The sequence below is a fragment of the Bradysia coprophila genome, unplaced genomic scaffold (genome assembly GCF_014529535.1).
Source record: "Bradysia coprophila strain Holo2 unplaced genomic scaffold, BU_Bcop_v1 contig_232, whole genome shotgun sequence".
Taxonomy (NCBI): Eukaryota; Metazoa; Arthropoda; class Insecta; order Diptera; family Sciaridae; genus Bradysia; species Bradysia coprophila.
Window position 1 is genome coordinate 869,227 of NW_023503493.1, and position 51,176 is coordinate 920,402.

General features: G+C 35.4%; 2 protein-coding genes and 1 long non-coding RNA gene across 4 annotated transcripts; all 3 read right to left on the minus strand.

Annotated features, from left to right (window-relative positions):
• Positions 1–6,549: 6,549 nt before the first annotated feature.
• Positions 6,550–8,163, minus strand: LOC119075790. Its single transcript, XM_037182358.1, has 2 exons — positions 8,107–8,163; positions 6,550–8,016 (listed from the first exon to the last, which is right to left on the minus strand). Exon 2 carries the CDS (start codon positions 7,988–7,990, stop codon positions 6,557–6,559), a length of 1,434 nt encoding a protein of 477 aa, XP_037038253.1. The 5' UTR covers positions 7,991–8,016; positions 8,107–8,163; the 3' UTR covers positions 6,550–6,556.
• Positions 8,164–21,453: 13,290 nt separating this feature from the next.
• Positions 21,454–38,952, minus strand: LOC119075832. Its single transcript, XR_005087473.1, has 3 exons — positions 38,712–38,952; positions 26,990–26,996; positions 21,454–21,466 (listed from the first exon to the last, which is right to left on the minus strand). It is a non-coding gene; the product is annotated as an uncharacterized LOC119075832 (long non-coding RNA).
• Positions 38,953–41,295: 2,343 nt separating this feature from the next.
• On the minus strand, positions 41,296–47,588 carry LOC119075775 (mucin-12). 2 transcript variants are annotated; one of them, XM_037182330.1, is made up of 2 exons: positions 44,700–47,585; positions 41,296–41,855 (listed from the first exon to the last, which is right to left on the minus strand). In XM_037182330.1, exons 1-2 carry the CDS (start codon positions 47,094–47,096, stop codon positions 41,808–41,810), a joined length of 2,445 nt encoding a protein of 814 aa, XP_037038225.1. In that variant the 5' UTR covers positions 47,097–47,585; the 3' UTR covers positions 41,296–41,807. The 2 variants fall into 2 exon arrangements, with proteins under 2 accessions (XP_037038225.1, XP_037038224.1); XM_037182329.1 differs by lacking the exon at positions 41,296–41,855 and having other exon boundaries at positions 43,923–47,588.
• Positions 47,589–51,176: the final 3,588 nt, after the last annotated feature.

Here is a 51,176-nt window from a genome sequence, read left to right on the forward strand (position 1 = left end):
GATAAGGCCGGTTGTCATCTGTTATCGATAAAGGCTTCAGAAATAAACGAAAATCTTTGGGTGATATGGTCCGATATATCACAAAAAACATCTTACAACAAATGAAGTAAAAGATTTGAAGTCAATCTCGAACTAAAAGAAGTAATAGATCCGGATGTAAACTATACAAACAGAATTGTAGCAAATTCTCTTACTCCAATAGGTGAACACGTCAAATGGAAGAAAATATCCTTTTTGTAGAATGACTTGCGTGAAATTTGATGAAGTTAGTGATCTTAAATCCCAGCTAAAGCACCAATAGAATTTTAAATGTGATTACCCTGTTACATACGGCAAGCATATGACCAAAATTATTATCGGGTCTATTACTTCCATCGATCACAGTTTTAGGTTGAATTCAAATCTAGTACTTCAATTTTTTAACATGTTTTTTACTATATAAAGAACCATATACTTTCCACTTATACATGGAAATCTATCCAATATGATTTCGTTGGAAAATTTTTCCTTTGATGAAAATATTGACAGAAATATGACACTTGAGTTGTTGTCAATTATAACAGCAATAAACTCACTTCAATCTTAAGCGGCTCTCGTAATAGAGTACTGAAACTAGGACAGTGTATTATACAAACTGTTACAGTGTAAAAAAATTAGTAAATATTTCCCCCACAAAATAGTACTCTATTTGACAGCTGTCACCATGATCAATCGTGATTGTAGTGCGTTGGAGCGAAATGTCTATAGTTTTATATAAAAACACTGCCGATAAACGAATAGGCGATACACATTCTCTATTTCTACGCAGGAAGAGGGTGGATTATTATAAAAACGAGCCATCAGAACAGTGTACATCTTAGAAATTGCGCATAGCGCAATTACGAAGCCCCGTACGACGTTCCTTTCAAATGTAACACAAATTTCAAGTTGACCTAAAATTTTAATTTATTGAGTGGCCTAGGGCCTAGTTACGGCCTTAGTCCAACGACCCAAATTTAATTTTTTTTTCCGGCAAATGAAACAAAAATTAGGAAAATCGGATCAAATTTACTCGAGTTATATGCAAAACACACTTAGGGCCGTGGAGCGGCCTTAGTCCAAGGACCCAAATTTTAAATTTTTTTCAACAACATTCTATTCGGTGTTCGATTACCTTTCAAATGAAACAAAATTTAGGAAAATTGGATGAGATTTACTCGATTTATATGCAAAATACACTTAGGGCCGAGGAGCGGCCTCAGTCCAAGGACCCAAATTTAAAACGATCTTCGCCACATTATATTCGGGCTTCGATTACCTTTCAAATGAAACAAAAATTACGAAAAAAAGGATGAAATTTACTCGAGGTATATGCAAAATACACTTAGGGCCGAGTAGCCTTTCACTTCTAAGGCCCTAACTTACGGTCCACTCACCCGATTTAAAAAAACTTTTTTTTCCTGGATCGGTATCGACAATACCTATCATTTGCCGTTTCATTCGTCGTTTACATCGTTTACATCGTTTTTTTTGGCCGTAAATATCCCCAAAAGACCTTAAAGCACTTAGGCGGCCCTAACTCACGAAGGCACGCCCCAATATGCCCATCTTCGAACTTAGCCTCACTATTTCGACTATCTTTCAGAGAAAAAAAAAATTGAAATTTGATTTACTCAAGATATCGACGTGACAGACAGACGGACAGACAAAATTTTTATTGCGGATTCGTCATCTATGAACATAGGCAAACATTTTGCCCTTACCGTCTGCTTCGAATTCCATCAATTACACACGGCATCGTAATCCTATAAGCCCCTTTGTAATTCGTACGGGGCTAAAGACACGGATGTTCTTCGTACAGTTTTCATTTGCAAACAAAATGGACGTCTCACCTTTCGATTTCCCGTTTTCCTTTGTTGTCACATTTATTGAATTCAATTTCTAAGTTATTTTCACATGCAAAAAATGAAATTGCTTCAAAGCCGAGCACTTTGCTGTATCAAAACGATTTATTCAGCGAACGTGACGAATCTGAACTACTGATGATGACGACGACGACGACGACGACGACGAGACTAATCTTAAATGGTCATTTTTTCTTCATTGCTACGTATATTTATGGACTCGAATCCCCTTTAACAAGATTACGCATCTCATTGTTATGTACACATGCGCTTATGTATACATGGACCATGTACGCAGGGGTGTAACTTAGAACAATTTTTATTGTCGCTACTTAGAACATTTTTGATTTTTGTACCAGCCGTTGAATGTCGTTCAAAAACATCGAATCGTTTTTCAATTTTCTGAATGTTATAGTTTTCGTCAACAACGATTTTCTGTTATAGTAACTTTTAATTGTCTTTGGCAATTGCCTAAAATCGATGGTATTTTACGACAATTTTTATGGTAAAGTGCCCGTACTGTGACCATGTATATAGTCGACGCATTTTCTGTATGTTACACGCCTTTGTTCGAATGATTTAATTTTTCCGCATGCACCAACACAATAGACCCCCCGGTGTTATGATATGTTTAGGTTTTTATCGTTTTTATGCGATGGATGTGGTAAGCGATGAAATAGTTATTGCCTAAATTGCCTAAAATAACCGTCCACACAGATACGTATACAACTTTTCATGCTTGAGGGCCTAGATTACGAGAAAAATTCCGTAATTTATGCCCAAGGATGAAAACACAATTTTTACCCTGCGTGAGGTAAAACGATCGAAACAATAGGGTGACCAGAATTCTGTTTTGGTCGATTTGTGCCAGAGCTACGTTGCTTCAAGCGAAAGTGATTATAGTCGACAACTGTCAAATAGAGTCAAATTTTCTGTGACTTTCCGGTGGTTTTCCGGTACTTTCGTGAAGTGACGTTACTTTTCGTAACGTGACTTTTTTCGTCCTTGGGCCAAGGAGCTTGTTTCCTCCTTATCTCATCTACTATTGTCGTATCGAATGACATTTTCACATATTTTTGCAGAATGTGACCAAATCTTATGAAAATAAATTGCTCTGTGTATATGCAGACGCGCTTTCGTCGCGCCTCCCTTCTGTTCGAACAAAAGTTGCTTCTTAGGACCCGAAAGACGCCAATTAAATTCATTTCAGGGACACCGTTCCCTAATTTTACACGAAATGGACAAGGTTACATACCGAATGAAGCTATTGAATGAAGAGCACATTGTTTCAAATGACCCTAGTGCGTTCGAAATAAGGTCCTCGACGACCTGTTTAATTACCTTAATAATGCACTAGGAGCTGCTCTATCTTCGGTCCAACAATATGCGCAATTAGCACGCCTTTCTTTCCGCCGACTGTGCAGCAGATTGATGCAATTGATGAAACCCCATTCTCATCACAAAATATCTTATCAGTTTCGCGAATGGAGATGCCGGCTGATCGCATTGTGCTGCAAATTTCTCCGGAACCTATGGCCGGATCTCCGTCTCTCAGAGTCATTGTTGACTGGATGTTCTGGTTGTAACAGTTGTAAAGCAAGGCGTTACTATAAGAAATACATTCAACGGAACATTCAATTAGCTTACCAGGTAAGTACTTGGATCTAGAGTACTTGTACTGTAAGCCTCGACAAATTGACTGAAAATGTTATGCGCCATGTTTTAGTTTGTTGACACATTTAGACAAACGTCAATTATTATTCATTTTACTGACAAGTTGTACCGGTAGACCCCAACACCGAATACCGGTTTTGACCAAAAAATACCGGTATTAATACCGAAAAATTTAAATTATATTTTTGTTGGAAAATTTAAGATTTAATTTGCTTATTTGGCCTGAATATATATGGCAAGCAATGTAACAACAAATTTAAGAGAATCATGTCCGGAGCGATAGCGGAGGACTTGACGCCGTCTAACCCCCAAAAAAATAACGAAGAAATTTTTTTTGAGACGCGGCAGCTATGTATAGCCGAACACATTAGTTTATGCCCTTTAGACTATAAAAAACCTATTCAAAATACACCAAATTGACTTTTTCCAAACAATCAAAATCTTTCAACTTACTCTGTATGTTTCTGTCTATCTATCGACGGTCGATCTCGGAAACTAGTAATTTAGTAGACTAATATTTTTTGGCTTATGGGAGATAGAGAGTTACTTTCTTCGGCAAAGTACCACAGAGGGGCACAGAGGGGATTTCCGACAAATTTTTGATTTTCGTCAAATTTTCGATTTTCGTCAAATTTTCAAATCTCGTCAAATTTTTGAATTAGAACTGTCTAAAACGACTACACTTCTAAAACGACTGATATTCCCAACAAAAATCTCTTCGAGAAAAGTGTGACGCAGTCTTTGAGGTCCAATTTCTAAAATGAATGATATCGCTAGAGTTGACGCTCTCAGCTTCGTTACGCAAAAATTAAATTTTACACCCAATTTTAGTTCAAACAAGCTGGCTTAGTTTTCCTCCATCATCTGCCAAATAATTTTTCCCAAAAAAAATTTGACTGGAAACAACAAAAATTTTACCAAAAAAATCTGCGTCGCATGTGGCAGATAAATTTTCTTGCTGGTCTGTTCCCATCTGCCACTTTGCGACGCAGATTTTTTTGGTTGTTTGTTGTTTTGTTGTATTAAAACCGGTATTGAGATTTCAAATACATAATTAAAAGTTTTAAAAATTAATATCTCGGCCAAATCAAAACATTTTGTGGTGTGTGACAGCTCGTTGAACTCGTATGGACGCCTAGATTACGAATACAATAAGTGGGGAGTAGCAGGAGTGAAGGGGGAAAAGTCAAAAAGTTCGTGTATGTTCCTTAGTCCTGCGGAGAAAATTTTTGACACATTTTTCAGTGTGAACGGACTTGCGTCACGGCCCTTCACTAACGTATAGCTCACGCTCCGTCAACCGAATTTCATAAACATAATAAAGCAAAATCGCCTAAATCCAATCAAAAACTGATTGGCGCCTTGTTTCTGGTTCACAACATGGGGTCATCTCACGATTCGGTTATCCGATTTTCATAAACTTTTTTGTTGTCGATCGGTATCAGTCAAAAACACTCAAAAGAGTAAAAGTGACGCAAGTCCCTGTGCATACTTCCAAAACGCGTACGCTTGTACGCAAAAACTGTAACAGCAAAAATTTGACCAAAGAAATTCTAGAAACAAAATTTTACCAAAAAAATTTTGCGTCACAAAGTGAGAATGCGTCACCCCCAGCGATATCAGTTGTTCCGGAAGTATGCACAGGGACTTGCGTCACTTTTACTCTTTTGAGTGTTTTTGACTGATATCAGTTCTTTTGGAAGAATTAGTAGATTAAAAAATTTGAAAAATTTTGAAAATTTTGAAAAATTTTGAAAATTTTAAAAAAATTTTAAAAATTTGAAAAATTGAAAAAACACTAAATTTAGGAAAAAAGTTTGAGGTGAGCAGAGCTTACCAAAAGCGAACAAATTTGTTCTACCATACACATCCACACACACACACACACACATAAAAGTGTTCTTATATGGGGCTTATATGGGAACTTCGAGGAGCGCTAGCTCCCAAACGAGGCCCGTTCCCCCCAAATTTTTTTTTCTGGAATGTCTTAGAATGACGACTAGAATCTACTCCCAAAATTTCAAGAAATTCTAAAGAAGACTTTAGGAGATAGGCTCTAACTGGAAACACGGACGGCCGGACGGACGAACGGACGGACTAACAAAGTAACGTAGGATTTTTTCATTTCGTTTGAAGTACTGAAATTGACCAAAATGTATGGAGATAGGGCTTCTTGGAAGATTTATTGCGTGGCCAAATTTTAAGCTACAAGAACGTGTGATAGCTCGTTGAACTCGTACGGACGCTTGAAGCTAATTTGGGGTCATTTGGAGTTGAATTGTAGAACTTCAATATTTGCTGTATATATGGTTCTGCAGCCTACGACAAAATTTTTTTTTTTAATTTTTTCTAGTAATAGGACTTGCGTCACGGGCGCTATGCTAACGCGCGCCCATGATTGTAAATACTTTTCATTTGGCGTATCACTGACAAGAAGTCAGATGCCATTTCCTGGTTCTCCTGGTTCTTTTTCTTTAGTTTGAGGAGACACTGTTCCAAAGCAGACGGGACAAGTCATCTTGGCATGATAAACTTTCATGCCATCAGAGAAAGTGCACTTCCACCCACTCCTGAGGCACAAAAGTTTTTCCATTACTCAGGTATTCGAATTTGTGTATGTATACCACGGGGCAAGGGACTTGAATGATAACATTGTAATCGATTACTTCAAAATCAATTTTATTTTTCTCAATCGAAAATCTTTAAACAAATTAGTTTGTTGTGGCTTATAACTAGGAACAAATATTTTCGTCGTGCATTCATTACTCCTAGCAGCTGTACGTTAAATTTTATTGAGGAACTCTCAGTACAGTTAAAGAAGAAGACATCAAAACAAGATTTCTGTTGAAGATTTTATGAATTTTATGCAAAAAATAGGAGTTATTTCGTTGCAGGAATTAATTAATGATTTAGGCAACAAAGGTTTTGCACACAGGCGCCAGCATAGTGTGTTGCGGTTATCGGTGCTTTGTGTATTTATTAAAGTTTTCGCAATCGGTTTAACTGTGACGCTTCCCTTCAATTAAGCGAGTGTTATATATTGCATTTGTATTTGAAACTGACCAACCGTTAAGCGGACGTAACCTATTTATGACGTCACAGCTCTTCTCTTTCCATTCCAAATACTTGAAACATTTTAAAGAAGGAAACATCTCAATTGCTGCAACGAAATCGTCAGGTTCCACACCGAATAAAATCTCCTCCAGCAATGGGAATGCTCTCGAAATCCTTAAGCAATCATCAGAAGACATTATGTCAGCATAGTTGTCAATGTCAAGTTTTTTCACAGTCGGATGTTTATTCAATAAATTGGAAAATTGTCGAAGTTCACAATTGGAAGAAATTGTCAATGATTCGAGCTTATCGCAAAAAAACAGAAATGTCCATACTGTGTCATCGTAGACGTCAGTGCCAAAATCAACGTTTAACTCCTTCAGATTTTTGAAATGTAAATCTTCGCTGACCGGTTTCATGAGAATATCGCGCAGCTTAGGATTTGCGTGTAGTCTTATTTTGAGTTGTAATTTTTCCAGATTTTGGAAATCTTCGTTTCCATTCCAAAAATGAAAATTGTCGGCGTCGAACAGCACTTCGAACCATATGTTGCCCGCTAAAGTTTTAATTTGAGGATTCAAACGCAATGCGATCGCAAAATTTTTTCTGTTACATTTGTTCATGTCACTCAAGTTAATCGTCAAATGTTCCAGATAAGGGAAACAGTTTGCTATGTATTCATTGTCCAAAGGTGGCATATCTTCACTAAAGCAAACGCTTCTTAATTCTAGTTCACGTAGTTTCGGGAATAATTCGTGCAATTTCTTTTTAGCTAGGAAAAACACGTCGCATATCAGTTTTTCAACTTTTACAAATGGTTTTGTTAGTTTGATCAAGTCATGGCTCGAATAATCTTTGGAATCTTTTCCATAAAATTCGATTTTGGTCAAAGACTCGCTGCAATACTCGTTTATATATCCGATGAGTAGAGGTTCCCATTCATGAGCTCTATGAAATTGAATAAGTTCACTTTGCCTAGACTGACAATGCGACGAAGAAGGTTGAACTTGTCTAAAACAAAACCGGAATTCAATTTCAGAAAATAGATCGCCGAAACAGCGCAAAAATTGTAATCCCAATTTCAATTGGCGAATTTCTATAGTTTTGTCAGACGAACGAAGGCGACCGAAGAATCGTCCCCGGCAACATTCACAGGTGCGCTCATCATCGCCATTCCGAAATTTTAATACTTCGATGAAATGCACCAAGTTCCGACCATGCATCCGTTTGAAGACGTATCTGGCTGTGTCTCTCATTTCCTTATTGGAATCGGCAACGTTCAGAAGTTCTTCAATGGTCAAGTGTCTTAAACAGTTCTCCAGACAATGAAAACCCAAATCCATAATTTGCATGCTGCTTTCATTCGTGCTAAGTTCCATTGTTGTGTATTATGAAATGGACCACACTGTTCGATGTATCGACAGAATTACAAATCAATTTTTCAATATGTTACAAATGAACATTAGTTCTGAGTATCATTTGCATTTGTTCTTACCTTCACAAATAACTTCTTTCTCTTCACACACACGAAATACGGGTTGTTTGTGCTACGACTTTCAAACTACAACTGACCGTAGTTTTTAGCAGTTTTTGATTTTCAGATTTTTCGTTACACGGATGCACAAGTACCTAGGCTGAATATGTAGTAGTGGTGTACTCGACATCCTTTTTTACCTGCTTCAGCATCGTTCGTTTGTTTTTTTTTTCCTACATTAAAAAGCCAAAAAAAGTCCAAAAATAAGTATTTTTGTGAGACCCCCTCCCTCCCTTGTGTGACGTCATATGTGAACAGCCCCTAAGAAAAGTGGGGACGGACTTACAACATTTAGTAGCGAGCCGTGATTTACCTTTCTTCTCAATGAATAATCATCTGCACGATGAACTGCCGTTCATTCATCCGTGCCATTAAGGATTTGGGCTTATGCTTAAATCTGCACTTGATGGATAGCATTGTGTAAGTGCCATTCTCATCACATAACATTTCGAATTTCCGCATCCCCATTCGCTTTCCCGTACTTCGTCGTCAGCGTACTTTCTTGTCGCTGTTAGAAATAATTAAATTCAGAAATAGCACTAATATGATTTGAACTGTAATTGTTACAAAATGCACATCCGCTTCCATTGTTAAATTGTGATATGCCGAAAGAAAACTCACGAACGTAGCTGTTGCCATTTTCTTTGGGAAAGTCTTCGGATCGGATTGAAAAGTTTGTTTTCACTAGAAATTTCAATAACAACTTCAATGACGTGTTGTCATAATTTTCCGGGACACTTTTTGCGGGAACCCCAACACTGACTCCATTTTGATTTCTCAAAAAAAAAAGTTCTTGAAAATATTGATTACCTTCGGAGATATTCGATTTTGAAGGTTTTTGATATAAATGACTTTTCCGGCTGGAAGAACAATTTTCCATTTTCCGTGAAAAAAAATTGTGGCACCACTGTCCATGGCAAACAACATGAAACAAAGAAAAATCTGTTTTTCTACATACAGGCCTGGACTACATGTAATATTTCCAGAAAAAAAATCCCCAAAAATGTTAACTACGCGGTAACTTCGCGCGACTACCAAGTGATATGTTGATTCGAAAATTCGTACAAAAGGTACCACTTGGTACCATTTCGGATTTTTGTGTTACAGTTGGTGAATATATGTTTCGATATAAAAACGCTCAAGGTCATTGGTACTCTATGGGACAATTTTACCACACCAATAAGGTTGTACCAACAGGTAAACAAACGTAACAAATTACGCAACATTTTGTGGTCATGTACCTACCTAACACACATTACATTCCATTATCTGTTTTCGAATTGACGCCTACCCAAACAATTTTTTTGTGTTGTTTCGGTTATACAATACACTTTCCCACAGTCACTTTCCCGATAGATAAAATATCACAATCATCATAATAACCGTTCCACAAAGGTACCCGTTACTTTTGATATAGAAAATTTAAATATTATTCAGATGATTCTACCTGCAACCGTTTGCCCCATTACCGATCTATATATAATGTTCAGGACTCAGGTAAAAGCGTAAAGGTTAAACGAAGGGGCACTGCACTTGTTTCAGGAAACGAGATTTTTTTTATTGTTTAGTCGGGCTGCGGATCAAAATTTCGATTGTAACAAAATTCTTATTTTCAGTGCTTGTGCGGAAATTGCACAAATGGTACACATGAAGGGGTTCAATAATTTTGATGGAAATTTTTAGCCTGACCTAATTGAAATATATATTTGCGACCATGCCGGGTATGAATAGATATAACAAAAAGTTTTAAAAATAATCAATTTTCATCAGGTAAAACACACTGACCTTTTATTGTATCTTTTCTGGATACTCGAGATGTATTGTCTGAAAAAGTGACATATGTTCCATCCACAGCAAATTGATTTTTTCATTTTTTTTTTTTGAATTGACATGCTGCATTTGAGAAAACATGGATAGAGAGTTCGTTCTCAAACTACGTCACAAAATAGAATACTTCTTTGGCTAAATTATTTGCTTAGGTTAACTGCTGTTGACCGAAAGCCAGAGATTATTTTCGAGAATTTGAATTCAGAAAATTTTTGAAAATTCCGAAAAATGCTGAAGAAAACTCCGAAACATTGAGAATTTTTTCAAAATTCTTCGGAGTTTTTTTAGAACTTTTCGGAATTTTTCAGAAATAAAATTCTCTAAATTAAGCGCTGCCGATGACGTGTGTGTAATAAGGTCTAGGATGGCTTGAGATCTATTAGATTAGTACCCTCCATAAGGAAACTAACGCTCAAAAAGTAATAGATTTTTTTGTAGTACCTCGTCCCTCAAATTACTCACTAAGTGCAGGGCCTATATTCGCGAAAATATTTTCTCAAATTTTCAGAAATTTTGGCGATTTTCTTCAATTTCCGTGAAACACTTTTCCTCGCCTTCTACTCGAGCTATAAATGCCACTATTGGCAAAATGAAAAGTTCCAAACAAGGAATCCACTAAATGTTCTATTCATTTGTCAACCAACTTCACTGCTGTCATAGCAGTGCTGTGACATTTCATAGATTTTTACCAGATATTTCACCATATGATTTGGTCTGAATCTTCCCAAATGCATCCCAAAACTAGAACTCAAGTTAAACTATCATTTCTAGCAGTTTTCTTTCCAGTCTCATCTGGATTCGAGGATAGATTGATGTGTCTATATGTCAGTTCCTAGAATTCCATCTCTCTGAAGGCTCACCCTTCTTCCCATTGCTAGAACTCTAGGATTGTGAGTACTTCCATCGGTTTTTTCAAGCTTTCTTTGGGACTTTAGGAAAGTCCGAGGTGTCTGGAGGTCAGTTCCAAAAATTTTATCACTGCGAAAGGTCTATCTACTTCCCAATGCCAGAACTCAAGAATGACCAGTACTTCTATAAATTTTTTAAGCATTTTTCTTGATTTAAGGAACGTTTGAGGTCTCTAGATGTTAGTTCTCATATATTACAAATGTCAGAAATCGGCCAGCTATTGTTGGTAGGATATGAAATTACCTTTCCAAAAAGCCCCCACACGTCAAAATTGAATAAAAAATTACCAGGGAAATGTGTCTCAAAGTTAGCGGTTTTTTTGGACCAATTTTCCAGGAATTCTCCATCGACCGGGCAGTTCGGGTCACTCGACAAAAAAGTTGTTCTGTGAGTTTTAGGTATTGGATCAAAGTTTCCGAAACTGTTGAGGCCACTACAAAATATTTCGTTTTGACGGAGACATCCGAATTTTAGGTTTTAGAGTAAAGCCGGTTTGAACCGTTTATTACCGGTTCGTGAGAGCCAAGAAAAAAAATTAGTTCGGAAACGTTAACCCCTTAATCACATAATGCAGTCAAATTAATTTAAAACTCGCCAGCGACGACGTTTCCTGACATAGCAGCCCAGACTATAGAGGGCGCCCAATTCATCAAAGACTAAAAATGCACGCAGGATCTTCTTTGACTTCCCCAGTCGTTCTCGTCGCTATTTCGAGAACCAAATGGTATAAAATTGATATATGAATGACCCCTCATCTATGTATACATCGAACCATCAAAACTATGACGAGAGGAGAAAAACAAATTGAAAAAAAATCCGAAAAAATAATCCGAAACACTTTCATTGTAAAGTGTCACATTTTAATTGAATATTTTCGAGTTTATTATTCTTCGTTCCATAATCGAAACGAAACTCTTATGGTTGGATAAGTTGTCTAAAGCCCAATCTTGTGTTACAGAAAAATTTCTATTTTCCTTGGTAAACAATTTTTTTTTTCGTCTTTCGTCTATAGTATACACCACAGCAGAGACAACAGTCCATAGGTAAAATGTCTATCTAGCGATGAATATAACGTCTACATTATATGTAGTCCCTAAGTTACACATAATTTCAATTTATTGTATGCTTTATCCAAGAGAGTGCATGATTATGTGACGTTCTGTCTCATACACATACGGTTATACCTCCAATAAATTGGATACAGCATTTAGATTTAATATTATGAACGGAGACGGACAAAACAAAACAAAATCGGAAGAAAAAACAGAACTTGCGTTTGATTTCTTTTGAAAATATAATCAGCCATATGATTGATGATTCATATCTATCAATAAAGAGAAGTGTGACTTGTTAGTTGGGTTGTGAAACGCGGAGATGAATAGGATTTTTGTGTGTTCCTTTCAATGTTTGAGTGGAAATTATTTTATCAAAAAAAAAAAGATTTCGATCACGCGGTATATGACACGGGAAAAAGGAAGAGAGTCGAACCGTATTGAGAAGAAAGGGAAATGTCTGATTTTTATAATGAAACCGAGACTAAGATTTATTCGATTCTAATTTACTGTTCGGAAATTTTATTGAGTATTTAGTCAATCTCAACTGTTGTGATTTCACAAACGCCAGAGATCAAACTTTGCTAATTTAACACAACAAAAATTTTACCAAAAAATCTGCGTCGCAAAGTGGTAGATGTTCAGGAACAGACCTACAAGAAAATTTATCTGCCATATGCGGCGCAGATTTTGTTGTTGAAATTTTTGTTGTCTTCAGTCAATTTTTTTTGGTAAAGATTATTTGGCAGATTATGGGAAAAACTTAGGGAAATCTTCTTCTCAAGCTCATCCTTTCAGTCTCGTTGATTCATTATACGTTTTCGCTATAGAGGGATTCTTCTGAAAAACATAAGACCGAAATCGGACGCATTTTTTATTGGAATAATATTTGTCCAGTCCAGGAAGGTATTCGACCCCAGAACCCAGAATCACTTTCAAAAAAAATTCTTCGAAGCTTTTGTGGCTGGTAAGAGGTCATCAAAAACCGAAAACCTGCACTTTTCTCAGTTTTCTTCAACTACAGACTGCTACGACTGCTCGAGTTACCATTTCTTGGAAAATTGTTGAATTGTTGAATTGTGGAACATTTAGTACGAGTTACGAACTCTCGACAGTAGTAAATTCGTCAGAGCAACGAATTCACGGTCGATGGGTTTCAAAACGGAATTCTCTGAGGGTTTTCAATATTTTCTGTGGATTTTAGCGAGACTTTCTCGGTGGTAAATCACTTAGGATTAAAAATCCCAACAAAAATCTCTTCGAGAAAAGTGTGACGCAGTCTTTGAAGTACAATTTCTAAAATGAATGATATCGCTAGAGTTGACGCTTTCAGCTGGCAGATAAATTTTCTTGCTGGTCTGTTCCTGAACATTTGCCACTTTGCGACGCAGATTTTTTTGTTAAAATTTTGGCTGTTTCCAGTCAAATTTTTTTTTGGTAAAAATTATTTGGCAGATGATGAGAAAAACTAAGCCAGCTTGTTTGAACTAAAATTGGGTGTAAAATTTTTGCGTAACGAAGCTGAAAGCGTCAACTCTAGCGATATCATTCATTTTAGAAATTGTACTTCAAAGACTGCGTCACACTTTTCTCGAAGAGATTTTTGTTGGGATATCAGTCGTTTTAGAAGTTTTAGAACACTGCTTTTTATAACAGTTTATAACAGAAATTCGGAAATTTGGCAAAATTTGAATATTTGACAAAATTTGAAAATCAAAAATTTGACGAAAATCGAAAATTTTACGAAATTCGAAAATTTGACGAAAGTTTGACGAAAATCGAAAATTTGACGAAAATCGAAAATTTGACTAAATTTAACGAAAATCGAAAATTTGACGAAATTCGAAAATTTGACGAAAATCGAAAATTTGACGAAAATCGAAAATTTGACGAAAATCGAAAATTTGACTAAATTTAACGAAAATCGAAAATTTGACGAAAGTAATTCTCTATCTGCCACCATTCAAGAAATATCTACAAAACCCCAATTGACCCACCCATTTCCAACTTTCGACATTTTTCACAAATGCCCTTCTGTTCTACTCGTAAAACTCTGAGACTTTGCCGAAGAAAGTAACTCTCTATCTTTCATAACCCAAAAATATATTAGTCCTTTCATCCTACGCTCGAGTAGCTCAAAATTTGGTCACTCTAATCACTCTATCTCAAACCCGATTTTTAATTATTTTTTTGTTCGAATCGTGTTACGAATACCTTTCATTTGATGGGTCGCACGCCTCTGTAGGTTTCAATACAGCTAAGCTACAGCCGAAAACGCGTTCCCGACCCTCGAAAACTTCACTCAGAAACCACTTCGAGGCCAATAAAACAAAATTCTGGTTTTTCCTGGGGTAATGGCGTATCACATTTTCATTTTTATGCCCACCCTGAGGTTCCTGCAAAGTTTCATGGAGTTTGCCTGACTAGTTTCCGAGATCGACCGTCGATAGATAGACAGATAGACAGATAGATAGAAACATACAGAGTAAGTTGAAAGATTTTGATTGTTTGGAAAACGTTAATTTGGTGCATTTTCTATCAAAATGACCAACTTCAAAACGATGTATATCCGGCAATTTTAAAGTTACATAGTCGAGTGATAGCTCGTTTTGCTCGTATTTGAAGCGCGAATAAGATAGAATAGGATTTGTGGTGATACAGGCCAAAGGAAAGAAACTTAAATTCTCGCCTATATATAGTTGCCGCGTCTCAAAAAAATTTGAGTCCGCTATCGCTCCGGACATGATTACAGGATAACGCGACTTAGACGATTTGATTTTGATCGGTTTAACGTAATTTTGACTTAACGACGACAGAGATTTTGCGCCTTTTTGCGTTGTTTTCTGATTTATCGAAATACGTCAGACGAATGGCTCGCGATTAGTATAATAGCTTCGCGCTGTGGGATAGTGCTAATGTTAGAAATAGTCCGTTGAGTAATTGTAACATTAAAAAGCACTTCGCATATGTCAGAGTCACGGATGTTTGCAAAATGTATGCAATCAACCTTAATATGGTGAATCTGTCAATGATGTGTCTGAAATATTCCAAATATTTCAAATATCAAACGATGTTTAATTTTAAGTTTGTTTTGTTTGATTTTATTAAAAATTTTGAACTCATCCTTCAAACATCAGTTCTCGCATCACCCAGTCAGACTGTGATCGGATACCGCTCCATGTAGCTTTGAACTCCTCTCAAAGTCAACCGATTTATATTACGTAGTTCTTGCCATCAGCGTACACATTAAAAAGCCTAACAAGTAATTTAATTTAAATGAAAAAGAAGAAGAAGAAGAAAAAAAACTCCTAAACGCGAAAGCCGTTTGTCTTCCACTATCACCGTCGAAATCTCAAATTCATAACACTTTCAAGAATAATGTTCGTTGTTTTGTTTTTATTTAATTTTATTTTTTTCTTCCTCCGTCTGATTAAATGTCCACGTTTGCCACGAACCACCATCTCCAAAAAATAATGTGTATACCGGGCAAAATTGCATTCCATTTCGGAATTTATTTGGCCAAACAAAAATAATTAATTGTCTGCGACGGGTAATATATGACTTGAAATAACATTTTCGTGTGTGCTAAATCGAAATTTATATGATCGCCATATTATAATAACTAATTAGCAAAATTTAATAGTCGTTAACATCTACTTGGGTGCAGAGAGAGAGAGAGAGAGAGAGGGAGAGATCCATCGCAAAAGCAATCAACTGCAGCAAAGTGGATAATGACCTTGAACACAAAATTTTTGTTTACAACAAACATAGACCATTAAGATTAATGCATATCAACAACCGACGCGTATTATACTTACGTACAAACGGCATATGTATATATATGCCGCGAGACTTTAATGACCATTTCGGGTAATTAAATGTGAAATACAATTAGGTCAAAATATTCATTAGAACGAGTTTTATTAAACTCCACGCTAATGTTCCGTTAAAAGAATGTTAATTTTACCGAAAATTATTGATCCCAACAAAAATCTCTTCGAGAAAAGTGTGACGCAGTCTTTGAAGTACAATTTCTAAATTGAATGATATCGCTAGAGTTGACGCTTTCAGCTTCGTTACGCAAAAATTTTACACCCAATTTTAGTTCAAACAAGCTGGCTTAGTTTTCCTCATCATCTGCCAAATAATTTTTACCAAAAAAAATTTGACTGGAAACAACCAAAATTTTACAAAAAAAATCTGCGTCGCATGTGACAGATAAATTTTCTTGCTGGTCTGTTCCTGAATATTTGCCACTTTGCGACGCAGATTTTTTTGGTAAAATTTTGGTTGTTTCCAGTCTAAATTTTTTTTTGGTAAAAATTATTTGGCAGATGATGAGAAAAACTAGGCCAGCTTGTTTGAACTAAAATTGGATGTAAAATTTAATTTGTGCGTAACGAAGCTGAAAGCGTCAACTCTAGCGATATCATTCATTTTAGAAATTGTACTTCAAAGACTGCGTCACACTTTTCTCGAAGAGATTTTTGTTGGGATATCAGTCGTTTTAGAAGTTTTAGAACACTGCTTTTTATAACAGTTTATAAGAGAAATTCGGAAATTTGGCGAAATTTGAAAATTTGACGAAAATCGAAAATTTGACGAAAATCGAAAATTTGACGAAAATCGAAAATTTGACGAAATTTAACGAAATTCGAAAATTTAACGAAAATTGAAAATTTGACGAAAATCGAAAATTTGACGAAATTGGAAAATTCGACGAAATTCGAAAATTTGACGAAAATCGAAAATTTGACGAAAACCGAAAATTTGACGAAATTCGAAAATTTGACGAAGAAAGTAATTCTCTATCTGCCACCATTCAAGAAATATCTACAAAACCCCAATTGACAGACTCATTTCCAACTTTCGACATTTTTCACAAATGCCCTTCTATTCTACTCGTAAAACTCTGAGACTTTGCCGAAGAAAGTAACTCTCTATCTTTCATAACCCAAAAAAATATTAGTCCTTTCATCCTACGCTCGAGTAGCTCAAAATTTGGTCACTCTAATCACTCTATCTCAAACGAATCTGCCCCGATTTTTTTAATTATTTTTTTGTTCGAATCGTGTTACGAATACCTTTCATTTGATGGGTCGCACGCCTTTGTAGGTTTCAATACAGCTAAGCTACAGCCGAAAACGCGTTCCCGACCCTCGAAAGCCACACTCAGAAACCACTGCGAGGCCAATAAAACAAAATTCTGGTTTTTCATGGGGTAATGGCGTATCACATTTTCATTTTTATGCCCACCCTGAGGTTCCTGCAAAATTTCATGGAGATTGGCTGACTAGTTTCCGAGATCGTCCGTCGATAGATAGATAGAAACATACAGAGTAAGTTGAAAGATTTTGATTGTTTGGAAAACGTTAATTTGGTGTATTTTGTATGAAAAGTGACCAATTTCAAAACGATGTATCTCCGGCAATTTTAAAGTTACTTAGTCGAGTGATAGCTCGTTTTGCTCGTATTTGAAGCGCGAATAAGATAGAATAGAATGTGTGGTGATATAGGCCAAAGGAAAGAAACTGAAATGTTCGTCTATATACAGTCGCCGCGTCTCAAAAAATTTTCTTCGTTCTTTTTTTGGAAGTTAGACTGCGTCAAGTCCTCCGCTAACGCTCCGGACATGATGATTTCACGAAATTCATTCATATCATTTTAACATATGTCACGTAATATCGGACGTATCGACTAATCTTTAACCAGATGAGATACATATCGAAAGCAAAATTATCGCCGACGATAATTCTCTTGAGTAGATTACGTATTGGAGTCGGCGAAAGAAATTCATTACATGTGCCTTGTCATACTCCTAATCTCACTCGTGTTTTTTTTTGGTGAAGAACTTGCTGCGGAAACTGTCTTTTCAATAAGCGTTGAAACCTTCGGCTCGGACATACAATTGCACTTGTGAAAAATCAGTTACTGAAGCAAGTTTATCAAAGACATACGAGTGAGTTTGCGAGCAGCACAAGGTTGAACTACGTACCACCGTCAAATGCATTCTGATCTATTGCATGCCCCATGCAAAGGTTGATTATCACAAACTAATTCAAGGAAAATAAACCGACGACAACATTCTTCATGTAATGGATCGCTTTCGCAGGGGGCAAATTGCCGTGTAATTGTCAATTTTCGTATAATAGTTACTTGTTTACCGAGTGGAGAAAATAGAACATTTCACAAAGAGCGATGATTGTGGGCAGAATTGGAATTTCCTATTTTCTCCCAGAGGCGAACACAACGCCTGTTATGTGTGGGAGGTGTAATTTACCGTTTCTCTCCACGAAACAAAAAACATCAATTCAACATACAGTTTTTGAAAATATAAACAAAATGACAGTTCAAGTCAGAAAAATTCTATGGCAGAGAAGGTGCTGCACTTTTCTCACTAGAAATGTCATTCGATCAATCGTCAGCAAAACGTATTTTCTCATCGCCTCTATCGCATGATGTGATAAGAATATTGCGTTTTGTTGACGTTTTGTCTGATGACAATTTTGTCGCAAAACTCTGATCAATTTACGATTCTTTGACAAAAGATTTTTTAAATGAAACCTTTGCCATGTTTACAGCTTTGTCAAGTTTACAGCTTTGACACAACAGCCTTTGACGAGTATAAATCCTTGTAAAGTTTAATGCGTTGCCAAGTAGGAGGAAAGCAACATTTTCAAGGCCAATGATCGCTCGGTTCAGGACAATTGTATACCCTATAGTCACTTCCGCTGGACTGTCCAGACATTGACCATATTTTGAGGAATAAGTCCAGGACGGGTAGCGGCCTTTACCGATGATTATACTCTTTATGAAGGCCAGTCAAATGCCTACATTTTTTACAAAATTTCAACTTTTAGAAACATGTCTATCTCGAGCTATTACAAAAAAAGAATCGGGGTGAAGTTAGCCCAAAGCCAAAATCTGGACTAGTAACAATTTAACCTTATGTGTGTGTGTGTGATGTATGTGTATGTGTGTACATAACAAATCCTATTACATAAAGAGTTATGCTACGGTATTTATATATAACATGTTCTGTTATTTACAACGGATCGTACATTCTATAATCCGATTGTCTGACAAGATATTTAGTCACTCTTGATTGCTGTGTATTTTGGTCGCCCCAATATGTTCAGTACTCTTGACTGGTGTGTATTTTGGCCGGACCAAGATATTCAGTTCTCTTGACTGGTGTGTATTTTGGTCGGTCCAAGATATTCAGTTCTCTTGAGTGGTGTGTATTTTGGTCGGTCCAAAATATTCAGTTCTCTTGACTGGTGTGTATTTTGGTCGGACCAAGATATTCACAAAATCTTGACTGGTGTGTATTTTGGTCGGACCAAGATATTCAGTTCTCTTGGCTGTTGTGTATTTTGGTCGGCCCAATATGTTCAGTTCTCTTGACTAGTGTGTATTTTGGTCGGTCCAAGACATTCAGTTCTCTTGGCTGGTGTGTATTTTGGTCCGACCAAAATACACACCAGTCAAGATTTTGTGAATATCTAGGTCCGACCAAAATACACACCAGCCATGAGAACTGAATATCTTGGTCCGACCAAAATACACAACCGTCAAGAGTACTGAATATTTTGGTCCGGCCAAAATACACACCAGTCAAGAGAACTGAATATGTTGGACCGACCAAAATACACACCAGTCAAGAGTACTGAACATATTGGGGCGACCAAAATACACACCAGTCAAGAGAACTGAATATCTTGGACCGACCAAAATACACACCAGTCAAGAGAACTGAATATTTTGGACCGACCAAAATACACACCAGTCAGGAGAACTGAATATTTTGGTCCGGCCAAAATACACACCAGCCAAGAGAACTGAATATTTTGGACCGATCAAAATACACACCAGTCAGGAGAACTGAATATCTTGGTCCGGCCAAAATACACACCAGTCAAGAGAACTGAATATGTTGGACCGACCAAAATACACAACCGTCAAGAGTACTGAATATTTTGGTCCGGCCAAAATACACACCACTCAAGAGAACTGAATATGTTGGACCGACCAAAATACACACCAGTCAAGAGAAATGAATATGTTGGACCGACCAAAATACACACCAGTCAAGAGTACTGAACATATTGGGGCGACCAAAATACACACCAGTCAAGAGAACTGAATATCTTGGACCGACCAAAATACACACCAGTCAAGAGAACTGAATATTTTGGACCGACCAAAATACACACCAGTCAGGAGAACTGAATATTTTGGTCCGGCCAAAATACACACCAGCCAAGAGAACTGAATATTTTGGACCGATCAAAATACACACCAGTCAGGAGAACTGAATATCTTGGTCCGGCCAAAATACACACCAGTCAAGAGAACTGAATATGTTGGACCGACCAAAATACACAACCGTCAAGAGTACTGAATATTTTGGTCCGGCCAAAATACACACCACTCAAGAGAACTGAATATGTTGGACCGACCAAAATACACACCAGTCAAGAGAAATGAATATGTTGGACCGACCAAAATACACACCAGTCAAGAGTACTGAACATATTGGGGCGACCAAAATACACAGCAATCAAGAGTGACTAAATATCTTGTCAGACAATCGGATTGTAGAATGTACGATCCGTTGTAAATAACAGAACATGTTATATATAAATACCGTAGCATAACTCTTTATGTAATAGGATTTGTTCTGTACACACATACACATACATCACACACACACATACAGCGCACACACACACACACACATAAGGTTAAATTGTTACTAGTCCAGATTTTGGCTTTGGGCTAACTTCACCCCGATAAAAAAGAACTGTTTTCATGACCGCTTGACGTGCTTTCACGTGTTCACTCCGAAAACGGCAAACTAACCTAAAAAGTAAGAGATATTTCTTAGAATTGAAATACGATTCAAACGAAATATAGCTTGCCCGGATCGCCGCACCATTCTAATAATTTTCACCAAAATTGGTTCAAGTTTTGGCGAGATCACTTTTAATAAATCGATTTCGTTGAATAAATCGTTTTTCGTGGAGGGTATGTCCAACAAAACAAGTGATATTTCGTGTCTCGTGAAATCTTTAAATCAGAATTATTGTCGGAGACTATATTGTCGCCGACTGCTCCCCATTGAATAATTTATTGTTTTATGACCTAAGCTAAATGCTTTTTATTTTTTATTTTTGAATTATCAGGTGTGTAAAATCGCATAAATTATGTGCCGGTACACGAACATTTCACTTTATTGCCTCGTCACTAATTCGCAAACAAAGAGCACCTTCTTAAAGATATGTATTCATAAGCAGAACATTTTAAATAACTTGAACGTGCACAAAATGCACTGTTGCCGTGTTATTCTTTCGAATATTTTGAGTATTAAAGACACTAATGACGTTTATGTGAAACGTTTTAAATCTGACAAAAAAAATTAGTTTTTGCAAAAATTTTGGTGATGTTTAGGCAGTGATTGTACACTCTAATAGGTTTATTAGGCTTTGCATATTCAACTGGAAATTTGGTATTGTTAATAATAAAAATGTCTGTGGCAAAATGAAACACTCTGAGCCGAATAACCAGCATTCCAGAATCGATAACTAATTAAAAGAAACAAAAAATGCAAAATGCAGCCATAAAACACTAACAAGGTCAAAGGAAGTGGGCGTATCTCGACTAAACGCATCTTGAATTTTACATTTTCAATTTGAATTCCATTCTGATTTTACGTTCACCGAGGCGGATTTTTATTTAAATTCTCGCAAATTAAAAGTATCGGACAGAAATCTCAGCAACTCAAATTTAGTTGATCGAATATAAAATTAGAGTCTTAAGGTTCACTGATTTATATGACTACGCTTGACATGTAGACACAAACAAAACAACAATCGATTCAACCTTGCTTTTCCAAATGCCAAAGGCTGTAAACTTGACCAAGCTGTAAACTTGCCAACGCTTTAAACTTGTCGAATATGCAAAATTTTAACAAGGCTGCAAACTTGGTAAAGGCTGTAAAGATGGCAAGGCTACATTAGAAAATGTTGTAAACTTAGCAAGGCTCTTAATATGTGAAAAACGGATCGGTTAAGCTCATCAATTAAATTTAATTGTGGGTCCTCTTAACCTTCTGACGTTTAAAACCTCGAAATCATGTCCGGAGCGTTAGCGGAAGGACGAAGAAATTTTTTTGAGACGCGGCAACTATATATAGGCGAGAATTTAAGTTTCTTTCATTTGGCCTGTATCACCACAAATCCTATTCTATCTTATTCGCTCTTCAAATACGAGCAAAACGAGCTATCACTCGACTATGTAACTTTAAAATTGCCGGAGATACATCGTTTTGAAGTTGGTCATTTTGATAGAAAATTCACCAAATTAACGTTTTCCAAACAATCAAAATCTTTCAACTTACTCTGTATGTTTCTATCTGTCTATCTGTCTATCGATCGACGGTCGATCTCGGAAACTAGTCAGCCAATCTCCATGAAATTTTGCAGGAACCTCAGGGTGGGCATAAAAATGAATATGTGATACGCCATTACCCCAGGAAAAACCAGAATTTTGTTTTATTGGCCTCGAAGTGGTTTCTGAGTGAAGTTTTCGAGGGTCGGGAACGCGTTTTCGGCTGTAGCTTAGCTGTATTGAAACCTACAGAGGCGTGCGACCCATCAAATGAAAGGTATTTGTAACACGATTCGAACAAAAAAATAATTTAAAAAATCGGGTCAGATTCGTTTGAGCTAGAGTGATTAGAGTGACCCCATTTTGAGCTACTCGAGCGTTGGATGAAAGGACTAATATTTTTTTGGGTTATGAGAGATAGAGAATTACTTTCTTCGGCAAAGTCTTGTAGTTTTACGAGTAGAACAGAGGGGCATATGTGAAAAATGTCGAAAGTTGGAAATGGGTGGGTCAATTGGGGTTTTGGAGATATTTCTTGAATGGTGGCAGATAGAGAATTACTTTCGTCAAATTTTCTGAATTTCGTCAGATTTTGGAATTTCGTCAAATTTTCAATTTTCATCAAATTTTCGAATTTCGTCAAATTTCGTCAAATTTTCGAATTTCGTCAAATTTCGTCAAATTTTCGAATTTCGTCAAATTTCGTCAAATTTTCGAATTTCGTCAAATTTCGTCAAATTTCGTCAAATTTTCGAATTTCGTCAAATTTTGTCAAATTTCGTCAAATTTTCGAATTTCGTCAAATTTCGTCAAATTTTCGAATTTCGTCAAATTTTCGAATTTCGTCAAATTTTCGAATTTCGTCAAATTTTCGAATTTCGTCAAATTTTCGAATTTCGTCAAATTTTCGATTTTCGTAAAATTTTTGAATTAAAACTGTAAACTGTTATAAGAAGCAGTGTTGACTACACTTCTAAAACGACTGATATCCCAACGAAAATCTCTTCGAGAAAAGTGTGACGCAGTCTTTGAAGTACAATTTCTAAAATGAATGATATCGCTAGAGTTGACGCTTTCAGCTTCGTTACGCAAAAATTAAATTTTACACCCAATTTCAGTTCAAACAAGCTGGCTTAGTTTTTCTCATCATCTGCCAAATAATTTTTACCAAAAAAAATTTGACTGGAAACAACCAAAATTTTACCAAAAAAATCTGGGTCGCAAAGTGGCAAATGTTCAGGAACAGACCAGCAAGAAAATTTATCTGCCACATGCGACGCAGATTTTTTTGGTAAAATTTTGGTTGTTTCCAGTCAAATTTTTTTTGGTAAAAATTATTTGGCAGATGATGAGAAAACCTAAGCCAGCTTGTTTGAACTAAAATTGAGTGTAAAATTTAATTTTTGCGTAACGAAGCTGAAAGCGTCAATTCTAGCGATATCATTCATTTTAGAAATTGTACTTCAAAAACTGCGTCACACTTTTCTCGAAGAGATTTTTGTTGGGATAAGAAAATTGGCGACCTGTTTAATTATGTGAAGTCTACTGTTAATGGCAACCTTCTGAATTGACACTGTATGGGAGTTTTGAAATATTTTGGGCAAGTGGTTTGTTTCTCGAAAATGACCACTTTTCGCTTGCATTTCAACGTTTCGAATCGAATCGATTTTTAAAGTTTCCATTGTCTCCACAGAAAATCTGTTTTCCGATTAAAAAAAAAAAACAAAAAATCCGAAAGTAACGGCATTCATGCGGTAAAAATTTCTAATTAAAAAAAAATTGAAATTCTTGCGTTGAAAAAAAACAACAATTCCAAACTGTTGCATGGCATATCATCCCTTACACACATATTACATTCGAACGTAGCAAAACTCACCACATGTTATCAACAGTATAAAGTCGTGTGTACACTCAACAGACATAGATGTGTGTAGAAAAACTCAAATTTTTTTTTTTTTTAAGAACATCCAACACACAATATGGCTTTTGTATACAGGAACCTACAAAAGGGCTAAATGTGATATTTGCTATATATAATAATAATAATAAGATGAGCGATGCTGTTGCTTCTGATGGGAACGCACATAATAAATACGGAAAAGGGGTTCTTTAAATATGAAGACGAACGAACGAACGAATGAACAAAAAATACATCAAATCAAATATAAACATCATACCGATTGCCACCTGGCGTTACTTACATTTTATGTGTTTTCGTATTAAAAGCTGCTTGTGATTGTGTATACGTTCCTCTCAACAAAAATTCTGTTTTTTTTTCCTTCATCTTCGCATACACTTCTTTCGTTACGGCGTTTTTAGTGTGCGAGATGATGAAAATTTATTAGTTTTACGTTCAAATTCACATCGAGCCACGAAACGTATTTATGCGGAATGGTGGTTGTATGAGCATAACAGAAAACCGGAAATCATTTAATTGAAAATCACATGCAATACAGGAAAACTGCTATTTTGTGTGTACGATGTGAATTTCAGGTGTATAAACAAGTTTCGTTGCTGTTCATTTTTTCGGTGTGACTAAGGAGAGGAGAAAACGAATTTTCGTTTGTTTTTTTTTCGTTGATGCCAAAAGTGGTTGTAAAATATGCAAATGAGTCAGATTAGGATTTTGCAACGAAATGAACTGGACAACGCAAATGTTCGGTGGCCGGTTGGGTAGATCGACCGGAAAAATCTTACGATTGTGACAATAGGTCCAAGGGTGCATTTACATAAATTTATCAATGAAAATGTAATATCCTGAACATCACCCGCATTGTTTACATTATCCAGTACCGTTGACATGACATTTTCACCGTGTGATTATCGTCCCGGACCATAATATCGCCCAGAAAAAGCGGTCATTATCGCCCAGATGACGTGAGTAAAATCTCAGGGAAAAGTCAACCGTTTTTCGTGATTCCTTCTTTGTTATGTAATGCTTAGTTTCCACTTACCAAAAAAGTACTCCGTGTGAGAGACAAAATTGAATTTTTTCAATTTTTGCTTTGTTTATTTGACAGTTTGCTCTCTCACGGAGTACTTTTTGTTGAGTGGAATGGGCACTTAAGGAATAGATGTGAGTAGAAGATAGAGTACAAATAAGTCGAAAATCACTCACGGTGCCGGCATTGGCGCAAAGTCAAAAAATATTTCGAAAATACGAAAACCATCCCCATTTGATAGACCGTTCATGAGCATGATCGTGTATAGTATCAATCGAAAGGTAATTTCAGTGGCTTTCAACCGAGTCCCATCTTGCTATGCTTCGACTTCCCTGTGGACTTTTTTGGCCGATCAAAATTAGTAGTTCAGCATCGGAAAATTATGCTTCAAGTCCAGTTGCAGTGACAAATACGGTCAAATTTGGTGTCATTTGAAAGCTATTGAAAATACGCTTCTGACAAGCCTGATCATGGGCGCGCGTTAGCATAGCGCCCGTGACGCAAGTCCTATTACTAGAAAAAATTTCAAAAAAAATTTTTTTGTCGTAGACTGCAGAACCATTTATACAGCAAATATTGAAGTTCCACAATTCAAATACAAATGACTCCAAATTACCATTAAAAAAAACTAGGCGTCCGTACGAGTTCAACGAGCTATCACACGTTCTTGCAGCTTAAAATTTCGCCACGCAAAAAATCTTCCAAGAAGCCCCATTTCCATACATTTTGGTCAATTTCAGTACTTTAAACGAAATGAAAAAATCCTACGTTACTTTGTTAGTCCGTCCGTCCGTCCGTGTTTCCTATCTCCTAAAGTCTTCTTTAGAATTTCTTGAAATTTTGGGAGTAGATTCTAGTCGTCATTCTAAGACATTCCAGAAAAAAAAATTTGGGGGGAACCGGCCTCGTTTCGGAGCTAGGCCTCCTCGAAGTTCCCATATAGGCCCCATATAAGAACACCTTTAAGTGTGTGTGTGTGGAGGGGTATGGTAGATCAAATTTGTTCCGTTTTGGTAAGCTCTGCTCGCCTCAATTTTTTTTTCTTAAATTTTGAACTTTTTAAATTTTTCAAAATTTTTTAAATTTTGCAAAATTTTTTAAAATTTTCAAAATTTTCAAATTTTTTCAAATTTTTTCAAAATTTTCAAATTTTTTCAAATTTTTTCAAAATTTTCAAAATTTTCAAAATTTTCAAAATTTTTAAAATTTTTTAAATTTGTCAAATGTTTCAAAATTTTTTAAATTTTTTAAATTTTTTTAAATTTTTCAAAAATTTTTAAAAGTTTCAATTTTTTTCAAATTTTTTCAAAATTTTCAAATTTTTAAATTTTTCAAATTTTTCAAATTTTTCAAATTTTTCAAATTTTTCAAATTTTTCAAATTTTTCAAATTTTTTCAAATTTTTCAAAATTATTTTAAATTTTTCAAATTTTTTTAAATTAAAGAAATTCTAGAAACAAAATTTTACCAAAAAAATTTTGCGTCACAAGTGGCAGATGTTGAGGAAAGTACTTTTAAGAAATTTTTTAAAATAGGCAAGAATATGTCCTAATATGTCCGAACCATCTGCCACTTTGTGACGCAAAATTTTTTTGGTAAAATTTTGTTTCTAGAATTTCTTTGGTCAAATTTTTGCTGTTACAGTTTTTGCGTACAAGCGCAGAATGCGTCACCTCCAGCGATATCAGTTGTTTTGGAAGTATGCACATGGACTTGCGTCACTTTTACTCTTTTGAGTGTTTTTGACTGATATAGCTATATACGTCTATTACAGCCACTACTTCATTCTATAATTTGCAAACATTGAATCCGTGAAAAAATGTCATTTCTCCTGATGCGGACTGGAGATGATATCGGGCTTGTTATGAAGGTATTTTCAGTAGCATTCGAATCACGTCACATTTGATGATATTCGTTAAAGTCACTGAAATTATCTTTTCGGAGTTTTTCGGAATGTTTCACGAATTTTTAGGAATCTTTTCCGAATTTTTCGGAATACTTTCGGAGTTTTCAGTTTTTTTCGAACTACAAAAAATTGGTACTGGTCAAGAGTCGCGTCGAAAAGGTCAACTATATAATAGTGATGTAAGAGGACAACAGGGCACACTTTAACCATTTCTATCTGGTGAGCGATCAGAACAACGTTCGTCGTTTGTGCTAAGTGATGCTATAGATATGAGATTCAACCACATAGCTGGAAAGAGTTCGAATTGCTCCTGATTCTGCTGAATTGCCAAAGATATATTTTCGCAAAAATTAAAGGAAAATTTATTGAGGCAGCAACAGCAGTAGCACAATTCTGCCTATTCAAAAAAAAACAAAATAATAAAAAATGAAAAGAAAAACAGTTAGCCATACGATGGATAATTTCGAAAATGTTGCCATTGTTGTCATAAAACGTGGTTTGAATAGATTGAAAATTTATCTTCTATTCCACCTTATATACATCAACCTAATCATAATAACAGAATGAATGTAATGAGAAGGTATTTCGTTATTATTATACGCATATGATATACACACGGATTCATTTTTTCTAAACCGATAGCAAGGTATACTGCAAAAAAAAACAGCACACTATGTACTAGTACATGTATATGCTCAAGACAGCCGGTGAAGAGAAAGAATAAAAACACGGAAAAGAATGAAAAATTCTTTTACGAAGACCAGACAATTGAACGTACATCTATATATAAAGACGATAAGAATACGCACATTGTGTTGTGTATGGCACAGCGAAAATATGGTATACCTTACACAATATTCACAAACCTTGGTTTCTGTTTACCACTCGCATGTTTCGCAGTTCGCATCATTTTCATTTCTCACACTCCATTTAGACATTTTATCTCGAAAAACGATATAAGGATAGCATGACACCAAGAAAAAAAAAATCAGAGAGAAAAAAAAACCAACACACACCGAACGCATAGTGTCCTATTTAACGCAAAATTATTTTTTTTTTCGTGTAAGGTTCTCACAGTAGAATATTATACAGATATATGGATGGATGGATATACATGGATGGAATGGAATGATATATACCTCAATATTATATTCGTTAGTAAAACAATCAACATTTTCATTAGACGATTATTTTTTGTGGAAAATTATTTTTTTCGATGCAGTTTAGGAGCTGCGGGAATGGGCGAAGAAAACCAAACATTCGACCATTATTTTCGTAATTAATTTTAATTTCTTCAACTTGAAGTGTACTGGGGAATCAGTCAAAAACACTCAAAATAGTAAAAGTGACGCAAGTCCCTGTGCATACTTCCAAAACAACTGATATCGCTGGAGGTGACGCATTCTGCGCTTGTACGCAAAAAATGTAACAGCAAAAATTTGACCAAAGAAATTCTAGAAACAAAATTTTACCAAAAAAATTTTGCGTCACAAAGTGGCAGATGGTTCGGACGTATTAGGACGTATTCTTGCCTATTTTTAAAAAAATCTTAAAAGTACTTTCCTAAACATCTGCCACTTGTGACGCAAATTTTTTTTGGTAAAATTTTGTTTCTAGAATTTCTTTGGTCAAATTTTTGCTGTTACAGTTTTTGCGTACAAGCGCAGAATGCGTCACCTCCAGCGATATCAGTTGTTTTGGAAGTATGCACAGGGACTTGCGTCACTTTTACTATTTTGAGTGTTTTTGGCTGATATTAGTTCTTTTGGAAGAATTAGTAGATTGAAAAAATTTGAAAAACTTTGAAAAATTTGAAAAATTTCAAAAATTTTGAAAAATTTTAAAAAAATTGAAAAATTTGAAAAATTTAAAAAGTTTTGAAAAATTTAAAAAATTTAAAAAATTTAAAAAATTTTGAAAAATTTTGAAAAATTTGAAAAATTTAAAAAAATTAAAAAATTTTGAAAAATACTAAATTTAGGAAAAAAAATTGAGGCGAGCAAAGCTTACCAAATACCAAAAGCGAACAAATATGTTCTACCATACCCATCCACACACACTTAAAGGTGTTCTTATATGGGAACTTCGAGGAGCCCTAGCTCCGAAACGAGGCCGGTTCCCCCCAAATTTTTTTTCCTGGAATGTCTTAGAATGACGACAAGAATCTACTCCCAAAATTTCAACAAAATCTAAAGAAGACTTTAGAAGATAGGAAACACGGACGGACGGACGGACTAACAAAGTAACGTAGGATTTTTTCATTTCGTTTAAAGTACTGAAATTGACCAAAATGTATGGAAATGGGGCTTCTTGGAAGATTTTTTGCGTGGCCAAATTTTAAGCTGCAAGAACGTGTGATAGCTCGTTGAACTCGTACGGACGCCTAGTTTTTTTTAATGGTAATTCGGAGTCATTTGTCTTTGAATTGTAGAACTTCAATATTTGCTGTATATATGGTTCTGCAGTCTACGACAAAAAAAATTTTTTGCATTTTTTTCTAGTAATAGGACTTGCGTCACGGGCGCTATGCTAACGCGCGCCCATGATATCCAGTTGAGGTGAACGTGAAAGGCATTTTCTTTGTGTGTTGTGCTACTCATTGACTTAATTAAAACAAGCAAAGCCCGTCCCTGTAAATACTAAATGCATTACGCTTCAAAACAGCGAAGCAATTTTGGAGTCCCGGAAACAGGGTTTTTGTTTGGTTTTGCCTGGTTTTCACTGATTTATCAAGCAGGATGTTTTTGATCAAAAATCGTGTGCGATATGTCAAATGGAAGGTGTTGGACGAGAGAAACGAAATATTTTATTTTGATGAAAATCGGGTTAGCACGATCCACACTGTTTCAAAAATCCGAAAAGACGGCATGAGTAAAATCTCAGGGAACAATCAACCGTTTTTAGTGATTTTTTCTTTGTTCTGTAAGCAATAGATGGTAGTAGAAGATGGAGTACATATAAGTCGGATACCCCTAACGTGACGGTGCCGGCATTGGCACAAAGTCAAAAAATATTTCGAAAATACGAAAACCATCCCCATTTGTTGTACCGTCCATGAACTTTATCTTATTTAGTAGCAATCGATAGGTAATTTCAGTGACTTTCAAACGAGCCCCATCCTTCGACGCTTCGCCTTCCCTGTGTACTTTTATGGCCGTTTAAAGTCAGTGGTTTAACATCAGAAAATTATGCTTCAAGTCCAATATGGTCAAATTTGATGTCATATGAAAGCTATTGAAAATACCTTTCTAACAAGCCTAATATCGCTGTATATAGTCGTATTTACAGCTGCTACATGACCATTTTATAATTTTCAAACATTGAATTGCTTACCTCATCGATTAAAATTGTAATTTCTCTTGCTTTCCAAAAATCACGTAGTGTTCCATGACCGTCAGAGCTCCCTGATCATTTTCTAGAAGAACTTTTTTTTTTATTTTATGTCTTAAGGGTACCGGCCGAGCAGAAATTTTGTTCACAGCGAAAAGTTGCTCAAGGTTGAAGTGAAATCTCAGACAAATGGTGCACCATGACCTAGGTCAAATTAAGCGTTACTCACAACTTCATGAGGAATTCAAAAGAGTTTTTTAGAAAATTGGATCGAAAATGTCAAGAAATTGGGATTTTATTGTAGGTTCGGGCAATACCCTTAAAACAAAAAACAAAAAAAAAAATCTTCTAGATAGTGATCAGTGGCTCTGTGACGGTCTTGGAACACTATGTGAACACTGGATAAGTATCAAATTTTTAAATCGATCCACCCTACGTCTAGGGCCTATTTTAAGAATTTAATTCTCTGTAAAATCCGTCAAATCCTTAAAAAGTTTTTTACTTTGTAAATTCAGGAATTTTTTGAGTTTTAAAGAATTTTTTAAAGAATTAAATTCCTATAAACTGTAAGACTCCCAAAAAAGCCTTGCTCTTGACTCGGCACAAAGATGGTTTTCCCTTCTCGATATTGTCGTTTCTGATCTGTCATCGGCAGTATTAAACGCAACCTTATAATGCAGTTCACTGAGCCGAAAGTTCGTCTCAAATATGTAAAGCAACCTGACCTGTCCAAGACTGTCAAATGTGTACAGTTTAAACCTATTCTAGAACTTTTATTTATTTATTTATTTATGCACTTGTTACATTTGGTTTTACAATGTTTAGATTCAATGGATAGTGCTCAGCTAGTTTGTGGTTTAAGCTTTTCATACTGATGATGTTTCAATTGGTTTTGAATTACTATTGGCGAAATTATTTGATTTAATTTGGGCAGAAGAAAATTTTCAAAAAACTTCCAATGAATTTTGTATTTATTATTTCCTAATTTTTCGTGTTATTACTTCTATTCATATTTACATGGCTATTTACACAGGATTCAGTTGTTCAGTGAGATTTCTGATAATTGGATTTTCAGAGAAGATTAGTTTGTTTAGAAATTTTTGGGAAATTTTCGCAATTTGTTCGGTAATGGTTGGGATAGAGGCGAGTCTATGCAAGTCTGTAGTTTCATGATAATGTGGTAGATTCAGAATTATCTTAAGGCATTTGTTTTGTATAGTTTGAAGTTTTTGAATATGGCTTATGGCGCAACGTCCCCACACTGGGCATGCTGATAGTAGGCAACTTTGTATGATTGCTCTAAAGACACGAATTTTGTTGGTCGTATTTAATTTGGATCTTTTGTTCAAAATGGGGTACAATGCCCCGAGAAGTTTCAACGATTTGACCTGTACATTGTCAATGTGTGACCTGAACGTGAGTGTTTTGTCCAGGGTGACTCCCAGATACTTGAGAGAGTTTTTCCATGCAATCTCAGTATTCCGGACCGTAATACCAGTGGAAGGGAGCCACTTTTGAGCTCTTCTTCTAGTGAAGAAGATGGCATTTGTTTTGGAGTCATTCAGTTTAATTTTCCACTTGGTGGTGAATTCGGTGAGTTGTTTACTGGCCGTGTTCAGGCTTTTAACGATTTTTGCTGGAGATTTCGCGGACTTGTATAGGGCAGTGTCGTCTGCAAAGAATGCTTTTTCGCTTTTGGTGATTTTCAGGTCCGAAGTAAAGATATTGTAAAGAGTGGGGCTGAGAACGCTACCTTGGGGAACTCCAGCAAGAATTAGGAAAACATTGGATTTATGATCATTGATTGATACGTAAAACGACCGCTTGTGTAGGAATGATTCAATGATCTTTATCAGATAGAATGGAAATTTGAGAACAAACAATTTATGTATAAGACCTTTGTGCCATACACTATCGAATGCTTTTTCAATGTCGAAGGTCACCATGCCGGTCGAGTGTTTCTTCCTAAGTGCTTCTTTGATATGATTACAAACTCTGACAAGTTGGTGATTGGTCGATTGACCGGAGCGAAAGCCGAATTGCTCATTTGCGAGCAAGTTATTGGCTGATATATGTGATTTCAGCCTGCTAAGTATAGTCTTCTCTAGTACTTTACTAAGAGAGTTCAGTAAGGAAATTGGTCTGTAATTACAGGCTTGGGCATGGTCTTTTCCAGGCTTTGGAATTGGAACAACTTTTGCACATTTCCAGGAAGTAGGAAAATATGATAGCCTGAGGCAAGAACGAAATATGTGCATTATCATAATGATAGCCTTTTTTGGTAATTGTTTCAGCAAAGTGTTGGTAATTGAATCGTCACCAGGACTTTTCCTATTTTTGAGTCCACGTATCAATTTAGAGATTTCCCGTGGGGTTGGTAGATTCACTTCTTGATTTCTGGGAGCAAGAATTTGACATTATTGCAAGACATACCAACTGCCATTTCTGTGGCGGGGTCACTCTTGTCGTTAAACGTAGTACTATGAGCCTTACAGAAGACACTACCGATTTCATTTGCCTTTTCTAGGTCTGTGGCTAGTAATTTGGAAGGGGTCTTGATTGGTGGAATTTTATTGATGGGGCTGCTTAGCATTTTTGTGACTTTCCATAATTGGCTCGAATGGCTTTTGATTTTGGATAGCTTAGCGCTCCATGTTTCATTACTGTGAGTTTTAATTCTGAATTTGATTTCCCTATTAAGAAAATTTACTTCTTTTTTCAGATTGCTTGAACCACTTCTTTGCCATTGTCTTCGTTTACAGTTTCTGAGAGAAATCAGATTTTTGGTTTCGTTGTCAAGATTTGATTTAAGATTCCGATGTTCGAAGAATGGAACGGAAATATCTTCAGCCTTCTTGATCAGTGTTGAGAGGCTTGAGATAAGAACCGTTTAAACCGATTGTTGGTGAATTTCTCTCCGAATAAGTACGCTATAAATGGGTACAACGAGTGAGAAGCGTTTGGATAATTGATAGAATTTTATCGGTGGAATTACAAATTGTGGAGAATTGGTACCGTCACAACAATTTATTGTTTTCGATGGTTGTATTCAATAGCTTCCAATTCTTTTGACTCGGTGAGGTGTGAGGTAGGAAATAGTGGAGGATAAATCGAGGGATTAATTCGAAAATTGAGTGACATTCAAAAAAATCCTTGGAAGAAGTCTGAAGAATCATTTAAAAAAAACCAGCCTAAGAACAGTCACTTCGTCAATTTGAACCGCAAAGGGTTCTGCCACTGTTCATCAATACCACATCTCATCAGGCCATGACCACAGCGGCAAAGAGATGAGGCAACCTCGAGAGGTAGTCATACATTTTCGCATGGGAAAGTTTAGCGAATCATAAGCAGAATGAAATTTCTTTCAAACCGCTTCATCACTAAATAAAAATCAATTTTTTGTAATTTTTCATTATCCTTTATTTTATAATTCGAATGGAAAAAATATTAATGATCAACATAATATCTCAAAAGTGTGGGTTCTGTGGATGGTTCTCTTTCAAGACCTCTCCAAAAAATAATTATATCGAAAACTTAAACCGGTACATGGTAAAAATTATAGCATAGATATGTCCTATATAGTATGACAATATGTACAAACAACATAAAAAAACGTTTTTTAATTTCATTTTAAATTCAAAATAATAATAATAATTGGTATCAAGAGGGGTGTGTATTCTCTGGCTGCGCACTGTCAACATTTAATTTTATTTTATTTTCATTTTTTAAATTATTTTCGCATCGGTCGAAATAAAACGATAATGGCAACGAAATTCTAAGCTCTTTAACAAATCATATTTTCATTTAAATAGTTTTTCTTTTCTTCGTAATATTAATTTATTTTACACGTTGAGCTCAACAATATAATGATCAATGGAAGAGTGGAACGATTTAAAAGAACAAAAACAAAAGCAACGAAAATCAATTTTTTCAAAACTTAGTTTTAACGTAAAATAAGAGAAGAAGAAACAGAAACCAAAAACAAAAAAAAATTAATTGGAAATTGATAAAAATTTACATTCATAAATCACCATAAAATATATCTATATCGGGTTATAGATGTAGAGAGACAGATTGAATTTTTGTTTATATTTATTTAGATTATAATCAATCGGTTTTTTCGGTGGAAAAATGAATATTAAAATTCAACGTTTTTCGGTATATCAATCGTGGGAATTTTTACCTTTTTATAATTTCATTAATGCGTCAGAGAAGAGGCTAAAATAAAAAAAATCGAAAAAAGATGTTGAACGCTTTGAAGTTTCGTTTTGAAGACATGGTTTTGGTTTTATTTTCGGAGGAGAGATGGAAAAGGAGAGATAAAAATGGGGGAGACAAAATGAGAGAGATAAAAAATGGGGATAAAAAAGGGAGAGACAAAAAATGAGAGATAAAAAAGGAAGAGATAAAAAATCAGAGATAAAAAAGGGAGAGATAAAAAGTCAGAGATAAAAAAGGGAGAGATAAAAGAGGTCTTCTTTAATTTAGTGACAGGTTCGGCTACCAATGCTGCTATAGCTAATGAAGGCATTTGTATACATATTATTATATGACCTAGCATTAGGGACCACATGCTCAATGCTTAATTTCCTCTTACCAGAAAAGTACTCTGTGTGAGAGACAAAATGGAATTTTTTCAATATTTACTTTGTTTACTTGACAGCTTGCTCTCTCACAGCTTTCTCACTGCTCTCTCACGGAGTACTTTTTGTTGAGTGGAATGGACACTTAATGCTTGAGTTCCTCTTACGCCGTTTACGCTCCGTTTACTCTTTAAAAAATAAAAAAGAGGCGTGGTTTAGCTAAACGGAGCGTAAACGGCGTAAGAGGAAATCAAGCATAACGCGTATTCCGAATCACGCCTTCAAAGCATTTCATTCTGAAGGATTTTTCGATTAATGCACCTTAATACCTATAGCAGTACTAAACCCACTAAACCGCAGTAGGAATAGAATACCGGCAGCTAGCAACAATGTCTTGACCGGTAAGCCGTGTGACAGCTCAACGCACAAATACGCCAGATTTGAACCGATTCAGCCGGACGTGTATTTGTGTCTGACAACCGATTTTTTTTTCTGCTGCGGTTGAGTTTCGAACCCTCACACTGGTAACTGAATGGAATAATGGAAAGCGAACGAGTTATAGCTATTACGCCATTGAGTTGTTTTAGAAGGGAGAGATAGAAAACGGGGGATGGAAAAGGTAGAGATAAAAAATGGGGGATAAAAAAGGGGGAGATAAAAACGAGGGATAAAAAGGGAGAGATAAAAAGGGGGAGATAAAAACGAGTGATAAAAAAGGAGAGATAAAAAAGTAGAGATAAAAAAGGATGAATAAAAAAGAAGAGATAAAAAAGGAGTGATAAAAATGAAGAAATAAAAATTTAAACAAAATTCTTTCGTCTTCTTTCGTCTTGGATCCATTAAAAGGAATTAAAATCAAAATTGAGCAAAAAGGTTTTATATTTGGCCATACTTTGTTATCTTTAATCATAAATCCAAATGAATTTTAATTTACACAATATCATTTCTTTAAAGTTTTTTTTTTGTTGTATCTTCACATATAATATTTTACTTTTAATATCCTTATCAATTACAAAGAAGTAAAACAGTTTTCGATTTTTTTTTTAAATTTTTTGTTTTATTTAAATAATTTTTTTTTCTTTAAATTTAATTTTTTAATTCCATTTTTTGTTAAGTCATAAATTCTTTAAAATTATGAAGATATGGTTTTGTATTACTGTCAGACAAAAAAAATATAAATTTTTTCCTATAATTTCAATTCCATAAGGCAATTACCGATCCCACGGAATAATATTTCTTTTACTCGACATAAAATGAGAAAATTTTAACAGAATTGTAATTTGTATGAGTGTAGTTCCATGACTTTCGACAAATATTTGCTAACAATGCGTGGTTGGAACTGATAGAACATTTCGACATGGAAAATTGAGGAGTCTTTTTTCACTCGGGAAGATGTAATTTCGAAAGTTTCGGACTGTGCCAAAAAAAAGATCTCTAGAGATGAACGCGTCAAGGTTTATTTTTGTTATTATCGAAACCTCGACTCGATCCCGAATGAAATTTTTGAAAGGCGAGAGAATGTTTTACATGTAAATCCAATCTGTTTTTTTTTAAACCCAAATAACCCGTTCATCACTTGTAAGAGCCCGAATCCGATCCGACCGATTCTGAAATTCGATCCTGAAAACCGTTTCAAATTAGTTTTTTAAATTTTCACAAAGTTCGGATAATCCACTTAACACTTGTCAATCTGCATCGAAGTAGTTCATGTTCGAGACCCTTTCAATTTTCTCGTTTGTTTGTCAATAGTGCCTGGTGCGAATAACATTTTTCCAGCAATTTCGGAGTTTCGGAGACATCAGTTCCACTGGATTTTATATTTTAAAGAAATCCAAGCACATTTTGTTACGATGGGCGGGGCTAATTTTTAGGAATTTTAATTCTGGAAAATTCACAATTTTTTTTTTGACTTTTTTTCTGAAATTTTTCGGAAAAAGTCGGAATTTTCTCCGAAATTTTTGGAATTTTCCGAATTTTTCATAAATCAAATTCCCAAAGATAGGCCCTGAGACAGGAGGGAAGACTTCCAACTACTAAGTTAAAGGAAAAAAATCTTCGAAAATTTTTCGATTTTAGAAAATTCTTTCATCAGACAACCATCAAAATCGATGAAAATCTTCGAAAAAATTCTCAAAAAACCGAAAAGTTCAAACAAATCAAATAGACCGTGCTTTCTTTGAACACAGAAAGCACGGGTTTTTTTTGATTTCCTTGAGTTTTTAAAAGAAATCCTTAAAATCAACGGTAAATCGTTGAAAATCCAGCAAAAAAATGTAAAGAGTATCCGCTTCAGGGGTCAGAAATTCCACAAACAATCAATCCTCACAAGATTTCCTAGTTGAAAATCCGTTTGTCAACGAAATTTACAAATATCCGGTCCTCGTTTTGGTGGTAACTTTTGTTTTTATTAAATTTCTTAACCATTCATTATACACGTACAAATTCTGTTCAATTATACTTTATGTAATCGAGTAATCAAAATTTAAGTTGTAAGGTCGGGATATTGCCTCAATGTTTTTTTTATCTTTTGTCACAAGTTTGTTTTTGCTCTTACATTTTCTTTGTTTTTTTAATTATTTTTAATCGAATATGTTCTCAGATATGTGTGCATTTTGTGTGAGGTTTTTTGTTGGTCTAATTTAATTATCTCTTTTTTGTGTTTTAAATTTTTGTTTTTTTAATTTTTTGTTAGACATAGCGATATGATGAGAGTTGAAAAAATGAATTTTTGTCATTTCTTTTAATTCTTTTTCTTTGTTTTAATTTAATTTGTTTTCATTTATACATATATTGCCATTTTTTTGTTCTCTTTTTCTTTTAATATATAATTCTTTTCAATTTACTTTTTTATTTCATTAAAATTTATTTACTTTTTTTTAAGAGAATTTATTAAGACTTTTATGAATTTTTAATGATTTTTAGTTTCCTTCAAATATATTCGTATATTATCAAAGTCTATGACTGAGTTGAAAATTCATTAATATCTTCTTCCTCTTCTTTCTATCATTGTCTAAAAATTGTACGCTTTTTACAATAAAAAAAAGTTTTTTTCTTTCTTTCTGGATATAAACAATTGTTTCTTTATTTAAAAAAAATATTTAAAACAAATTCAAACTAATTGCTAACGGTACTTTGCAGAGACATTCCTACAAAAAAATTATTTAGAATAAAGATGGTAACTAAGTTTAAGTAAAAAAAAAACGAAATAAAATCTCATTAAAGTGGTTTATCCTTTTTAAAATGCATTTCTATCAAAAAATATCAGTAACACATAACGTTTTAATCAATTAAAATAAAATTAATAAAAAAAATCAATAATATTATGCTAACACAACCATTTATAATACAATTTGGTATGTGGGACTGGAATTTATGTACAAATATTTCCCTTCTTCTTTGTGTTTTAATTTTCTTGAGTACTTCGAATTAAGGGTTTTTTTCTTCAAAAAAAAAAAGTTTTTTTTTTCTTTAATTAAACGAATAAAACGTAACAATTTTTCCGAGTATAGAAAACGCAAAGCATGAAAACAAACCATTCAGGTTACGGTGCATTTCAAAGAAAATTTTATTATTTTGGAAAAAAGAAATGGGTCGGCGTGGCATGCTCAAAAACATATTTTTTGACGTTTTTTCTGACATGGCTTTTATTGCTAAGCACTTGATATGAACCTAAACCTTTACAGGTTTTTAGTTAAAAGTTCTATCGATCCTTGGTTTTACCAAAATCACTATACGATTGAAAAACGTATCATTTTATTACATTGGCACATAGATTCATGGCAGGGCTTATTTTTGGGAGTTTTGATTCTAAAAAATATCGAAAAATTCGGAGAAAATTCCGAAAAATGTGGAGAAAAATTCGGAAAATGTGGAGAAAAATTCGGAAAAACTTCGAAAAGTCCTGGAAATATTCCAAAACACTTAGTGTTAAATTCCGAAAAATTGGAAAAATATTCAGAAAAACTCCGAAAAGTTCTGGAAATAATTCCGAAAAACCCCGAAGTACTTCGAAAAGTTCGGTCAAAATTCCGAAAAACTTGGTAAATGTTCCGAAAAATCGGAAAATATTCCGAAAAACTTGGGAAATATTCCGAAAAATTCGAACAAAATTCCGAAAAATTAGGAAAATATTCCGAAAAACTCCGAAAGGTTCGTGGAAAATTCCTAAAAACTTGGACATGTTCCGAAAAACTCCAAAGAATTCCGAAAAACTTCCTAAAAAGTCTGATTTTTTAGGAATTTTTAGAATTAAACTTCCGAAAATAAGTCTTCATATCCACAGTAGCCACGTTACAATAAATTTTTATTTGAATGCACTGTGTGTACACGTTAGACACCTTTCATTGCGAGATATTAACTAAAATTAATTAATAAAAAAAAATAAAAAAATTTTGAGATCATAACTCGTTCGGTATATTTGGCTAAATTATACCTAAACGAACAGTTGAAAAATGTCTTGTGTGTTTAGTAGAACAAACGAAAACCGAATAAACAATGTTTTTCTGTTTTTCTCACTTAGCTATTAGAATCCCAGCTAAGTTCCTTCCTATCTTTCGCTTAATTTTTTTGTTTGTCTTTTTATATTCATTTAATTTTTACATTTAAAAATATTTATTATTTATACTGAGACGCAGAGGTACTTGTGTTCCTATTTTGTTTTTTTGTGATATTTTTTTTGTCATTTATCAATACAATTTTTTGTTTTCATTTCTTTTTATTAGTTTATTATTACAATGATTTACTTGATACACTTATTGCTCTTTAATGATAAATAGTATAAATTCTCTGATAAAAACTTTATAATATTAATAAAAATTAGGGTTTTCTTTCTGTCATTGTTTCACTATTTCATTTATTAAGTAGGATCGGTCCGAAGAGGCCCAGTTGAATTTCAGTCTTTTTTTTATAGTTCACTTAGATTACTCCTGTTTGAATTATCAAACCGTCAGTTTCAACGTTATTTCGTAAGTGTGGACTTTAGGTGGTCATCGTAATGAACCCGAGAATGTTTAGTGAATTATAAGAAATGAAATGAAATTGAACTGGGCGCTTTTCGGTAAATCACTTTTCACTTTTAATCAACTTCTTCTATGTTCTCTTTTACTAATTAATTAATATCAACACTGTCTTTAACTATTATTCAATTTGTGTAAATATAATTAGATATTATTTAGTTTTCATTTTTTATATAAAATATTGAGACTTAATGCTTTGAGGTAGTGTATATTAATAGGCTTCGTCTGTTTTGAGTTTTTTTTTTGTTTAAATTATTTTTATCTTCTGTTTATTGAGATTCAATTCAGTAAAAAAAAGATTCATTTCTTGTAATAATAAATAACATTTTTGCTATTGAGGTAATTTGTGAGTAGGATTCTTTGTTTTTAGTTTTTTTTTTCATTTTATTTTCACCTTCTTCCACTTTTTTTCTCTCTCTCTCTCTTAGTTTTGGCATCATTCGGCTGATGTCAAAAATATTTTTGTTTCTCCTTGTTTTTCAAACATATTATAACTATCTATAGCTCAGCTCCAAATGCATCAATTTGTATATCTCAAGGTTAATGTTGCTTTTCGCATTTTTACACATTTCATTTTGTGTGCACACAACAGTCAGTGGTTTGATTCTGAACGAATTTCCATTTTTATCCGAAAAATCAAAACTGTTTTTCGTTGGTAAATTTAAATAAAAAATAGTCTCGTGTAGCCGGCACACCACACGCTGCAGGAAGTGCACCGAGAGTTTCATTATTTTTTTTTAATTGGTTCGATATTCTTTGAGATATTGGTCTCTCAATTCGTAATTACGTGGATCTCAGAAGCAGGGCTTGTTTTTGGGAGTTTTAGTTACGAAAGATTTACGAAAAAAAAAAATTCGGAAAAATTTCTGAAGTACTCCGAAAAATTCCGAAAAAAGGATCCGAAATACTCCGAAGACTTCCCAGATACTCCGAAAAATTCATAAAAATTTCGAGTCGAAAAATTCCGAAATACTCAGAAGAGTTCACAGATACTCCGAAAATTTCATAAAAAGTTCGGGAAAATTGCTTAAGTATTCAGAAGTACTCTGAAAAATTTCGAAAAAATGATCCGAAATACTTCGAAGACTTCCCAGATACTCCGAAAAATTAAATAAAAATTCCGAAATATTCCGAAGAATTCCCAAATACTCCGAAAAATTCCGAAAATATTCATAAAAAAATCCTTGAAAATATAATTTCCCACAAAACAAGCTCTGCTGAAAGTAAAACTGATCAATCAAATCAGTTAAATTATCGAAAGTTTTCACTATTTTCATTTTTAATTGGCTTCAAACTTTCATTTGTAACAGCTTGTAACCCAACGAATTTGAAGTTCGTCAAATCTGACGAAAATTTGTTCTTGTTACAAATAGAGAAAACTTCGACTACAAAATGGAGCTAATAAATGAAATCATCGGTACCACTATTTCCCGACCCAGTGTGATGGTGTCTCGGTTGTTATGCTTTCTTTGAAGGAAAACACAAAAATTGTTTTTTTTTCGCATTGAAAACATATTTGAATTTGTAGGATAATTCATGGATAAAATTCTATGATTGAAGCGTTGTCGTAAAATTATTTCTTAAAAATACTGTTTCAACCATTGTTTCTCAACACTTTGTGTGTCTCTCTAGAGTAAATATAATTTAAGTTGCAACACATCCCCGCAGAGATTTATTTAAGGTCCGAAATCGAGACTGATTTGTGATCAACTAGAATTTGGGCAGCTTTGATGGATATTCGGATTATTGCGTGTCTGAAAACGGTGAAATATTTTTTTGTTTTGTTTTTCTTTTGTTTGGTTTGTTATTTCACTATTTATACAATCACAGACGACATTTTAAACGAAAAGAAAATAAGAAAATTTAACGAAAAACGAAAGAAAATTAATAGAAATCAAGAAATAGAATTTATCTCAAAATAGATTTGACTTTGTCAATTGCATGAGAGAAGCGTACTTGTCGGAAAATTTCAATTTATTTTGACGTTATTGTCGTTGTGTGACCGTCATTGCTATAACCAGGAAAAATATATTATTTTCGAAGAGAATTGTCGCCGAAATTACTGCAATCAACAAATTGACTCCTTGTTCGTTTGTTCAGTGGCCAAGCAACACGAGTCAATGATCAACATTTTTCTGTTCATTCTGAGTGTCTCAATAGTCTCAATAATTTAATAATTTCTTTCGACGCGAACTGACCATTCTCTGTCCCAAAACAATATTTTTTTCCTCGCATAACCTTTTCAGATGTTCTCGTCACTAGCTTGTTTAAGTCGAATTTTAATTCGGATAACGAAATGCCTCTACTGATCAACAGTTTACGCTGACAATGCAAATATCAATTGATGCCAAGTTTTTAAGACGAAGAGTTCATGAAATTGGAATCGGTATCCAGGTTGTCGATTTTAAATGGAACGATAGATCAATGTGAAGACCTGCCTTGGAATTTTATTGTTTCGATCGGAAGCGGTTTTTCGGTTATTTTTTCCGATTTTTCCCGAATTTTTCGGAATCTTAAAAATATTCCAAAATGTCTATCGAAACCGAGAATGGTGCAAGAGGTGCACAGGGCTCATTGAGTACGTAGGTTTTAAAAAAAATCTCGAAATTTTCTTGGTATCTCAAAAATAATCCGAAATTTCTATCGAAACCGAAAATGGTGCAAGAGGTGCACGGGGTTCATTGAGTACGTAGGTTGTCAAAAGAATTTTACCGAAAATTTTGTTTCAGATTTTTTTCGGAATCTCAAAAATAATCCAAAATTTCTATCGAAACTGAGAATGGTGCAAGAGGTGCACTGGTTTCATTGAGTTTATAGATTCTCCAAAGAATTGTCCCGGAAATTTTTTATGAATCTCAAGATTAATCCAAAATTTCTATCGATACAGAGAATGGTGCAAGAGGTGTACGGGGCTCATTGAGTACGTAGGTTTAAAAAAAAATCCCGAAATTTTCTTGGTATCTCAAAAATAATCCGAAATTTCTATCGAAACCGAGAATGGTGCAAGAGGTGCACGGGGCTCATTGAGTACGTAGGTTTTCAAAAGAATTTCACTGAACATTTTGTTTCAGATTTTTTTCGGAATCTCAAAAATAATCCAAAATTTCTATCGAAACTGAGAATGGTGCAAGAGGTGCACTGGTTTCATTGAGTTTATAGATTCTCCAAAGAATTGTCCCGGAAATTTTTTATGAATCTCAAGATTAATCCAAAATTTCTATCGATACAGAGAATGGTGCAAGAGGTGTACGGGGCTCATTGAGTACGTAGGTTTAAAAAAAAATCCCGAAATTTTCTTGGTATCTCAAAAATAATCCGAAATTTCTGTCGAAACCGAAAATGGTGCAAGAGGTGCACGGGGTTCATTGAGTACGTAGGTTGTCAAAAGAATTTTACCGAAAATTTTGTTTCAGAATTTTTTCGGAATCTCAAAAATAATCCAAAATTTCTATCGAAACCGAGAACGGTGCAAGAGGTGCACTGGTTTCATTGAGTTTATAGATTCTCCAAAGAATTGTCCCGGAATTTTTTTCTGAATCTCAAGAGTAATCCAAAATTTCTATCGATACAGAGAATGGTGCAAGAGGTGCACTGGGTTCATTGAGATTTTCAAAAGAATTTTCCCTGAAAATTTTCGCAATTTTTTTCCAGAAATTTTTACGAATTTTCCGAAATCTCAAAACTAATCCAAAAATTCTATCTCAACCGCGAATGGTGCACAGGGTGCACATTGATTATTATATAGATTTATCAAAGAATTATCCACGAATCCAAAAATATTCGCAAGAAAAATAAAATTTAAAAAAAAATAATTTGCGACGCTGTGTGTCTGACGTTATAAATCGAAATCCAACATTTATTTGAACAAAAAACCAAAAAATTTCGAAAATTACAAAAGCAAAACGTCCGTTCAAAAATCAGAAATGAGGAAAACTTTTGAAACAAAAATTAATGTAAAAGCAAAGTGTGTGTCAGTGTAGAGAGAGAAAAGTGTTTGCGACTAGTGTGTTATACATGAAAATCATAAGCGAAATCATAAAAAGGAAAACATTTCGCTCAGTAGGTGTATAGTGTGTGTGTAGTAGGATGTAGAGTATGGAATGATGAGAATAAAGCGCGACAATAAAAAAACAAAAAATTTTCGCTGAAAATATTTGGATTTTGAAAAAAAAACTTTTTTCGTTTCTTTTCACACAGAACTTTAGACTGAATGGGCTCGCTGTCGAACGAAAACTTGACTCTCGATTTCATTTCACTAAAACGCCGTGCTTTTTCGCCAACAAGGCCGATTTACGCGTATGCGTTTCCGTATGCTTCATCATGTGATCCTTTCGGATAAAACCCTTATGACAAATCGAACATGTGTACGGCTTAGAGCCGGTATGCAAGCACATGTGTCGCCGGAGATCGGTCTTGTGATTGAAACTTTTCGTACACTGATCACACTTGAATGGCTTAACAGCGCCATGCTTGGCGATGTGCTCTTCATGCGACTGGCCGCAAGGAAAACGTTTTCCGCATTTCTGACATTTGTACGGCTTCTCACCGCTGTGAAAAGTCTTATTATGTTGAGTCAAATAGCAAGCTTTGTTAAATACCTTAACACACGGACCGCACCGATGCACCGCTGATGCCGTTTCGTCCGTCGTCGTCGACGAAGCCTGGGATGCCGATGATGCAATATCCGATGGTGATCGATGCTGTGATGCCGATTGTGGTATGACCGGATCGTCGCGGCCTATCATTTTCTGGTATGAGTCTGGAATGTCGGGCGAATTTGGTGCATAGCGTTGCGACAGACTATCACCTTGGTAGGCGGCCACACCGCCCATTAAACGACGAATCGTTGTCTCGTGGCGTGGCACCGACGTTTGATACGACAGCATGGACTGATCGTTTACCATGTGAAGCATTGAACTGTAGTCGGGCGTGTCCGGCGAAATCATTTCGTGACTGCCGTCCAAACTGTTACCAGTAATAGTGAGATAGCTCTGATCCAACTGCTCCTGGTCCCGGATGTCCGGAGACAATGCCGTGGTGGTGATGTTGGTGTTGATAGTTATAGGGTTGGTGATGCTGTATGGATCCGGTGAATTGGTGGTGTGGGATTGAGTGATTTGCTGCATAAAAGTTTGCTGCTGCTGCTCCTCCTCCGGGAGCACTTGTTGAGTTCCCGTGTTGTTCAATAAGATCAGCAGGCCCCTCGGTTGGGATGCAAGGACGGAGGGACCTGCTTGCCCGTTTGGGGAATTCCCTGTAGTTGAATGAATTGCTAGCGCTGTTCCATACTGTTGAAATCCCTGAGTTTGTTGAAACCCCAACGGCGGCGTGTATTGTGAATTATATTCCGGACTGCCCGATTGTTCCGATGGTGCTGGTGGTTGTGGCGCCTGAGCAGGACTGCCTCGATGATGATGATTGTTTTTGTTTGTGTCGCGTGCAGGATGATGGTGAATGCTGATCGGCATTGTGGCCGGATCTGGTTGGCCACTGGATTTTACGGCATTCTTGTGCAATGTCGTATTGTAATGCCGTTTCAGATGGCCGGAGCTTGTGAACCACTTATTGCAAGCGGTACAATTGTACGTTTTTGGTCGACGCGCCTCATTCGATTTCCACGACGAACTTTTTCCGGTTGCTGTGTTCGTTGGCAGCGATGAGGTGGCCGCCTCAAACGATGTTCGAAACGGTGCACCGTTCTCTTGCGGAGTGGTCGTCGATGGAAACTCTGAAGGACTTGAGGTCACTTGTCCTCCACTGACATCACTAGCAAATGGCTTCACATCTTGTTGATGTCCGATCTGAGGTTGATGATGAATGTATTCCTGTTTGATTGCAGCCGACGAAAATTCCTGTTTCGGTACGAGCGTTGTCGGAAACAGTACCGGCTTTACGTCTTGCGAATACGGAAGTCCATGATGTTCGTGCGACCATAGCAACGGTCGTTGCAAATGATGCAGAGAATGCATCGGCGGCAACGGTCCTTGTTGACTGTGGTCATCATTCGGTGAATAAACCATTTTCTGTGAGTCCAGGTCCAGAATGTCACACGGCTGTTCCTCCTTAATGTAGTGGTTGTACGGAAATGAGCCGATTTCACCGTTTTCATTCGAACCGGAATTTCTATTCGGTTCGTTGTGTCCGGCGCTGCCATGTGCAGTCGCATAGTGCTCGCCCAATTGACTAGCAGTTTCACATATGTGACCACACTTATCACATTGATTCGGCGAAGGTGATGGTGTCGGCTGACTGGTTGGTATCAATTGATTCGATGGCGACGATGTTGTCGATTGCTGTTGCTGCATAACATTACTGTTATGTGTGGGACTCGACGAGCTAACATTTCGCGGACTCACAGAACTGTTGATCGAATTCGGATGTGTCGGTAGTGTGTGGTTAATGTATGGATGATATCTGTTTGAAGGCACTGGTTTGTACTCTTGTTGGGATGACGCTTGACTATTTAAAAACGGTGGAGGAGGCATGCCGTATTCAACATTATGAAAGTGGTAATACTGGTCATACGACTGAATATACGGCTGAAAATGCGGATCGCCGGTCGGCAATTGATGCTGAAACGTCGGTGCCGTATTACTCATGCCGTATCCGCCGTAAATGAGTCTCGGTTCGTGACCGGTCGATGACGATTGGGTCGTCGACGGTTGATTATCACTTGAATCGGCTGCGGCCGAAACGGTATTGTGCAGCGGTGACACACTTTTCGATGAATGCTGAATGTTGTGTATGTTGTGCTTGGGTTGATTGTTATTTTCCGAATCGGTCGGCGAATTCGATGCGGTCGATGATGAGGATTTGTTGGCGGCGCCGTTTGGTGGTGGCGGACCCCAGCGATTGATGTGATCGGAATGGTAGTGCATGTTGTGCACGTTTAACGATTCAACGGTGTCTAACATAACGCCGCATTGCGAACAGTTCAGATTTATCCGAGGTGTTGGGGGAAGCCCTTGATGAAGAGTTCCCCCATTCGTTGCCATTATTTGGAATTTAGATCACGCACAATGGATGGTTGGGGCATTTATAGAGTTTTTGGATTGAGTCCATTTATTTGAACGAAAAATAAAAAACCGAAAACACTCTTTTGACCGGCACACGTTTTTGGTTCTTATTCCACAATGTCACTAACAATTATCAACGAAAATATTTCTTCAAAAAAAAAAACCAATTTACTTTCACACCGTTTCACAGTTTCTTGTTTCTCTTTTTTTGATATTTGTACGTTTGTCCGACCGTTGTCCGTGTTTTCCACTCTTTGATTTAAAAAAACAAAACAAAAACCAATTTTCAAAACGAAAACCAAGTAACGAAACAACCGAACGAAATGATAACGAAAAAACTTAATTCCAAAAATTGTTAACAAAAAAAATGTAATTTCCTTATTTTAGCAAAACGTACAAGAAAAGCGGCAAAATAAAGCAACACACGTCTACTTCCTTTGACTTTTCGGAGTCAAATGATACCAAAAATGATACCTAACTAAATACTAAAACAAACCGATATATCCCCCCGTCATATACACAACAACCGAGAACTGGACGTATCTAAACAATTTAAACATGAGAAAATTTAATCTTTCTATTCTCTTCTTTGGCCACTCTGCGCACTACTACATCCACAATTTCACCAACTATGCACCATACACACTCACTCACTCGCTCACCATCTCTATATACCTATATGCTGCACACACAATTCCGATTCATAATTTCTTCGTCTTTATGTTATTCTTGTTCTTCAGCAATATTGCTGATGGCTATACCATTTCACACAAGTGAAAAACTGTCTGCATAGAAACGTCCAACGTGCGTGTATAATATACAACAATATTGTATTATATTGTAATAGTACGGATGCTGTGTGTATAAACATTGCAAAAATATAGATATTTCATGCGAATGTATTTAAAATCACCACTCTTTGAATGGAATGTATCGTGAGCTGTTTATACACTTCTATGCTTCCAATACTATAAGTATATCTACCGAACATATACATACACTGTGTCCATAGGAATTCCGTGTATGGCATAAAAGCACACAGATCGAAAAGAAAAATTTCGGAGAAGAAAAAAAAAACCCAACAAATTCCAAATTCGCATCTTCGGTGCGAAAAAGAGACGACCGTATGTGTTGGACGATAGTTTTCTTGGAATGAAATGTCATATCCCTTTCGCTTGGCCATCATCATGATAGTAGAGATCGAGAGAAACAGGACATTCATCAGAATATGCAGAGGCATATCGTTTATGTATAGAGGCAATATATGGTAGTGGGGATAAAATGTGTATAGTGGTGGAATTTAATTTCTGGTGTAACGAGACTTAAGGAACGATCTCTCCGAAAAATTATGTGCACCAAATACAACAATAAATTTTGAACATTTTTTCGGACACATAAAAATTGTTTATTTGGTTGGTATAGGATAAAATACAAAAAAAAAAAACGGGTTTTTGTTATGTATTCAGATGCATTTACACGATGTCCCATACGTATTTTGTTTTAAAACGCATTTCGACAATAAAAACAATATTTGTGAAACATGCAATCGATTCATCTCCTAGGCTTTTTCTTTTGTTTTTTTTTTTTTAAACAAACAACCAGAAACACTTCGGTACATATTGTTGCGTCCAGCAAAAATTATTTTATTTTTTTATTCAAAATAAAAACGGTTGTGGAAGAACCTCCAACAATGTACGGGATTTAAGAGTGTTCCGTTTTTGCTGTTTATAACTCCTGATTTAGCAATGTAAAGTTGACGAAAAACTTTCTTTTCGCATTGTTCTAAAATTGTCAAACTTGCTGCTGAATTTTCTCAGTTGAATTGAATCAATCAAGGGAAATTGGTAGCAAGTCTGACATTATAAGATAATCCGAAAAGAGCGGAAAACAATAGAAATTTTCATGATTCGCGGCCGAAATTGAGGGCAATTTTTCGAATTTTCTCGGGTTACCGGTCATCTGCATGGAAACTTACGTGTTTGGGACGGTTGATTTATGCCATTTTTGTTTCGTTCGGCCCACAATCAGCGAAATTGTCTAAAATCAATCGACCAAAACAGTTACGCAAATAACTATTTTCGTTAACTTTACATTACTATCTAAATCAGCAGTAAGATGCATCGGTACTTAGCTAAAATTGTAGGCTACATTTGCGTGTCCCATGTTTCATTTTTGATGACATCTTTTCACCACGAATGGCTTTAAATAAAAATTAGTTTTAGTTGTTGTCGTTTGACCAGCTCTGAGAAACGTGAACAGTTTAACGAAATTTTGAAAAACTGCTCATTTTCTCAGAGCTGGTGAAACTGCTGCAACCAATTCTATTTTTTGTTGAAAGCCAGATTCTCCGATGCCAAGCTAATGCTTAGATTCCTCTTACCAAAAAAAGTACTCCGTGTGAGAGACAAAATTGAATTTTTTCAATTTTTCTTTGTTTATTGGACAGTTTGCTCTCTCACGGTGCTCTAACGGCTCTCTCACGGCGTACTTTTTTTAAGTGGAATGGGCACTTAACACATTCGTGGTCGTTAGCCGTTATTGCGGTCCTATATTTTTGAAAAAGGGTTTTGATGGAAATATATCGTTCAAAGTAAACTAAGATCAAGTATTCAAGAAACGCCCATATGTATGCCTTTCAGCAAAGTATTGATGTCTTTTAAATGACTACCACATTGTCTATGATGACCTACTTCTAGCGAGTTTTGTTAAGAGCAATGTGCCCTTTCGCAAATTTGTAGCCTACATTTAGGCGGGAAAATATTAGTTTTTTGATGATTTCTCTGAACCAAAATCTTTTTTTTTTTGAAGAAGTAGAACCACTAAGGCTTGCAAAAATGTGTTACTTTTAAAGGAAACATTGGTCTGTGTGTGATAAATTATCCCACTTGGATGAGTTATCACCCACAAACCAATTTTTCCTTCAAAAGTAACACATTTTTGCGCGCTTTAATGATTTTACATTTTCAAAAAAAGATTTTGGTTCAAAGGAATCAACAAAAAACGAATGTTTTTCCGCCTAAATGTAGGCTACAAATTTGCAAAAAGGATCCATTGCTCTCAATGACAACTTTCACTGACAAGATAGATATGACTGCTGGGATCAATAGTAGGTCTATTCCAGCTGTCAAAGTGACATTTTAAACGTCAAACAAAAATACATTTGTGAAATGGTCACCAAATCGTAGATATTTCTTTAGCTCTATTACACTAATAGAAGTGAGGAAAATTAACGATCTTTGTGACTAATTCGATTATCGGTTTGGTGTCACTTTGACAGATGGTATAGACAACTCTTGATCAGAATAGTCACAGCTCTTCTCGATCAAAATCTGTCGTGAACATCACAGTTAATTTTCAGAGGACTAACTGAGCGACATAATTTAAGACTCGACTTAAGAGCAATGGACCCTTTTTGCAAATTTGTTTTTTGATGATTCTCCGAGCCAAAAATTTTTTTTCTTAAAAAGTGAAATATTAAAGCACGCATAGGTTTCTCCATTGGAGAATCTCCAAGTGCGTTATGTTATCACCCACAAAACAATTTTTCCTTCAAAAGTAACACAATTTTGCTTTAACGAAAAACCGCTAAAGTATGAAGAAACTTCAAAATGTGAAGAATCGCTAAAAAAATTGGCTTTGATTAATACTGTATTACGGGGTACAGAAATCGAACGAAGCAGTCCCTATGTCAAACTATATACAACCTTGAACAATTAGATGTATCTTACGAATAAGATGTTAATTCATCCATTACATCCAGGATCATTAACTCGTTGAGATTCAAATCAATTCAGAAACATAATAAACAATGATCATAATTGAAAATTGGGACCCATAGTCACCGAAAATAAATAGTGTCTAGCATCGAGTGATATTCATTATTTCGTAACAAAATTACAGAAAATTGTGTTTGATAGAAACCCAAGTTTCGGGTAAGTTTTGAGTGCAGCACATTTGGTTTGGTGTAGCGCTAACCTGTAGAATTGATGGAAAGTGTTGAATAGTATTCATAGTGAACGTTGGAAAAGTATTTCAACACAGCAAAAATGTTATTGAAAT

Excerpts from the sequence above, each read along its gene's own strand:
- LOC119075775 (XM_037182329.1), bottom strand. The coding sequence starts at position 47,096 with ATGGCAACGAATGGGGGAACTCTTCATCAAGGGCTTCCCCCAACACCT.
- LOC119075790 (XM_037182358.1), bottom strand. The coding sequence starts at position 7,990 with ATGGAACTTAGCACGAATGAAAGCAGCATGCAAATTATGGATTTGGGT.